The sequence below is a fragment of the Zalophus californianus genome, chromosome 4 (assembly GCF_009762305.2).
Source record: "Zalophus californianus isolate mZalCal1 chromosome 4, mZalCal1.pri.v2, whole genome shotgun sequence".
Lineage (NCBI taxonomy): Eukaryota > Metazoa > Chordata > Mammalia > Carnivora > Otariidae > Zalophus > Zalophus californianus.
This window is the reverse complement of record NC_045598.1, coordinates 113670790-113742878: the sequence shown is the minus strand read 5'-3', so window position 1 is coordinate 113742878 and position 72089 is coordinate 113670790. Positions and strand designations below refer to the sequence as shown.

At 38.4% G+C, this 72089-nt stretch overlaps 1 pseudogene across 1 annotated transcript; it reads left to right on the top strand.

The window, feature by feature from the left end:
• The first annotated feature begins 47944 nt into the window (after positions 1 to 47944).
• LOC118356927 lies at positions 47945 to 49365 on the top strand (annotated as a pseudogene). The gene has a single exon (XR_004820042.1). The product of XR_004820042.1 is annotated as an elongation factor 1-gamma-like (transcript).
• Positions 49366 to 72089: the final 22724 nt, after the last annotated feature.

Here is a 72089-nt window from a genome sequence, read left to right as displayed (position 1 = left end):
CCTTGGCGGCCTCCCTGTCCCTCCTTCCTAACTCCCCTACCAGTTTTTCCTGGGAACATTTCCCAATATCACATTCACTGGAATCCTGGTCTTAGGGACTTCTGGGTGAAGAACCCAAGTAAGGCACCACAGGGTTGAGGTGAGCAGCCAGTGGACAGAGTATGGTTGTGGCTAAATACAAGCCTTATCACTTCATCACCCTGCCTACATCTGATCTCTTTTGTTTTCCAGTTTCATTGAGAAATAATTGACCTACATCACTGTGTAAGTTTAAGGCATACAACATGATGGTTTGAATTAATATATTGTGTAATGTTTACTGCAATAGGTTCAGCTAACATGCATTTTCTCATATAAATACATGATCTCTTAATTTGGGGGTGTCAGAGGGGCCAGGCACCCACAGGCAGCCCAATGAAATAATTATCTCCCTTTTTATTTCACCTTGAAAAATCTAACTGAACAAATTATTGTTTTTTTTATTTTCACCCAAATGTGAAAATTATGATTCATATTAGCAAAAACTGTAAGGTACTTAGATAAGATATTTGGCATAGAGCTAAAAGCATCTGTATTTGCATGAATACGATTTAAAAAAAATTTTTTTTTACTTTTCCTCTAAAGGATTTGACACTAAATAGGCAGAGCCTGAAAATTATTACAGCCTGACTCATGTTAGCTAATGTTATATAGATTTAGGAAAACAAATTGGCCAAGACACAGTTTTTCAAAACTGCTATGCAATAATCTAATGCTAATTTCTCCACTGCAATTACATTTGGATGTGGCACTAAACAATGAGTAAATCAACTTTTCAATAGCCTTTTTTAGCCTGTTCCTATGACTGAATTATACACATTTCCCACGATGCTCTTAATTTCAAAACTCATTTCCTATCATAGTGCATATCATTTTTCTGCATGTTCCCTCATGATTTTGAGGCTTCTATATTTGATTCCTCAAACACCTGATTTAGTTAGGGCACATAGTGTGTGGAAATCTTATGTCACATTTAGATAAATGCTTTACTCTTCAGTGAAAAGGTTGGTTTACATGATCTATGGAGAGGAACTCATTAAAATGCGGGGGGGTTCATGTATTTCATGGACTGTGACAACAGTGACCCAATTTCATCACCTTTCAATAGCCGTTTTAATTTGTTTTTCTTCCCTCTCTTTTGTTGTCATAATTCTTTTCCAGTCAACCCTACACATTATTCTATTTGAAAATTAGCCCGACGTATTCTCTGATTTAATTTGGTCCAAAGCCCTGGTTAGTAGATTTGCAGTCAATTGATATCTACTCTCTATTTTGTAGACCCAGAACAATTTATCTTAATAATGTCCTTTAATAGTCCCTAAAACATCTGAAGGCTCTTGATAAAAATACACATAATAAAATTTACTTTTATTAACTATGGGAAATCCAAAGAAGTGATCAGACAAAAGTATAACATATAGCCATAATGTGACACGTCCTGTTTCTCCCAGGGATCACCTAGCAGACATCACCTCACCTTGCAACTTCCTCACAAGACAATGCTCTGCAGGGCATCCTCTCAAACCACAAGGAAGAGCCACTCCCCTCTGTACTCTGTAGTCTAAGATAGTAAGGAGAATTCATCTCATTCAGCTAACCCATGAAGCTGTCCAGCAGATGTGATCTCCTTTAGAGGATGCATGAATGTCCTATCACAGAAGATGAAAACATTGAGTTCCATAAAGCTACACTTTTAGCATGTGTTTAATGCTAGAGCCACTCTGGGTGTGTTCCAATCACATCGCTCTGCTGGCTTTGGCTGGCCCATCAGGAATTCTAAACATAGTTTTGGGTCATACTGAACTGACTCTCCATTTCTCCCAATCCTTGTGTAGCTGTTTATGTAGCCCTGCAGGGCAGTGATGACTGAATTTCAAGTGCTGCCTGAGACAGTCAAGCCCCAGCTTCAAAGGCAATTCTCAAAACTACAGTTCCAGACTACCCCCCCAAAAATGTGTCCAGATTCCAGAGAGAAGTCTATGGAATAGTTAAAGGGAAAGTGAGAACCAGGAGAAGCCCACCAGTCATTTCAACAAGGGATGTTTGAATTTTAGCTCAGTGGCAAACAAGGCTTCAGAATGAAGTCCAAAGTGGAGCTAAAATTAGTCTTTCATTTTTTAAAAATGATTTTCTGGGAGGTGTCTGGGTGGCTCAGTCAGTTGAGCAATTAACTCTTGGTTTCAGCTCAGGTCATGATCTCAGGATTGTGAGGTAAAGCCTGCATCAGTCTCCATGATCAGCATGGAATCTGCTGGAGATTCTCTCCCTCTTCCTCTGCTCCTTCCCCCACTCACACACACACTCTGTCTCAAATAAATAAATAAATAAATAAATAAAATCTTGTTTCAAAAAAGATTTTCTGTAATGATCCCATTGGAATCAAGACTTTCAGAAGCTGAGAGTCACAGGCACTTTATGAGATGCGTGGGAGCTGTCCTTAATGAGGAAACGATGGGGTTGCCGCTCTAACTCTGTTAGTTACTAGCTGTGTGATCTGGGATGAGTTTCACAACATTTCTTGGCCTCAGTTTCTCCCACTATCTAAAGTATAGGTTTAATTTAATTCAGTATTTGTTGCATTTCCACCTAGAAATAAAAGGCTCAGTCTCCTATATGAATTTCCTTGAAGTTCATCTCTGATTAGAACAAGACCTAGATTGAATTCCTTTTTGACACTGGGCTATGATGGGGGCAGAACTAAGAACCTCTGTTTTGTTCAATTCAACCAACACATTCTCAGTACCTCTACTGTAACAACACATACCAAAGTAATGCCAACTACATCCAGTAAAGAAGAGGTAAGATCCCAGGAAAGAGACACTGAGGTGAAAATTTTCATAGAGGATATTTAGTGGTAAGTGTCCTTACAATCATGTCCTGTGGGAGCAGCGCTGGACAGATAGAGGAGCTGAACTGTGATACAGTCCTTGCAAAGACTTCAGCTGAGCCCAAGGGGAACTCTGGAGCTAAGATGGCTGCGCACTGAGTCAAGGGAACTGGGCCTTTAAAATCCACCCACCTCCAATAGATGAGTCCCTAGACCCTAGCAGCTCTGTGAAGGAAGCCTGTCCTGTCCAAGGCAGCTCCCTTCAGGAGAGCTGTTGGCCACCTACACTCCCAGAAACCGAGAGGAAGGGGTATCATTGTTTCAGCCGGGTAGTGAAGGACTAGGTAGTGCCCTCAGCACCCACCCCAACCACACTTTATGAAAGAGGAAGCTCTTTTTCTAAATCACTGCATTGCAAAGCCAGATGTATTAAGTGCTATAGTAGATGAAAAAACAACAAAATAGTATGCTCTGAGAACATAAGATTAACTCTGCCTGATGAGGCCAAAGAAAGTGTTATGGAAGCTGTAATATTTGAGCTGGGATGAAAGATGGGCATTCTAAGTGAAGGAAAGAGTGAAAGGAATAAAAAAATGCATTTTTTAGAGGATCAGGTTTGGAGAGGCAAATATCGATTGGTCAGATTTAACTAACACAAAAAGTAGTAAAGGGAAAGTAACTAAAGAAAAGATACATAAACAAGAATGGAACAAATGAAAGAAGGAAGGAGACTAAGGGGAAATTTCGGATATCTACAATGTATAATCATAACTTATCAATGACACTCATTTGGGAAATGAGGTCAAATATATTAAGAGTAAGTTTTAAACTGTAAGGTCCATTTCACTAATTTTTCACAAGATAAAATAATAGCTTTGGGCAGCATTACCTAAAAGTATTATAAAAGTCCTCAAGTTCTAGTTGAGTCATTGGGGTATTACAGAGAATTGAAATTTGACTCAAGTCTCTACCCCACATGCTACAAGCATTTCAGTACCTTCCTTAATACATATTAGGATTCCCAGAGGGACTGTGTTCTTCTGGTGGTTTTTCACTCTAGAGCCCTGCTGCCACAATTCTGGTCACCACTCAAAGCAGTGGCAGCTGTTGGCCCTGTTCCACATGACCTCTTCCCCTTGTGAATACACTTTGTGCCCTCCTGAGAAGATGAGCTAGCCCCAAAGTAAAGCCAGGTCTTCTTGCCCCCAAGCCTATCCATTCTGTATTTATATTAATGAATTCAAGGGAAGGGGGTAGGGTGGGGGGAAGCTCTTGGTACATGTAGAGATTTCACTGAGTTTTAATGTTTAACATATCTTTTAAAGAACTTAATATGATGTATAAAGTATGTTCATTACTAAGATATATGGCAGTCTAGTTATTACAAAAGATTCTTGAATAAACTCCTTTCTCTGATTCACAGTGTATGTCTTTTGAAAAATATATGAAACTTTATCTGTCTTTATAAGAGTCACTTTAGCAATAATTGGATAAAGAATACAACATTATAAATGTTTACAATTTTGTTACTAATTCATAAACTATTCATTTTATTTAAAAAGAGTAATAAACTGATCAATTTTGACCATATAATTTACAGTAATAGACTCATTCTCTTTTTGCTCTGTGGAAAGGCCGAGAGAAATGCAAAGCATGTGACTATGTTTAATGTATACTGGAAATAGCTCTGCTTTATTACATTTCATGAAACACACAGGAAAAATGTTTTTTTCATGCTTATTTTTGTCCAACTGCTAGGAGAAATAACAATGATGATATTTATTGTTATTATTTGATACCTGGTTGTATTTTTTCTTACAAATTATTTTAATTGACACGAAAATACATTAAGATGTAAATACAGAAAAAAATGCACTGGAAGTCAGGAAATACAAAGTGATATTAACAAGAGATTTTACAAAATGTTAATCTTTAAATGTACACATAATTCATTAGCAGCCATTTCCTATTGTAGTAAATTCCTTCTCCTTACCTTCCCCCTATTTTTCCCCAATAACCTTCCTAACACTTACATATTTTTATAAAAATGTTTTATTTTATTATTTTTTATTTTTTTTATATTTTTATAAAAATGTTATCACTGGAGGGACCAGTGGAAAAATCTTAGTAGTTAAAACCTTTCTGATAAACTACTCTGAAGGAACGAAAGGCCAGAAATTGTATCCAGAAAACACTACTAATTACTTCTGTGCATCCTGCTGTTCTCAGAAAATATGAAAGATGGATATAAGCCTTGCTTTTACTCATATATGCCCATCTCATTTATCAGAGTAGAAGGAAGGGATGGTGAGTTTAAATAGGACAGCTGTAGTGTAGCTAAATATTTTTGCTCTTTCTCCATTTTTAAATTGAATTTTCCTAAACTATGAGATCAGCTAGGACCAAGGAAATGTCATGAGCAAGGAAAACACTGCACAGGGAGGGGAGGCCACTGCGCAGCTGAGTGGGCTGTGTCTGGGCTCGGTGGTGCCTGCAAGGGAAGGAATGGGGGTGCAATCCAGTTCTCGGGAGACTTGTGCCCTGGCCTGGATGTGCCACCAGAGGACACGGCTGCATTTTCCTAGTGCTTCCACTTAAACAGGCCCCTGTGTTTGTAATTCAGTCAAAGGAAGCTGAAGTCCTCGAAATAGACTTAAAACAAGAGTGTACAGGAAATGAAGAGTAGTTAGAATGTGAATGTTTAAGGGGTGAGTGACAGAGACCCACAAAGAAAAAAACAAGAACTGTAAGTCTGAAATGGAGGTGAAGCAATAAGAGAAAAATAGCGTCATAGAATTCAGGGAAGCATCATAGAATTTGGGGGAGCATGTGATAATACTGAATGCAACAAACAGGTCCAAAAGATAATGATTGAAATCTGTCCTTTGCATAAGGTCATCTATAGGTCATTTAGGACCTTCCCAGAGCATTAGCACTGTTAGTGTCAGGGTCAGAAGAGAGAAGAGAAGGAGCTCAGGCCAGTAGCTAGAAGGGCAAGCAGGTTCAAAGGAGTCCTTTTGTTTGTTTCTCATGGAAAAGGCTTGAACATGATTATAGCCTGATGGGAAAGAACTGGTAAGAGGCATAGATATTATCTATAAAGAAATTTGCTTGAATAACAGTTTTGAGATCCTTTTTTAACCTCTTTTATCTTCTTTCAACTATCTATATTTTGCATCCCCTGCCATCAACCTCATATTATTTTCCTGTATCAAGTATACTTTTGATCCATTAATTTGTGTTTATTACAATCATTAGTATAATGTCTGGTTAATGGCATCTCATTATGATAATTTGATGCTATTGAAAATATTATTTGCAAGTTATAGATGTTACAGGCAACATTAATTCTCTCTCTCCCTCTCTATTTTTTTATAAAGTCCATAACTTTAGAAGCCAAATAGATTTTTAAAAATTTATTATTCTTTTCAAAAAAGTTGTTAAGGTCATCCTTTTAGCCTAGGAAAATCTCTGTGGAAAGTTTTTACCTAAAACTATTATGTTGGCCATACAGTGAAGGGTCAATTTCAAGAAATTCTAACAAGGGAGAATTAGCACAAAGCTAAATGTTTAAATTTGCTGACCACCAGCCTTCTCACTCCTAGGTATTGGCCCAAGAGAAATGAAAGCATATGTCCATAAAAATATTAGTACATGAATGATCAAAACAGTTTCATTTGTTATAGAGCCCAACTAAAAACAACCCAAATGTCCAGCAACAAGGGATTGGAAAAGCAAATTGTGGTACATTCATGCAATAGAATACTTCTCAGTAATAAAAGATAGTGGACTGTTGATACATGCAACAACATTATGGTGAATGAAAAAAGCCAAACAAAAAACAGAGTACCTTCTGTAAGACTTTGTTCATATAAAATTCTAAAAAATAAAAAAGTAATCTATATTTCCAGAAAGTATAAAATGGTGTCAGGGATAAGCTGCACTAAACAAAGATATGATCTTATTCAGCCTGTTGCAATAGGAGAATGTTTGTTTGACTTGTTTCTATAAGAATATAAATTGTGAGAACATTGAAAGTACTGGAAGTTAAATTCCCTTAATTTCTAGGAATTTTAGAAATACTCAATTTATATAAGTGATTATCTCTTAAGGCAGTCAGTCAGAGTATCGTTCCTTTGATTTAAGAGATTTTATGATCTAATTTAGTAATACTACCTGGAGGTAGGAAAATATTACACACTCACACAATCAGAGATAAAGTTCTTTCCAAATAACAGACATAAAAATACGACACAGACAGAGAAAGCTTATGGATTCAATTCAAAATTTTTGCCATGAGTCAAAGGTAAACACAGAATTACAAACTCACTGATTTATGTCAACAAGCTGTTCCCTTCCCAAAGGGTATGAATCCTTAATTGATTTAAGATCAAAATAGATAAAGTAGACAAACAGAACAGGCTAATAAATAGACAAATGGACATAAGATCTCTATAAACCATCAATTCATTTAGAAAGATTACAAAATGGGGCTCCTGAGTGGCTCAGATGTTAAGCGTCTACTCAGGTCATGATCCCAGGGTCCTGGGATCGAGCCCCGCATCGGGCTCCCTGCTTGGTGGGAAGCCTGCTTCTCCCTCTCCCTCTCCCCCCGCTTGTGTTCCCTCTCTCACTGTGTCTCTCTCTGTCAAATAAATAAATAAAATCTTTTAAAAAAGAAAGAAAGAAAGATTACAAAATGGATTGACCATAAAATCAAAAGAAGCCAGTACCAGCAATTGAGTACACAAAAGGAAGCAAAACCAAATTCTCACAATGTTATGAGAAGAGAGTTCTGACAGAACTGACCACCGAATCAGAAGCTCCTCTCACTATTTGGTCCCCAGATGGCCAACCATTAATGGAGCCCTTTAAAGACCTCATCACCTGGATGGAGTAAACAAGAATCAAAGGCAAGGTCCAAACTTATGGAGTCAAGGCACCATGCTGTCAAATACAAAGTGCACTGGACAATTAAGGAGATGATTTTATTCTGGTTCTTGCATTCATTAGTGAGGAATATCTCAGAGAAAAGGAGGCAGGTAAACAAGAGATTCATCCATCCATCTGATGGGAATCATGAAGAAGATTGTAGATGGGTCTTAGAATACACAAGTGTAGACAGTCCTTTAGTCTGAGCTCTTTTTTAGGATACAAAAAGGTGGAGAGATTTTGGAAAACAAAAGGGTGGGGGGACTTCTTAATTGTTGCTTTCAGGAGCTCAGGGCAGAGGTCAAGTCACATTGTCAGTGGTTGCCTGGGTTTAGGGGAGAGGGTGGGAGGAGAGAGGCAGAAGAGAAGGATGGCAAAGGGGCACAAGGAAATTTGTGGTGTGATGGATATTTTTATTATATTGACTGAGGTGATGGTTTCAAGCATTATAAAAGTGTGAAAAATTATCAAACTACATTTTAAGTATACGCGGTTTATTTTATGTCAATTATACCTCAAGAAATATGTTGAAAAATATGCTTGATAGATTGGCCTGACTGGCATAATATTTATTTTCAGGGAGGGATTGTGCTCATATTGTGAATTATCACATTACATTCAAAATTTTGGAAGTCAGACCACTGTTCACAAGATACTCCACGTATGTTCAAAAGCTGAGCCCTTTACCAAATTATACGCTATATTTTAAAACTAATAATTATTTCAGGAGATATAATTATACTAGATGTTATAAATTTCTACCATTGCCAAGAATTCTTAAAATTCAATCACTTAGAGTTATTTTCAAAAGTCAGCAACTGCCATTATATTATGAAAAACCAACTCTCTGCTTTGGTTAATTCTAATCTTCTTTAATGTAATAGAAGCATTTCCAAAAAGTTATAATTCAATATAACTTTTGTCGGTTAACCATATTTAAAGTCATGAAAATAATTCAGTATTAATTTTTTATTCAGTTTGTCATAAAGTTATTAATTTTTTATTCAGTTTGTCATAAAGTTAGCTTTAAAGATAATCTAACATCTCTTTTAATTTCTGCCTATTATGATACAGAAGGGGACTGAGGACGAACTCATTTGGTGCATATAGGTATAAGCATTGTGTATTTTATGTGCCAGCTGATGGGTCAAGGAGTGCTTTTAAATCACTAGAGTGGGAGTCTTAATTGTTTCTTTGAGTAAGAAACTAAGATAGAATAAAAGTGAGAGATGGGGAGAAGAAATAATAACATCGAATGTATAGTAAATGGGCAAAATAGAATGTTGTATGGGGCGGATGTCCTTAGGATAACGCCTGGCTTGATCCTGTATTATTTTACTGAAGGGAGGTTGAGATTTACGAGCAGAGCCCAGTAGATGGACCTGTAACTCAGGTTTGGGATGAAGTTTGAGGCACTCATGGATCATCCTGGGGAATATGCAGTTGTCTGTTTTATAAAAGAGATGTGCAACTCAGCAGAGAACTCTATCAGGCCAATAGAACTGAAAACTGAAGAAAGAAAAGTACTCTCACACACCTCAAGGAGAAAAGCATTTGTGGTATTGAATTATCCAAGAAACTGCTAAAGTTATCTCTTACTTTGTATGAGTTATTTAACATTGAAAAATATTCAGATTACTTTAGCAGCATTTTTTTCATGAAGTCTAAATTTATTTATATCTAATAAATTGGGACCTGCCCACATATTATAATCTTGTTTTTCGCTTTCCATTTATAAATTACTTTTAACAAAAATACTTTATCCTTGTTATGGGTTGAGTTGTGTCCCTCTGAAATTCATGTTGTCATTCTAACCTTCTATACCTCATGACATGGACTTATTTGGAGAGAAGATCTTTAAAGATAATTAAGTTAGAATGGGATTATTAGGGTGGGCCCTAATTCAGTATGACTGGTGTCCTATAAGAAAAGATTAGAACACAGGCACACATACAGGAGGAATTCCATGGGAACATGAGGACGGCCATCTCTACACCAAGGAGATAAGCGTGGAATGGATCCTTCCCTCACCTCCCTCAGAGGGAACTCACCCTTGATTTCAAACTTCTGGCCTCCAAACTGTGAGGCAATACATTTCTGTTCTTTAAGAAACCAGTCTTTGGTATACTTTGGTATGGCAGCCCTAACAAGCGAATACCTCTCATACACTTTCAGAATGTATGCTTCCTCTGTTTATACCATATTGGATTAAAAAAAAAATCTTTAGCCCAGTCTTACAGTTGACTGTCATCTAAAGTCCACCCTGACTGGGATACAAGCAGTAAGCTGACAAACTGATTATTTTGTTACTTCTCCTGTTTTTTTAAAGTTTAAGAGGAACATCTGTGCACTACTCATGTGTAGTTGCTGTTTCACCCACAAGCAGCTGTGGGCAACCCAGACAAACATTCCCACATGGAGATAATTGCAGTGTGCAGTGTAGCCACAAAAGCAGGCAATCAGCATTTGCTTTTAATTTTCCAGGCACCAGTACTGGGGTGCCAATTCTGAAACTAATATACTGAAAAAAAAAATGTTTCTCAGTCAGAGTAAAAGAGCATTTTATCAGCTCTGAAATAAGTTTGGGGAAATTGCCTGATGTAAAAGACACATTTTTTTTTTGTAGAAAAAAACCCATTTTGATAAACTTGTTTAAAACCAGTGAGAGAAACAAGTCAACCTTCAATAGTCCATCCTAGCATTAAAAATTATAAGATTAGATAAAAATGTGAAATAGTGAAGATTCTACCATTTTGTGATTTATGGTATTCTCACTCATGTTTTCTCAATGTGATAAATTTCAGCCAATACTCCGTACTCACTAAGGAGTTGAAATTTTACAGTTTTTCTAAATTTCGGTTTACTTGAGGCTGGGTACTGCTGGGAGAGGAAGACATTCTGTAGAAATGAGAATCAATGATGCTGCCCAGAGAATTTGGAAGTAAATTTTCAAATAATTAAAATAATAAAAACAAATATGGATGATCACCCCTCCTTGCTATTAAAAGTGCATAATTCTTCATGTTGAGCAGATTTTTAGTGAAATAACTACTAAGAAGTTTCATATGTAAAAGAGTTCTTTAAAGGGATTAGAATGTCACCAGTAATTCAAGGAGTTGTACTTTCCCCTGTGGTCTTTGGCAAAGTGTCATAATCCTATAGCTGTAGAGTCTAGTGTTACACACTTTCCAAAATTCCACCATTTACTTTATAATGATTGATATTAAGCGATGCTCGTAACACTTTCTTCCCTTTTATGGATACTCACAGGTTCTCTGTTTCCCTCTTTCTCCCTCTGTCTGTCAATATGACTGTCTCCTCTCATCCTCTCCTTCTCCCCATCTACTCTTTCATTTCTGTGGTTAAATAATCTCATTTAACTGATTTGCTTTGTAATCTAGTATCAAGTTATATCAGTTAGGTTGAATTGGGCTGCAACTATCACACCCTGGCTACACCTATGTTAAACAATAATGGTGTGTGCTATCTCACACAAAAGCAAGTCTAGAGACAGGGCAAGCTTCAGGGTTGGTTAGCTCATTAGCTTAATTAGTTCAACCAGGAGTCAGGTTCCTCCATCTCTCCGCTCTGCTCTCCTAAGTATCATCTTTATCCCCAAGAGTTCTAGGCTGATGTCAACCCAGAGGATGAAGGCAGTCTATTTCTTCCTATGACATTCCCTTAGGAGCAAATTGCTGGTCCCAAAATATCTACTACAGGCCTCTCCTTACTTCTTGTGCCCTTCCCTGAAACAACTATTGATAAAAGAATAAGAAATTAATTGAGGTCACTCCTCTATTTTCCCCTGCTTTTCTCACTGTGCACTTCCAGGGTTGAGCAGATTGTCCTTATCCTCCTGCCCAAGCTTCTAGTTCTTTGGCTTCCCTGCATTCTTCCAGCCTCAAAGACAAGCCCACTAGTCTTGGCTATCACAGTGAGCTGATGTCAATTTCCTCTTGTGTCCACAAATCCCTGAGCTTCAGGATCTTCCCAGCATCTTTCCTCCACTCTCCGTCACTGTGCTGCAGGCTAGTTAACTGCCTTGCCCATAACTATAGAGTTAATTGCCAAGAAACGTTCAGCAGAGCATAAGAATTCACCAGAGGTTGGTAAGTTATAGCAGTCACAGATCTGAGGAGATGGACAATTAAGTGGTAAACAGAGAGGAATAAAAATATCAGGGTGTGGTACTTCCAGAACTCTACCCTGAATAATTATCATTCTTATTTGAGCTCATTTGAGTTGGGATTCTCTTGCTTCAACTAAAAGAGCCCTGTCTAATCAACCACCCATTGGCTAAATCTCTCCAAGTCTTATGTCCTTGTTGGAATTAACATCCTGTTAAGAAAAACTGCATAGAGCTGACCAGCCCAGTTCTCCACAGACCTAATTGAGCAACTGGTAGGGCAAAAGCAAAATCCTTAAGAAGCTTTAAGGCAAACCAAGAAGATCCAGTACTAAGTCCAGATTGATAAGAGTAGGAATATAAAAGGAAAACAGAGACAAGAACAAGAAAAGATGAGATCAGAAGAGAGAAGAGTTAAAAAAGCAAGCAAGGAGAGCTCCACTGGTAGATACATGTGTGTGATAAACTCTCTTAGAGATAGAGGCTCAGGTTAGATGGACATCTTTTTCAATTAGGAGAAAATAGTATTTTCCTCCAAAACTGATGTAAGGTAATATATAAGATGCTGAACGCATTGTAAAATAGTAGATATTTTTCCTTTCTAGCTTTTGTCAAAGTAAATGAGATAATGCATAAATGGGTTGTTAAAGAATGACAAATTCTACCTTCTTAAATTAATCAATGCTTCTCATTCCTTCTGTCCTTGCACAATGCTGATGTTCTCCAGCATTACCAGTTATTACCAGTGAAGAATACACCAAAACATGATTTAAAACTAATAAATGAATTCAGTAAAGCCACAAGATACAAAATTAACATATAAAAGTCAAGTACATTTCTATGCACTAATAAGAGAAATTAGAAAACAATCCTATTTAAAATTGCATCACAAAGAATAAAATACCTGGGAATAAATTTAACCACAGAAGTGAAAGACCTATAGTCAGAAAACTATGACATTAATGCAAAAAAATTGAAGATTACACAAATAAGTCAAAGTATACAGTACCCATGCTTTGGAAAAATTGTTGAAATACCCATAGTACCCAAAGCAATTTATAGATTTAATGCAGTCTTTAGCAAAATACCAATGGTATTTTTCACAGAATTGGAACAAGAAATCCTAAAATTTATATGGAATGACAAAAGACCTCAAATAGCCAAAGCAATTTTGAGAAAGAAGAACAAACCTGGAGGAATCACACTCTCTGAATTCAAACTATACTGCAAAGCTGTAGTAATCAAAGCAGTATGGTACTGGAGCAAAAACAGACACATAGGTCAATGGAATAGAGTAGGAAGCCCAAAAATAAGCCCATGCTTATAGGGACAATTAATCTATGATATAAGAGGCAATAATGGGCATGTCTCTTCAATAAATGGTGTTGGTGAAACTGGACAGCTACATGCAAAAGAATAAAACAGGACCACTATCTTGTACCATATACAAAAATAAATTCAAAATGGATTAAAAACTTGAATGTAAGACCTGAAACAAAAGAAACACCTAGAAGAAATCATAGGCAGTAAGCTCTTTGACATCAGTCTTAGTAATATTTTTTTGAAATAGTCTCCTCAAGCAAAGGCAACAAAAGCTAAAATAAACAAATGGGATTGCAACAAACTAAGAAGCTTTTGCATGGTGAAGGAAACCAACAGCAATACAAAAAGCAACCTACTAAATGGGAGAATATATTTTAAAATCATACATCTGATAAGATATTAATCGAAAGTATATAAAGAAATCAAATCTTGAGATAAGGATAGTGGCAGAGTAGGAGGACCCTAGGCTTTTCTCATCCCATGAACACAACTAAATAACTATCAAATCATCCTAAATACTCCAGAAATATATCTAACTGACAGAACAAACTCCACAACTAAAGGGAAAGAAGAGGCCACACTGAAGAAGGTAGGAAGTACAGAGACATGGCTTAGGGAAGAAATGGGTAACAGCTGCTATGGAAGGAAAAAGGGAGAAGGGTGAGAGAGAAGGGAACACACAGGAGAACACACAGGAGAACATTTCCCCAAAGCCATTGGCTTGGAAAACAAGAGGGGATGAACTTTGTGAGTTCTTGCAACCAGTGGGGCTTGAAGCCTGGAGTTTTAAAGGTCAATGGGCTTAGCCAGGATAAGGTCCAGAGGGCACTGCCCTACTCCTGGAGAGAAGGCAGTCAACCCAGGGGCAGACACTGTGGATACACTGTTCTGAGGGCATCTGTAGTACACAGTGGGAGATTATTTGCTCTTCTCAGAGTGTATCCCTGAGAGACAGAGTTCATGAGACACCTCTCTGGGAACAAAGGATCTGGACAGTGCCATTTCCTTCCCCCCATCCCTAAGCATAAACACAGAGCAACCTGCAGGAAGCAGCACAGCATGGACAATGATTGCCTAACTTGCTTAACCAAGACCCACACCTCTGCCCACTGGTGGGACTGCTCTTCTCAATCAAGCTTGCCTCAGTCCCAGTGCAGCAGGCTACTCACCCAGAAGACTAGCACAAACCCCTGCCCACATCACATCTCCTGACCAGAGAGTTCTGCAGGGCCTCAGTTCCAGTGGAGGTGGTGACAGGTCTCATTTAACAAGCAGACAAGTTAAAACTCTCCACATTCAGGCCAGGGACCAAATACTTCCCATTGCAAGCAAGGAGAGCCTCTGCAGATTACTGGCCTAAAGGATAGAGCAGCCAAAACACAACAGCAGAGTGCACACAACACACACTGGAGACAGTCTCTAAAGTGCCAGGCCCTGGGCACTACATGACCTCTTCTTCATAAGGCCATTACTTTCAGGAGCAGGAGACATAGTTGGCTTTTCTAACATGTAGAAGAAGGCAGAGACTTAGATAAAATGTGAAGTCAGAGGAATTTATCCCAAATTAAATAACAAGAAAAGGCCATGGCCGGAGATCTACATGAAACAGATATAAGTAACATGCCTAATGGAGAATTTAAAGCAATAATCATAAGGATACTCCCTGGGCTTGAGAAGAAAACAGAAGACATCAGTGAGACCCTTACAACAGAAATAAAAGGGTTAAAAAGAATTAGTCAGAAATGAAGAGTGCAATAAACGAGAACAGAAACACACCTGAGGTGGAAGAAGGTAAAATGGGGGAGGAGTAAGGTGACCCTAAGCTTGTCTCCTCCTTTGAACACAGCTAGGTAAATATCAAATCATTCTGAACACCCAAGAATCAATCAGAAGTCCTGTACCAGAATAGTACACGTCTACAAACTGAAAAAACGACCTGTGTAAGCTTCTTATAACAAGCAGACCAAAATGCACCTAGGATCCAGCACCCTTTATTTTATTTTTTAATTTTTTAAAAATTTTTTGTTTTGTTTTATTTTTTTCCTTTTCTTTTTTTTTTCCTCCAAAATGACAAGATGGAGGAACTTACCCCAAAAGAGAGAACAGGAAGAAATGATGACCAGAGTTTTAATCAATATAGATATTAGTAAGATAGCTAAACCAGAATTCAAAACAACAATTATAAGGATACTGGCTGGGCTTGAAAAATACATAGAAGACACTAGAGAATCCCTTACTGCAGAGATAAAAGAACTAAAATCTATTTAGGCCAAAATTAAAAATGCTGTAACTGAGATGCAAGCTGGAATGGATGCCATAAAAATGAGGATGAACAAAACAGAGGAATGAATCAGTGATATAAAAGATAAAATTATGGAAAATAATGAAGCTGAAGAGGGAAACAAAAATAATGGATCATGAAGGTAGAATTAGGGAACTCAGAAACTTACTAAAATGGAATAATATTCGTATCATGGGAATCCCAGAAGATGAAGAGAGAGAAAAGGGGGCAGAAGGTTTATGTGAGCAAATTATGGCTGAAAAATCCCTAATCTGGTGAAGGATACAGACATCAATATCCAGGAAGTGCAGAGAACTTCCATTAAATTCAACAAAAGCTGACCATCACCCAGGCATATCATAGTCAAATTCACAAAATACACGGATGAGAAAAGAATCCTGAAAGCAGCAAGAGAAAAAAACGTCCTTAAGCTACAAGGGAAGACAGATCAGGTTCACAGCAGATCTGTCCACAGAATACTGGCAGGCTGGAGAGTGCTAGGATATATTCAATGTACTGAATGGGAAAAATGTGCAGCCAAGAATACTCTATCCAGCAAGGCTTTCATTCAGAATAGAAGGAGAGATAAAGGGTTTCTTAGACAAGCAAAAACTAAAGGAGTTCATGACCACTAAACCAGCCCTGCAAGAAATATTAAGGGGGACTCTTTGAATGGGGAAAAGACCAAAAGCGACAAAACTAGAAAGGACCAGAGAACATCACCAGAAACACCAACTCTACAGGTAACACAATGACACTAAATTCATGTCCTTCAATAATCACTCTGAATGTAAATGGACTAAATGCTCCATTCAAAAGACATAGAATATCATAATGGATAAAAACAAACAAACAAACAAACAAGATCCATCTATATGCTGCCTATAAGAGATTCGTTTTAGACCTAAAGACACCTGTAGATTAAAAGTGTAGGGATGGAGAATCCTCTATCATGCTAATGGATGTCAAAAGAAAGCTGGAGTAGCTATACTTGTATCAGACAAACTAGATTTTTTTTTTAGACAAACTAGATTTTAAAACAAAGACTATAACAAGAGATAAAGGACATTATATTAGAATTAAGGGTTCTATCCATCAAGAAGATCTAACAATTATAAATATTTTTGTCCCCAACTTAGGAGCACCCAGATATATAAATCAAGTAATAATAAACATAAAGAAATTCACTGATAATACAATAAGAGTAGGGAACTTTAACACCCCACTCACAGCAATGAATAGATCATCTAAGCAGAAGATCAACAAGGAAACAATGGATTTGAATAACACCACTGGACCAGACGGACTTAACAGATATTCAGAACATTTAATCCTAAACCAGCAGAATACACATTCTTTTCGAGAGCACATGGAACATTCTCCAGAATAATTAACATACTGGGTCACAAATCAGCCCTCAACAAGTACAAAAAGATTGAGATCATACCATGTATATTTTCAGACCATAACACCATGAAACTTGTAGTCAACCACAAGAAAAAAAATTGGAAAGACCACACATACATGGAGGTTAAAGAACATCCTACTAAAGAATGGATGGGTTAACCAGGAAATAAAAGAAGAAATTAAAAAGTACATGGAAGCAAATGAAAATGAAAACACAACAGTCCAAAAACTTTGGGATGCAACAAAGGCAGCCCTAAGAGGGAAGTGTATTGCAATATAAGCCTACCTCAAGAAGCAAGAAAAGTCTCAAATACACAACTTAACCTTACACCTAAAGGAGACAGAAACAAAAACAAAACCAGCAGAAGGAAGGAAATAATAAAAATTAGAGCAGAAATAAATGACATAGAAATTTAAAAAACAATAGGACAGCTCAATGAAACCAGGAACTGGTTCTTTGAAAACATTAATAAATTTGATAACCCTCTAGCCATACTTACCAAAAAGAAAAGAGAAAGGACACAAATAAATAAAATCACAATGAGAGAGGAGAAATAACAGCCAACACCACATTAATACAAACAATTATAAGAGATTTTTATGAAAAACTATATGCCAACAAATTGGACAATCTAGAAGAAATGGACAAATTCCTAGAAACATATAAATTACCAAAACTGAAACAGAAAGAAATTAAAAATTTGAACAGACCCATAACCAGCAGAGAAATTGAATCAGTAATCAAAAATCTCCCAATGTACAAAAGTCCAGAGCCAGAAGGCTTCACAAATGAATTCTACCAAACATTTAAAGAAGAGATAATAGCTCTTCTTCTCAAACTATTCCAAAAAATAGAAAACGAAGGAAAACTTCCAAATTCATTCTATGAGGGCAAGATTACCATGATACCAAAACCAGATAAAGATACCACTAAAAAGGAGAACTACAAGCCAATATCCCTGGTGAACAGAGATGCAAAAATACTTAATAAAACACTAAAACTGAATCCAACAATACATTAAAAAAAATCATTCACCAAGATCAAATGGGATTTATTCCTAGGATGCAAGTTGGTTCAATATTTGCAAATCAATCAACACGATACATCATATTAGTAAAAGAAAGGGTAAGAACCATATGATGCAGAAAAAGCAGTTGACAAATACAACATCCACTCATGATAAAAAAAAAAAAAACCTTAACAAAGTAGGTTTAGAGGGAACATACCTCAATATAATAAAGGCCATATATGAAAAACCAACAGCCAATTTAGGATGATCCTAAATGGGAAAAAATTTGAGAGATTTTCCTCTATGGTCAGGAACAAGATAGGGATGTCCACTCTCACCACTGTTTTTTAACATAGTTCTGGAAGTCCTAGCCACAGCTATCAAACAACGAAAAGAAATAAAAAGCATCCAAATTGGCAAGGAAGAAGTCAAATTTTCACTATTTGTTCAGGTCACATGATACTATATATAGAAAACCTGAAAGACTCTGCCAAAAAACTACTAGAACTGATAAATGAATTCAGTAAAGTTGCAGGATACAAAATCAACATACAGAAATCTGTTGCATTTCTATACATCAATAATAAAGCAGCAGAATGAGAAGTTAAGGAATCAATCCCATTTGCAATTGCATCAAAAACAATAAGATACCTAGTAATAAACCCAACCAAAGAGATGAAAGATGTGTTCTATGAAAACTATAAAACACTGACAAAGGAAATTGAAGCTGACACAAAGAAATGGAAAAATGTTCCATACTTATGGACTGGAAGAACAAATATTGGTAAAATGTCTATACTACCCAAAGACATCTACACATTTAATGCAATCCTTATCAAAATACCAACAGCATTTTTCACAGAACTAGGACAAACAATCCTAAAATTTGTGTGGAATAACAAAAAGCCCTGAATAGCCAAAGCAAACTTGAAAAATAAAAGCAAGCTGGAGGCATCATGATTCTGGACTTCAAGTTCTATTACAAAGCTGTAGTGATCAAAACAGTATGGTAATGGCACAAAAACAGACATGTAGATCAGTGGAACAGAATAGAAAACCCAGACATGAGCCCACAACTATATGGTCGATTCATCTTCAACAAAGCAGGAAAGGATATGCAATGGAAAAAAAGACAGTCTCTTCAACAAATGGTGTTGGGAAAACTGGACAGCAACATGCAAAATATACTCAACATCACTTATCATCAGGGAAATGCAAATGCAAACCGCAATGACAGTAAATCCTTCTCTTTGATCTAATAACATTTAGAAAGCCACAAGAATTAAAAATTTCACTTTTACAATATGCACAATGAATATTTCAGAGAAAGGTGTTAACAGCTCTTGATGTGATTAACGATACTAGATAACAATCACAGTTTCCCTACCGCACCAGACTGTTTTCCGTGAGGAAGAGAAAACAGTCTTGCCTCTGAAGGTACTTGGTATGAGTACTTGGTAATATACATTTTACCAGTGTTGTTATTGGTGCATTGAGAAGATGAAGGGGAATCTGGAGGTATAAGAGAAGTTATTTTTATCTTGGCCAGGATTTTCTTGCATTTTCTCACCTGCAAATCTGTGAACAACAATCATTGCCTCTTTGTGGATGTTGCTTTGTTAGTTGCATTGGCAGTAAGAATTCTCCCCAAAGGCAAACTGTTTTTCCTCTAGGATGGAGGCTGGCTTAAGACTAATCGTCGGCCCAGTCCTGTCACCCTGAACTAAATTTGTCCTTATGCAGACTAGACTACCTGGTATGGATATAGCTGGTGTTCATTTAATTTTGATATTCATATCCTTTGGCCCTGTGATAAGAACTCACTGATCCTCATCCTCATTAATCAGCGTTTTCAATTCCCTATCTCAGAATGGACAGCCACCTTATCTTAGGTTTGTTGTATGGAGACTGAAACCTGTATTAATGGCAATGTAAAGATGCTTATATAATAGCATTTTTATTGAAGTATAACATGCAGTGTTATATTAGTTTCAGAAGTACAATATAATGACTCAACGATTCTATACATTACTCAGTGCTCACCTAGGTAAGTGTACGCTTAATCCCTTTCATCTGTTTCACCCATTCCCCCACCCACCTTCCCTCTGGCAATCACCAGTTTATACTCTGTGTTTAAGAGTCTGTTTTATTTTTGCTGTTTGTCTCTTTTTTTCTTTGTTTATTCATTTGTTTTGTTTCTTAAATTCTACATATGAGTGAAATCATATGGTATTTGTCTATCTCTGACTGACTTATTTTGCTTAGCGTAATACTCTTTAGCTCCATCCATGTCATTGCAAATGATAAGATTTCATTCTTTTTTATGGCTGAGTAATATTCCATTATAGCTATATCTTCTTTGTCTTCTTTTTTTTAAATTTTATTTATTTATTTCAGAGAGAGAGAGAATGAGAGATAGAAAGCACGAGAGGGAAGAGGGTCAGAGGGAAAGGCAGACTCCCCGCCGAGCAGGGAGCCTGATGTGGGACTCGATCCCGGGACTCCAGGATCATGACCTGAGCCGAAGGCAGTCGCTTAACCAACTGAGCCACCCAGGCACCCTCTTCTTTATCTTCTTTATCTGTCTTCTTCATTCATCTATGGATGGATACTTGGGTTGCTTCAATATCTTAGCTATTGTAAATATAATAGATTTTTTTTTAAAATCTAAATCTATTTTAAAAATCAACAAATAACAAGTTATCAGTGAGTCCTTCCTGCACAGACCTCAGCAGTTGAGATATGAAGGAAGTAGGAACACAATGGTTAGAGCTATGAGAGGTTTGGAATAGACTCCAGTTCACTTTTCTCTTTTAACTTCTGGGAGTTGTTACTGTGACATTATAATTAGCCCCCTATAATAATGTCCTATCGGACTTCCATCCCAGTGTTTCTGCTTCCCCTTACTACCATTCTCCTTCCCCAGGCATCTCTTGACAATTCATACTAGATTTGCCAAAGATTCATTGATTCTCAAAGATTCCTTGTTAAGCAGGCCCAATGCCAGTAATGAACCAATGCCTATAATGACCAATGCTTTTACTAAACCTTGGTGAGCCTAATCCTTTTCGTGTCTCACTTCATGTCTGGTGTGAAATCAGTAAAAGCTTTCCTTCAAGTCATTAATGTTTAATTTTCTCTCTTTTGTGTACATGTGTATAAAACTAAAAAGATGTATGCAAATATGTTAACTGCAGCATTGTTTATAAGGAAAATATAAAATTATCTTCATTGTTGAATAAGAGGATACTTGTCACTTACGGTACATTCACACAATAAAATACTATAAACATTAAAAGTTAATTTAAAATTATGTTCACTAATCTAGAAAAAATTTCCTAATATACTCTTAAGAAAAATTATAAGCTTAAAACAATACAGAAATATAACAAAATATTACCAATGGTTATCTCTGATTAATGAAATTACTGTTGAAACATACTTTTTTTTTAATACGAACTTTAAAATTTTACTACCATTAACTTATATTTTCATATCTTTCCAGATTAATTTTTAAAACTTTCAAGTTTATTCCATTTTCAAAAAATATCAGGACTGTTAATGTACTTACTCCATAATAATGTTGAGACAAATTATTGGAAATTCAGATAAACATCTTCAGAACAAAAAGAGAAGCCAACAAAGCCATGCATAATTGAAACTTACAGATAGTTTAAAACTTATTTTCATATCTTCTCTTTTTAAGCAAACATGCAAATAAAATCAATTACCAAGTTTAATTTCAGCAGTTCCTCCTGTTCCTTGACAAAATTGGGGGATTACAGAGAGTGAACCAGAGCAAGAGGAATCATATATAGCCCCAAAATAACGCACCAATTGCACACTTATTGGCCTATTGATTGGGTCAAGGTTGGCTATAAGCTCTTGATAATCAACATTCATGTTAATCAAAAGAGATTGAGAGGCCCAGTAATTTTGCTGGGGCTGTTACTGGAGTAAATTGTGAAAGAGTAAAGTGTAAACATCCATAGCATTTCTTGTCACAGTATTTTCCACCCTGCATTTTACCTTCATAATTATTATCTCCCTTTAGATTGTAAACTCTTAAGAGAAAGACACATCTGTTCTTCCCACAGTTAGAGTTCCGCTTCCCACCATATGCCTAGTATGGCTACTTTGGCGTACACTGTATTTGTTAAATGAATGAATCAATGAATAACAAATGCTTCTTGCTGCTCTTCCACCCATAAAACATATCTCAAACATTCAGTTTCTTCTGCTTCTGATCCTGTGTTCCCTCCAGCTGGGATGGGCAGGAACCCCACCACCACCATCAAGGGTGACTATGAGCAACTTCCTTTCCCTCTTGCTCAACCTCAGTGACGTCATCCAGGAAGAGCAATTATATCTGTCTGGGGAACTGCTTCTAGCTAAAGTAGCTGCATGAGCTCCTTGGGGGCAGGTTCAGTCTTTTAATTCCTTCAACCCTTACCTACTGATTAGGGGCCCCTGCGCCCTTGGTCCGGATAAAAGTCACTTTCCTTTCTCCCCTCTCCTCCAGCTAAGAAATTCAACCAGAATGCTAGATAAACTTATTTGCAACAAAAAAGAGAAAATAAGTTGCTTTACCAGTGTTTTAATTCAATTCCACATATTTCTTAGTTCCAAAATTGTCTCAAATGGAAGAATTGTTCTGAAAGTATTCTTTCAGCAATTCTCCAAACTACCATTTGGAGCCTGGATAATTATTAACACCAATCTAATAATAGAAGGACAATCTGTTTGTAGATATTTTCCTGGCAGTAGTTGTGATGGTTTTAGTCCACTCTGGATCATTAAAAAAAAATGTTTCATCCTTTTATGTTATTATCAAGTTGCTAATTTTTTACAGTTAAAAAAATTCAATTTCATAATGGCAAAGACTTTGGGAAATTGTTCTTTACTGATTCTCACAAGTGAATCCAATTTTTTTTCCTAATATAAAAAAATTACATATTTTCCATATTTTAGATTTTTCCCCCAACACATTTTGTACTATTCTTTTTAGCTAAATTGTATCAAAATAATTTTTTTCTGGGTTTAAGCATTGATATATGCATTTTTCTTTTCCTAAAGTGTTGTTTATGAAATGAATAACATTCATAAAATTATACCCTAACAATAAATTATAAAAGAGTAAAATAAATAATTTTAAACTCAGAGATTATGGTTCATCTTCATGATTAAACATAACATTCCTGACATTGTTTTTCAAGCTTTATGCCATAATACCTACTCGATTATCTCCATTGTGAGGAGAGTGTGTAAGTTCATTAAAGCAACTATTTCTGCAGTTGGTAATTGTGATAACTGCACTCCCACTGACTTTCTCCCCTACCTTGTATTGTTACAGCATCACATTCATGCACCACATAATTATAGTTGTCAAATATTTGTTATGTTTTATGCAGAATCCAAAATCATTTAATACCACCTTTCACTGATGACTCCCAATTTTATGCCTTTAGTCCTGATGTAAGCCTAAGCTTCTGCATCTAATTCAATTGCATACCTGATAGCTATACTTGATTCTCTAATGGGTATTCCAAACTCAACAAGCCCCAAACCCCTAAAGATATTATCCTCCCAGACTTTCCGACTTCAGTACGTAGCAGCACCTTCCATTTACTTACTAAACCTAAAACCCAAGAGCTACAATACACTCCACCTTATCATTCATTCCCCACACCCAACCTAAGCAAATCTCAAATTAACCCACTTTTCTTCTTTGCTGGATTACTAACAAGCTTCTATTTTTTACTCTACATTCCATTCTGCTCTCGGTAGACAAAATGATCTTTATAGAACATAAATCAGCTTCACGCCTGCTTTGAAACCCCTCAAAATCTTCTCATTGTAGTTTAAAAAAATTCTAAGTTATTAATGTCAGTTTTTCATGGGCTGATTAAATAATAACTTTACATCCTAACAGACCCAGGAGACAGGCATAAAGAGGGCAAAGCACAATCTTTACTTTTGATAACACTCTTTAGAGAATGCAGCTGAGTATCGACCAACTAGGACCGCTGACAGCTCAGCCCTGGATTAGACAGTGGCACTTCCTGATGATCATGGACTCAACGACAACAGCAGGCAGAACTCATCACATGACACATGCCTTCTGCAGGCAAGTGTACTTCCCCACCAAAGAGAGAGCTCAGAAGGGGCAATCTCAGTTTTCCCAGTCTCACCATTCAGCAAGTGCTCTGATCCCCTGGGGATGGAAAGAAGCTGGGAGCATTCCCTAATGGAGAGCTCCCTTCTTGGGACACAGATTTTTCCCAATACTCAACATGGCTACAAGATCAGTCCCCACCTGGCTCCTATCCTCCACCCCAGAGAATTCTTACACCAGGCTTCAGCCACACTGATCTCCTCTCTTGTCCTCAAATATGTCAAGTTTTTTCTTCCCTGCTTTCATGTCTTTGCACTTATTCTTTCTTTTTTCCTGCAGTCTATCCCAAGCCTGAATGCTTTTCATCCTTAAAGTCTCATACCAAATGGCACGTCCTCAGAGATGACAAGCAGAACATAAAACAAAACCTTAGAAATACGCCCAAATCCATCAGAAATTATTACTATTGAAATTATTTTTTAATCTAGCAATTTGATGCTTATGTAATACGAGCATAAGCATAAAAACAGAAATGTTGAAAATAAAGAATTGGAAAAAGATGTCAAAAGATAATATTGAGATCTTAATGCCAGACAAAAGGGAATGTGAGGATACAGCATTAAGACAGATGATGTGAGATGGTACATAGTAATAAAAAGGGACAATTAGGCTTGTAGATATAATGAAATCATGAACTGATATGCACAAAATGGTCCTGATATAGATAGTCTCAAAACCCAGTGGAACCTTATGAAAAACTGCCCAAACTATCATCATGGTGGGAGATTAACACATCCTCATCAGAAACAGATAGACCAAGATGGAAAAACTAAGCCATGCCACATTGGCTTCAAGGCCAGGCAGTGAGACAAGTTTCAAGATACCTCACAAGACAGTGAAGGTTGCAAAGTCAGTGAGGAAATGAGCAGCTGATTTGTGTCAGAACAGCAAGCAAAACTCCTGCTTTTCAGTAAATGGACAACAAAAAGGATTCCTAATAAAATTAAAGATGTGGCTAAGGAGATTTCCATGGCAAAATGCAACTGGCTTCTATTAGCTGCTTATAATAAAATATGGAAAAAATAAAATGAGCTAAAGAAGGAACTGTTTCATTTTCAAGTGAAATTTAGAGGAAATAAATAAAGACTAGGACTTTCTGGTTTCCAAAATAAAACTGTTTTTTCATCCCCAGTCTTTTGTAGTGAAATATTCTCAACATTATCAATTTCCCCATAGCAAAGATCAAATCCAAAGTGCCTCCAGTAAGAGAGTGGCCTCAGGAACAAAACCCTGTAAGGCACTTTGCTAAGACTTCAGGAATTTTTAAGCAAAACCTCATAGATTCTGTCCAGTTGACAAAAAAAAAAAAAAGCTTTATTTCTAAGTATCTTAAGACTGTGCCTCATAGACTCCCCAGGTAAACTGTAGAGCTTCCAAGAATTTTAGTTTATCCCACACTACCCTGACTTCCACCTCAAAGTAGAGAAAGATCTTTCTTGAAGGGATTTATAGGTATGGCTTCTATTCAATGGGGTAAATTTATATTTTATACATTACAAATTTGACAATTTTTCGAAGGACTTATAATATATTGGACTAAAAAGATCAGAGACAACTCAAAATGAAAAGAGGCTTCTAGGCCTCCAGCTTCTGAAGAAAACAGGATGTGTGGGAAAGGGTTAACTTAGCAGGCCGGAATTTCTCAAACATTCATGTCCCCAGGAAATACCTGTCTTCACAACTGGACTTTGGCTGACTCCTGGAAAATGAGCTCTGAGCCTGGAATTTTCTACCTAGGAGTGGTTTTGTATACCTGATGCTTTGAGGATGATGTTGGAGTCTGAGTAGCTAAAGTAGGTCCTGCAGGCACTATATGCCTACATGACTGATCTCAATAAAAACAGTGGATGTTAAGGCTCAGGTGAGCTTCCCTGGTAGTCAACACTTCATGTGTGTTGTTACACATCACTGCTGGAAGAATTAAGTCTGTCCATTGACTCCTGGGAGAGGACACCAGAAGCTTGCATCTGATTTCTCCTGGATATTACCCCTTTACTGATTTTAATATATATCAGTTTACTGTTATAATCCATAACCATGAGTATAATGGCTTCTGAGCTTTGTGAGTCTTTCCAGTGAGTCATTAAGCAAGGGTGGTCTTGGGGACCTTTGATACAGTGGGCATCATAGGTAGGATTTTCTAGAATGACCCTGACTCACTTGAAATATGGTGAAAGCATTGTTTGGGGAAAGGCAAGATGATAGGATGGGGGATGACAAAACTCTGATGCCTGAATGGCTACCAAGTCACCTGTGGAATGGGACAACTGCTGTGCTATGATCAGTTATTGGAGGTAAAAATTATCAGTGGAATTTAGGAAGATAGACCTGGCTCCTGAGGAATTGACTCACTGAATATGAAAAGAAATGCAAAATAATGAGAAACAAACTAAATATGCAATCTTAGTTGTCTTTATCTGTAATAGCTAAAATGAAAGTAAAGGGTTGTGTTGGGGCAGATCCTGGCCCTGTGCCAAGTTCAGATTTTAAATGGTTTGAGCTATAGCTTTTAGTCTCAGAGCCACTACTGAAGGGACAATTTATGCTGTAAAAACAGACAGCACCTCTAGGACCTCTGATCACATTGAAGGTAGTCTTGGTGCTGAGGGGAGGCAAAACCAAGAAACTACTGAAATTGTCAGCTTTCTGAAGAACTTTTACTAAAATGGATTGTGAGAGTGACCAACTTAGGGACAGTCTGATTTTGAATAGTGCAGAATGGAGGAACATGTTTGGGTTGATGCTTTTCTGGGTGTATCTAGGGAAGAAGGTATGGTATGCTTGCACAGTTATACAATTATCCCCCCACATCACCTCAACTGCTCCAGGACCAGAGCTGCAACAGTGGTGCTAGAGGCAGGAATGGTCCTTAAGCAAGAACTTTAGCTTTAAACACTTATGCCAGAATTCCTAAGGGCTCTATGTGGTGGACTGGGCCTTCACTCTTACTGTCAAAATTAGGGTTGACAAATGACTACAGCTATATTACTTAATGATCAAGAGAGTCCACTAGTTCTACACCTGACCTTACCCCATGTCAGTGGGAATAGACTAAGTGGGAAGCACTTGCTAGACAAGCATTGCTGCTGGCAATCAGAACCAGCACAGAGGTGGAAACTATGTTCCTTCCAAAATTGGAAAGTTTGGGTAAAAATCAATGACAAATGGAGAAAAGGAGAAAAAAGTAGCCAAGGGTAAAGTGATGTGTAAATGAACTATGAAAATATGGAAATCCAATATTACTTTGCTGCCTCAAGAAGGGCTCAGAGGAAGGGATGATATCTCTTAGCTCAATTATAATAGATGTCTGAAAGGGTGAAGCTATATACTGCCAAGACAAGGTTAAATAGAAGCCTGTAAACATGAGAGGGAGTGTTCTGGGAGACATTTTGGCCATCAGTATGATGATAAACTAGACCAATTTTTAAATAATGATGAATGTGACTCTAGTAATATGTCAGTATCTTTTGATTCTTATTTTTCAGATTACATATATTACAAAGGATATCATCTGGCAAGGAATTTCTGGGAACTACTCCACATTTGCCACTGGACCACATAGTGTACAGTTCTTGGCAGACTGGTCTATGTAACTATAAACCTTGATGACCAGATGCTTAGAAAAGTTCCTGGTTATAGTGGATAAAACATAGAGACTGCATGCCTGACATGCTAAAATATGCTGTGCACAAATACATACCAGTTTTGTTATTGTGTATGTAAAACTATGAAACAGAATAGAAAGGATAATAGGAATTAAGCAGTAGGCATCACATGGTGGCTCTGAAATTTCCTAGGAAATGGTCCCACCCTGAGATAAGGAAGGCTGCAGTAGCCTTATGGCATACTCAGACTAAATTACATCTAGGTGTGACTACCATTCACCTGATCCTAGTATGAGGGACCTAACGTTTTTGGGCACACAAGTGTCTAACTACACTCAGGCCATTACAACATAGTGGCAACAACATGCATGGTGGAGTAAGCAACACTGGCCCACAAGATAGAAAAGGATTTTAGAGGGACACTGGTGCTGGTCTAGGTATCCCAGGACAAATTGAATTCAATTTAAAGGAGGAGCAGCACTCAGAAGAAAAAGATTTATTAACTAGAATAAGCAGATTCAGAAGTATTCTCTCCTAGGAAGAGAGCAATGGATGAGAGTCAGCCTGGAAAGATAATAGGTTTAGTGAAGTGGTCAGGCAGATTCAACAGACAATGCTAAACAAAGCCAGGACCCAGCATTGGGAAAGGCTTATTCCTGGCCCAACAGGGTCTCTTGACTACTTGAACACAGATAGAGTCTGAAGTAGCCATGGGACAATGGCCCTCCATCCTAGCTGCTGAGGCCCAAGGAGCACACCTATGAAAAACTTACAGACTTTTAAAATTATCGGAATTCTCTAAGGGCACTTGTAATTTACCTTGATGCACTATGACTGCCTTCACCCCAAGAACAGATCAAAAGAAGACATATTTGTAGTACAGTGAGCAGAATTAGGAAGTATTCTGAACACCACCTGTGTCCTTCCTGTAGAAGGGATGTGGACCCCACTATATAACAGTACACAATGGAAGCCAGTCTCAGCACAAGCCTCTGAACTAAGAGAAAAGGACTGGCTTTTCCCCCAACTGACTTGGAATCCAAAAATAATGAAATCATAGCCACATATAATCATTCCTGTCCATTACAATTTCTGGTATATGGGTAAGGGATTATTCTGTTGGGAAGACAGCAAATATTCTGTTGGGAAGACATAGCAAATACAGCAAGTTCAGTATAGTGTAACACTGGCATTGTTGATAAAATTCAAGTACCTTATGTAAATAAGTGATATGACAATACTGATACTGATGATCAAATGTGTTGGGAGATCAAGTTAAAGACCCCTGAAGATATAATGTCAATGGAAAATTACTTGCCTGGGAAAGTACTGGATATAACAAACCATCAGTTGATTTCCATGTTAAATAGTTCTGTACAAGTTTATTACAAGGTACAAATAATAGATTAAGAGGGAAAGCAAATAATCAAATAAGTACAAAAATATAAAAATGTATGTAATGCCTTCAAAGGATGGATTAGTTGTTTCTTTACATCTATCTTTGTCCCACACCCTGGCTTCTCCAAATGTTAAGCATATTCATTTATCTGTCATATAAATTTTATACTAAATGCAGATGCTCATAAAAATATGATTGGCTTGCTGAAGGAAAGCCTAGGGCAAGGACCAGGGAAGGTGGCTATGCAGAAAAAGGTTAGGAGATCTGGTTTGCTCAAACACAGCACATTCCCAAGAAAGGCATCATTTCAGAACTGGACCTTGGCTCATTCCTGGGTAATGAGTTGTGAGCCCCTGGAATATTCTGTCTGATATAAGAAGAATTCTGTATGCCTGAGGCTTTGGGCTGTGCTGTACCAGTTTGATCAGAGAGTTCATGCTAATGATGTGATTTATGGTGAATGTCTGCTTTTGCTCTGAGAGTCTAGAGTCTGAATAATTGAGGTGTTGTGTGCTTGTATGACTGACCCCAATAAAAACCCTGGACAACAAGGCTCAGATGAGCCTTCCTGGTTGGCAACATTTTACTTATATTGTCACACATTATTGCTGAGAGAATTAAATCCTCTTCAATGGAAGAGGATACCTGAAAGCTTGTGCCTGCTTTCTCCTGGACATCACCCCATGTGCCTTTTCCCTTTGCTGATTTTAATCTGTATCCTTTCACTGTAATAAGCCATAATCATAAGTAAACAAGCTTCCAATCTCTGTGAATCTTTTTAGTGAATCACCATTGTAGGACAGTGAACACAGTGACTGCATGGGCCATGTTCAATAGGTGTCTGTCAGGTACCAAGAGATATCAGTTATCCTGGCCACAGAGTAAGAAGCCACAGCTTTCCAAAGGATACATTTCAGATTTACATACATTTTAAAGTGACTATTTTGACTATCACTGAAATCATAGGGCTTTTAAGCAGCTGCTTTTCCACTTGGCATGAGCATGAACTTTAGAATTAGACAAACATGGATTGAAATCCTGACTTTTTTGTTACTCTGCGTGATTTTGGATGTCACTTAACTTCTCTGCAATCTATTTCCTTTTTCTGTGGAATGAGAATAACAATACACATATCACTATTGATACATATTTTGTCAGTTACATATAACATTGTGTTATTTATCAAGCTCCTATTCAATTTTTCTTCAGTTTTGCCCAAAACTTCCATGAAAACAAAATATTTCTGATAAAAAAAATTGCACTAATTACTAGCACTAAAATTTATATTCATCTACTTATCATAAGGACTGTTTAAAAAAATTTACATAATTCCACAAAGAATCTACCTATTTTCTATTCCATGAATAGAAACACTGGTGGTTGTTTTTTAATTAATGTTAGACTAAATTCTTATTGCATGAATTAGCCAATAGATGGCAGGACTTCAGAGAAAACTGAACTTCTGCTGCCCCTGTGCAAAATACTATCTGCATATCCAAAAGATCATTAACAAAGATACACTAGCTCCAGTTTGGCGTTTTCCATTCAAGCTTTGCTTATTTATGTTTTAAATGTTATACTATCTTCTCTTAGTCTAACAATAATTTGTATTTTTATATAATTTTAACAAAAACATTCCATTAATCATGAGGATATGATGATATGCTGTAGTGCTATTTTAAAAATGTTTAGTGTTTTGACACTAAAGAAGATACATAATTCATCTCAGAATAGGTGGCTCTTAGTTTAGGAAAATATAGTTTTTAGGGAAAAAATAAAGTCTGCCGGGTATAATCTGGAAAGAGATGGAGAACAAAGAAAGCTGATTTTTTGCAGCTGAATTAAATGTTAGAGAGACCAGGAGAGAGAAATTGAGTAACACAGGGACCAAGAGAAAAGGTGAATATGTGAGGACCCCATGAGGAAGAGCTATTTAGGCAACATGCTTCCCCCTTCTTATAACCATTTTTGAACTCTCCTGCAAAATATGCAGGCCCCGGAAGCATCTTGTCCTTTTGAAAATTATATAATGTCTCCCTCTGGACCATGTGATCTCAGGTGTTTTAACATGCTATAACCCTGGGGCTTCATTCGGTTGCATATTTGCATAGTTTTGCAAATGTTCTGCTCCTTTTGCAGAATCTGCCCTCAAGTTTAAATCTACAAACAGCAGCTTGAGTAGGGTTTTGTAAATTAAAATAATTTTCAGGCACACTGGGACATTCATATCCTATATTATCGTGGCACTCTTGGCAAGAGCTCAAAAGTAATTGTACACTACATTAATATTAAACAAGCCCTTTAAAAATCTTTCTGAAGGTGGTGATACAATTTCAGTAGCTTCCCCCCCCCAAGCATTTATAAATATCAAATTGGTTTAGTAAAGAGGCACTATTAGAAGGCTTCATCATAAACTGCACCTCTTAAAATAATCTTTCAATATACCATGTAGAAATCCCCAAAACTATGGTGTTGAAACAGATGGCACAATTGTGCTATTTAGCAACAATGCCACTCTTGGACTGTTAATTCCAATTATAAAATCTGAATCATGGAAGGGTAGATTATGCTACTGGTGCCTATCAGAAGTGTGTTTTCATAAGGTCACACATTTCTTGATGTTAGGTTATAAAGTAGGAGACAGGGATCTTATGACACTTATACCGGAACACTGTCAGAATTACCGGAGCTTAGTTTTAGGACACCCTGGGTTTGCCTCAGGTAAAACCAAAGCCTCCTGGGATAGGTCTCAAGAAGTAGGCTGACAGAACCCCAAATTTACACCATCTTTCTCTTATTTGAGAGGCTCCTCTGAAATAAGAAGGTAGAGTGAGATAATGAAATAATGGCAGAATGAAGCTGGAAGACAACATATTGTTTTCTGAAACTGGACAATATAAATAACATCAAAACTTAAAAGTGCTTAAAACTATGCAAGATCCTCCTACAAAGGAAGGGGCACAGTTTCATTAGGGACCTATTTATTATCCTGAAAAGAGAATATTAAAGAAAGAAAGTCAAAAGATACTAAAGACTTTTGAGTACATCATATGCTTGCTTTCCAACCCATCAAAATAGTATGTGAAATATTAACAGAGTTAACAAATTTTAAAAATCCTAATAATACCACCAAATTTGCAGAAAAGAGGTCCAATGGGTTTGGTTCTTTTGGGGGTTAGCCCAAAAAGATGCAGAAAACCATCCAAAAGTAGAAATGCTTCTCACCACTTCAGTAGCTCATCACTTCCACTGCAGGCTGGGGAAAAACTGTCATGATTTGTCTTATTTTGTTTGGTTGGTTTTGGTTGGGTTTGGTTTTGGTGGTAGTAGGAGGGAATGGGAAGATGTTGGCCCACCAATAATGGAGGAAAATATTAATGTAAAAAGGCAAAATTATTGTGGTCATTTCATTAGTTTGCTATAACAAAATTCCACAGACTAGGTAGCTTAAACAACAGAAATGTGTTTCCTCACAGCTCTGGAGGCTGGAAGTCCAAGATCAAGGTGTCCAACCAGATTTGATTTCTCCTGAAGCCTCTCTCCTTGGCTTGTAGATGGCTGCCTTCTTACTATGTCCTCACATGGTCTTTCCTCTCTGTGTGTGCATTCTTGGTGTTTCTTCTTCTCTTTATAAAGACAAAGGTCATATTGTATTAGGGTCCCAACTACATGACCTTATTTTAATTTAATTACTCTTAAAAGGTTCTGTCTCCAAATACAGTCACATTGTGGAGTACTGGGGGTTAGGAATTCAACACATGAATTTGGGCTTGGGAGGCACAATTAAGTCCATGATGGTGGTCTAAAATAATCTATAATCTATCAATAGAGACTTAGTAAAACTTGAAGCCTTAAAGGGATGTGAATAGGAGATGCATTTTGGGCATGGAAATGTAAGGAGCTCCACAGACCCACTCCACAGTGGAACTGGTGAAAATTACAAAAAGACAACCATTTAAATTCCCTGGAAATAGTCCTAAGGTGAAATAGTAAATGAAGAAACATTTATTCAAAAAAAACTACTAAAACTTGGTAAGAACAGCAAGAATCTATGGCATTTGAACTATGGCCCGTTTCTCCTTCCCTTCTCTCCTTCTGCTGAGATGGAAATTCCACTCCAGATGCAGGTAGCCAAGAACACAGGCCTCCTTCTCTCTCCAGTAATCCCCTTGGAGGGCTAAGGTATCTTCCTGGGATGGGTAGGATGTCAGCATTTGTCCTCTTGTTCTCAGCAACCTGGGGCAGAAGCTAAGTTCCAGAAGGGTGCAGCCAAGATATGGGTACTCTCTTCTTTCACCACGTCCTCATTTGTGGTATGGAGGCTCTACCTCAGTTGCAAACACTGAAAATACTGGGATCTGGGTGTCTCTCAGTCCTCCTGACTCACAAGGTGGAGATTCTCCCCCATGGAGAAACAAGCTAAAAAGACCAGAAGTGACTCTGCCAATTGGCAAGAGAAAAATAAAGTTTTACTTAGAAGGGAACCCTAATAAGATTATAGCAGACTTCTCTGTGGAACATAAGGAATAACATTAGGAGAAGGAAGGGGAAAATGAAGGGGGGTGGAAATGGGAGGGAGAGATGAACCATGACAGACTATGGAGTCTGAAAAACAAATTGAAGGTGTTAGATGGGAGGGGGGTTGGGAGGATGGGTTAGCCAGGTGATGGGTAATGTACTGCATGGAGCACTGGGTGTTACACGGAAACAATGAAGCATGGATCACTACAACAAAAACTAATGATGTGATGTATGGTGACTAACATAACATAATAAAATAAAATTTAAAAAAAGATTATAGCAGACTTTCTCATCACAAACAATGGAGGTCAGAAAAAAAAGGGTAACATTTTCCAAGTATTCAAAGAAAAAAAAAAGTCAACAAAGAATCCTATATCCAGCAAAGCTATCTTTTAGAAATGGAAGCAAAATATAGACATTCCCATATAAACAAACACAGAAAAAATTTGTTGATAGCAGACCTACCTTACAAGAAATACTTAAGAAAGTTATTCAAAACTGAAAACAGGGACAGTAATTTGAATTCACATGAAAAACAAGGGCTCTGGTAAAGGTAATTATGTATCTATAAAAGACAGCATAAATGCATATTTCTTCTCTTAACTGTTCTAAAAAATCAATTATATAAAACAGTATGTTTATGACTGTATTGTTAGACCTATAGCATATCAAAATATTTGCCCAAAATGACACAAAAGAGAAGGATGGGAGCAAAGCTGCATTAGGCTAGGGAAATGACCAGAGATGGTAACTCAAAAGCCCAGGAACAAATGAAGAGAATCAGCAATGGTAAAAAAAATAAGGTTAATATAACAAAAGCTATAAATATACACTTACTCTCCTTTCCTGTCCCAGCTCTTTAAAAGAAATAAAATTGTGTGATTATTTGTAACCATGTGTTGTTGAGTTTGTAACATTTATGGATACAATATGTACAACAATAATACCACAGAAAGCATAAAAAGGGAATAAAGCTACATAGGAGCAACATTCCTATATTTCATTGGAATTAAGTTAGTATAAATATGAAACTGATTTTTATAAATTAAGATGTATATCATAAGTCCTAGAGAAACCACTAAGGAAATAACTCTAAAAATAGTGAAAAAATATTTAAAAAATCAAAATGTTACATTAGAAAATATTCACTTACTGCAAAAGAAAGTAACTAGGGAGTAATAGGGGAACAGAAAAGACATTAGACACTTGAAAAATAAAATAAAATGACAAACATAAATCCAACTATATCAATAGTAACATTAAATGTGAATGGATTAAATAATCTAGTCAAAAGGCAGTTTGTCAGACTAGATTTTTTTTTTTTAAATCAACTATATGAGGCCTGTAGGAGACAGAGTGTAGATTCAAAAACACAAAAATACTGAGTCAGAATGAAAGAGGGGACATTACTTCCAGCCTTACAAAAATAAAGAGGATTATTAAGGAATACTATGAACAGTTTTGTCAATAAATTAGATAACTTAAATACAATGGATGAATTCCTAGAAAGACAAAAACTACTGAAACTGACTCAAGAAATAGAAAATCTGAATAGTCCTATACCAACTAAGGAGATTAACCACAAAAAAACAAACAAACAAACAAACAAAAAAAAAACTATGTTGAAAGATGCAAGCCCAGATAGCTTCACTAGTGAATTCTACCAAATGTTTAAAAATTAATACTAATTCTTCATAAACTATCCACCAAACTCATTCTATGAGGCCAATGATTACCCTGACACCAAAACCAGACAAAGATATCATAAGATGTCTAAGAAAACTATAAACATAAGAAAACTACAAACAAATGTATCTTATGAATATAGATGCAAAAACCTTCAATAAAATGTAGCCAGCTGAATTCAGAACCATAAAAAGCATTATACACCATGACCATCCCAGTAATGCAAGGTTGGTTTACCATCTGAATATCAATATAATACACTGTATCAAGTGAATAATAAGTAAGTTGGGCTGAAGTCAAAAAGAATGGACAACTCAAGTGGAAACCACCAGATTTTTATTTAGGTTGAAGTTCTGGTATTATTCACATTGTCTGGGATATAACAGTTTTTTTAATAATTGTGGAATAATAAAATTTAAATTTTTTGCATTTATACAGCAGGGCTTTAAGCTTAGGGCTTCTCTACCTAGATGTTTCTTATGCTCTATATTTATTAAGCAGCTACTTCATTTCCCATTTTATCTCTCTTTTGTTTCTTACATTCTAAACAAAATAAGCTGCCTTAGCCAATAAACAGTAATGGGTACCTGGGGCCCCTGGGTAGCTCAGTTGGTTAAGCGACTGCCTTCGGCTCAGGTCGTGATCCTGGAGTCCCGGGATCGAGTCCCACGTTGGGCTCCCTGCTCAGCAGGGAGTCTGCTTCTCCCTCTGACTCTCCTCTCTCTCATGCTCTCTGTCTCTCATTCTCTCTCTCTCTCAAATAAATAAAATCTTTAAAAAAAAAAAAACAGTAATGGGTACCTGCTGACAGTGGCTTTTTTCTGCTTTTTCTACTTCAGTATCAAAAGATCCCCTCTTTTAAACCTCCAAAATCCCACAAGAGCTCCCTGACATATTATGAGATTCCCATCATCAAAAGACCATTTTGATACCCTACTCTGCCTTTCAAGGCAAGAAAATGGCCTAGTACATTTAAAAATTGTGCACAAAGAGAAGAATAGTCATGGGCACATGGCCAGGTTGCTTCTTCTAATTGCCTGCACTGAGGATGGGCCAACCAGGCTTCCCTTTAGCTTCTCCAGCCATAGGGACCCACCACAGAAGGTGATGGACCTAAGAGTCATCATCCATAAAAGAAGGAAATAAAAAAATGCTGGGAAGACATTTCTTTTATTTTTGTTATTATGAGATATTTCAGACATGTTAAGAAGTCTTAAGGATAATTTAATAAACACCCATGTATCCTGAATCCAGTTTAAGAAATCAGCCAATTTAGACACATTTTGTTCTTATATGTTTTAACATTCATTTCATCTGTTCATTGGCCTTTATTTTAATTATATGACAAGAAGTCTGAAAATAATGCCTGGGTAAGAATTAGAATTAAAAGTTCAGGTCACATTCTTTGGCTGAAACTTGGACACATGTTCTTCCTTTTTCTTTTGTTCTTCAAGCCAACTGAAATCTTTTTGTCATAATTGTTATTAGCTACTATGAGTTTTTATTTTTACTTGTTCAAAAGCAAGCAATCAAAAATTGCAATAAAAAATCCTTTTAAAATCAGTCTGCATAAAACTGTTAAAAAATCTCTGACATATACAGGTGAATGTACATTAAAGGAAACTTTTAGGGTATTATTGTTAATTATCTTTTTAAAATTTTATAGGCTTCTTTTGTCACTCATTAGATATTCAGATAACTAATGACTGTACCATCTGGTTCTTTTTATAAATGCACATAACATTACAACATGAGTATGGAAAATAGTCACTACTTGTTTGGGCCATTTTTAGGCTCTTTAAATCATGGGTACCCTGGTTATAGCCAACTTCAGCCAGCAGAGAGATAGCATTGTTATTTTATGATCCAGGCACTTCTCAACATTCCAACAGAAAGAATGAGTTTTGAAGTATAGCCAGTTCTGACTGTAATCTAATCTGGAAGCTGAAATAGTCATTTAAGTATATACTAAAAACTCTTGTAAAATTATCTTGTCAGAAGCAATTGCAGAAGTTGAAGCAAAGTGAATTTACATTCCAATTTATGTACATTGGTTGGTTTTACCTTGGAAAATATCTCACTAAGATTCTTAAAATACTTTGTGAAGAGTTTTGCTTCAATAAGTTGGAAGTGGTCTTTCCAACTATTAAATTGTTTCATTCTCTAATTTAGTGGAATGTATATGTCATGTTTAATACAGATGAATCACAGTAAATTTTCTTTTAAACCTTGGAAATGACCCAGAACTATGATTTATCCATTGCTCTTCTCATAAAATATAACACTTGGTAAAATAAAAGGATTCAGAGACAAATCTAACATACTTTCTCCTTAGTTCCCTGGAAAAATGGAGACTCTGAGGTTAAATCAGGGTAAATGATTCACTACCTATTGTTCACTCAGAACAGAAGTGAAAAATTGAATGTACGTGTTCCTGTGTCAGTCTGCAAGGGTGCCTTAACAAAATACCACAGTCTGGGTGACTTAAACAAGAGGAATTTATTTCTCACAGTTGTGGAGGCTAGAAGTCTGAGATCAAGTTGTCATCAGGGTTGGTTTCTCTGGAAGCCTCTTCTTGGCTTACAGATGGCCACCTTCTCCCTGGGTCCTCACATGCTCTTCCATGTGTGTACACATGTCTGATGCTTTTCTCCATCTGTGTCCAGATTTTCCTTTTTTTATAAGGCCACCAGTCATGTTGGATTAGGGCCCATCCTTATGATCTCATTTTAACTTAATGACCTCTTTAAAGACCCTGTCTCCAAATACAGTCACAGTCTCAGGGACAGGGGTTAGGGCTTCAACATATGAATTTAGGGGGTCACAATTCGGCTCATAACAATTACATAACACTTGTGCAAAGCACACACTCTAACCAGTTTACAAAGGCAGGGCACTCATTCTTGGTGCCACTTTCTGAAAGAAGCCCTTTTATTTTAATTCAAAACAATGATTTTCATCCTCGTTTTCAATTCTGATTCAATGTTAACTATGCTAGCTGACTCTAAGAATCTGCTAAGTATTTACAAAAAGAAATAAATTATTGGATATTCAGCTGAAAAGAAAACACTCACCTTGATTTTCTAAGGCTGCCAATTTTAGACTCCAGCATGTCTTCTGGCATTTCTGAAGTGGCTTTGGCACCTGTTAATAATGGAAACACTGCTCTGCTAGCAGCAAACAGTTCCAATGACCCCACCAGCAGACTAAAAGTACTTCAAGCCACAACACGAGGCCATCAAGCATATGGGGCCCTAATGTCCAGGTTGTACTTTCATCTCCAAAAATAAGCTGAGTCCTGCTTCTGTGAGGTTAAGAAGTACCAAGACTCTGCCCTTTGCCTTGACACTGCTTTCTGCAGCTGGACTCAAATTTAAGTAGAACGATTCTAGTCCTTCTTATACCTGTAAAAATATATGCTGTAATTTTTATTTTTGTGAATTTAGAAATAGAATGTTATACATGATGTATTTAAGGAAATAATGTTATACCCTGGGCACCTGTCTAATACTCCTAATCCCCATGGTTTAGGAACTTATTACCATAGAACCTCTGTGGCTTAAGGATTTCTTGAATAATTCATGACCTAGCATCTCCTGGGAATTAGTGGTGAGCTCTAGGCCTGATATAAGAGAAAAGACACCCCAGCCCAGGACTGTCCTGGGAGCAATGTCATAAGACCCAGCAGAGCCATTCAGCCTCTGGGTGAAGGGAGAAAAGCAATCTGGGCTGAGCACCTTCTTACAAGGCTCACGCTAGATTGTTTTCATCTTACTTGTTCATTTCATCCTCACAAGCTTAAGAAAAGGTATATGTTCTTCCCTCCTTCCTTCTTTCCTCCCTCCCTTTCTTTTTCTTTCTTTCTTTCTTTCTTTCTTTCTTTCTTTCTTTCTTTCTTTCTTTCTTTCTTTCTTTCTTTCTTTCTTTCTTTCTTTCTTTCTTTCTTTCTTTCTTTCTTTCTTTCTCTCTTTCTCTCTCTCTCTCTTTCTCTCTTTCTTTCTTTCTTTCTTTCTTTCTTTCTTTTCCTTCCTTCCTTCTTTGTTTTGTTGTTTCGTTCTGTTTTTGTTTCTGCATTTTTAGGAAACTGAAACTCAAGGCTGTTACCTTCTTATTAGCAAAACCTCATAAGTAGAAATGCCAAAATTCCATCATATGGTCATCGTCCACCAAAACCTATGGTATTTAGGTGCTGCATGCCTTCAGTTAGGTGCAGGGATAAATGTCTGGCCCCAACTGGCCATCAGAGTGTGGCAACATTTTGTTAGATGTTCTGTCAACAACTTCTTAGGGAAACCTAGTTAGCGCTACAGAAGTTATGTAGAGTTTTCAAGTTTTTGAGAATATAATCCAAACAAGTATGTATATGAGTTATTTTTATAAGAGTAAATTTGGCTCAGAAGACCAGTTTCTGAGAACTTAGTAAATAGTTATTGAGAAAAAGAATAAAGATGCTTCAAGAAGTTGGTAACAGAGTATGAGTGTGTTTCCTTTGGTGATGAACATGACTTCATAGGTAGACTGTCCTAGTCCAAACCCTGCTCTGGTGGCCAGGGGCAATTGTGTTTCTGGGTGCCATGGGTCTGATATAATTGAAGAGACAATCTTTGGCAAGCTATCACACCCAGGGCACTGCACAAACAGCAAACTGAAACATATCCCTAGTCTTCATGTGAAATAAGACTTCTTGTTCCTCAGCTTCATCCTAAGGAGCAGGCTTCAGATTTTCCACATATCCAGAAGCTACAGAGGTGCCCCCAGGGAATGTGGACAGGAAGATCCTGTATAGTACTCTTCCTTGGCCTCACCACAGCTTGCTGATACCCCCCAGAAAGGAGTTTATAAACTCATCTAAAACAATGATATTTGCAACTGTTGCCCAAGTGACACCTCCAGAATTCCTAATCTGGAAACCAGCAGAGTTTACAATTATAGGCTCACAAGACTGTATATATTTACATACCTTAAAAGCTGCTGCCTGAGGATCTGGCTTACAATTAGCCTGAACTAGACATTGTCTGAGATCCCTCCCTTTGGAACACCAGCGGGTCTTGGCACACCCTCATCAACTGGGACCTATGAAGAAAAAATCAGGCTACTTAGACAATCACAAAGGTCTGATAAAAAAAAAAGCTATGGCAATGTTAAATAACAAATGTCATCTCCTATACAAAGCCAAGATTGAAAGCAGTAGCTATTTAACTGGGTAGATAGACACAAATACAGAAAATCTAGCAAAGTAAGGGGACAAGAGAATATGTTCCAAATGAGACAAAACCTCAAAAAAGACCTTAATGAAACAGAAATAAGTAATGTACCTGATAAAGAATTCTAGTAATGGTCATAAAGGAGCTCACTGAACTCAAGAGAAGGACAAACACAGTGAGAACCTCAACAAAGAGATAGAAAACATAAGAAAGTACCAAACAGAAGTCACAGAGCTAAAGAATGCAATATCTGATCTGAAAAATACACTAGAGCAGCAGACTGGATGAAGCAGAGGAGTGAATCAGCAAGCTGGAAGAAAGGGCAGTGGAACTCACACAGACAAAGCAGCAAAAAGAAAAAAGAATTTTGAACAGTTATGTGGAATAATGTGTTATTCCACATCAAGTGGAATAAGATTTGCATTACAGGGATTCCAGTAGGAGAAGAGAGAGAAAGGGGGTTGGGAAACCTATTTGAAGAACTATTATTAGCAAGGAGATTGAATCAGTAATCAAGACCTTCCAAACAAAAGTCCAGGAACCAGACAATTCTACCAAACATTCAAAGAAGTTTTAACACCAATCCTTCTCACACTCCTTCAAAAAATTGAACAGGAGGAAATGCTTCCAAATTCATTTTACAAGGCTAGCATTAACCTGATACCATTTACAAGGCTAACATTAACCTGATACCAAAACCAGCACACAAATGAAAGAAAGTTACAGGCTAATATCGTTACTGAACATAGATGTAAAAATCCTCAACAAAATTTTAGCAAACCAAATTCAACAATACATTACAAGGAAAATACACCATGAACAAATGGGATTTATCCCAGGGATGCAAGAATGGTTCAACAACCATATATCGATCAACATGATACACCACATTAACAAAGGATAGGGACACCTGGGTGGCTCAGTAGGTTAAGTGTCTGACTCAAGGTCATGAGTTCAAACCCCACGTTGGGCTCCATGCCCAACTTAAGGGGTGATAAAAGGATAAATTTCATATAATCACCTCAATAGAAGCAAAGAAAGCATTTGACATGATTTAACATTCATTTATGATAAAAACTCTCAACAAAGTAGGGATAGGGGGAATGTACCACAATAGAATAGACCATATATGACAAGCCCACTGCTAACATCATACTCAATGGTGAAAAGCCGAAAGTTTTTCCTCTAAAATCATGAACAAGGCAAGTATGCCCACTCTCACTACTTTTATTCAACGTAGTACTGGAAGTCCTAGCCATAACAATTAGGCAAGAAAAGGAAATAAAAGACATCCAAATGAGAAGGAAAGAAATAAAACTGCCAATATTGCAGACAATAGAATTCTATATATAGAAAACCTTAAAAACTCCATCAAAAAACTGTTAGAACTAAAAATTCAGTAAAGTTGAAGGATACAAAATTAATATACAGAAATCTGTTTCATTTCTATATATTAACAACCTATCAAAAAGAGAAATTAAGAAAACAATCCCATTTATAATTACATCCAAAAAATACCTAGGAATAAATTTAACCAAGGAGGTAAAAGACCTGTCCACTAAAAACTACAAGACATTAATAAAAGAAATTGAAGAAGACAGAAATAAATGGAAAGATATCCTGTGCTCATTCATTGGAATAATTAACATTATTAAATGTCCATATTAGCTAAAGCAACATATGGATTCAATGCAATCCCTACCAAAATCCCAATGGAATTTTTCACAGAACTAGAACAAATAATTCTAAAATTTATATGGAACCACAAAAAATGCCAAGGACCCAAAGTGATTTTGAGAAAGAACAAAGCTGAAGGTGTCATGCTCCCTATTTTCAAACTATACAACAAAACTATAGTAATCAGAACAGTTTGGTATTGGTATAAAGTAGAAAACAGACATATAGATCAGTGGAACAGAAAAGAGAGCCCGGAAATAAATTCACATGCATATGGTCAATTCATTTACAACAAAGGAGCAAGAATATACAATGGGAAAAGGATAATCTTTTCAATAAATGGTATTGGGAAAACTGGACAACCACATGCAAAAGAAAGAAGACCATTATACACATAAATTACACCATATACAGAAATAAACTCAAAATAAATACTTGAATGCAAAACCTGAAACCATAAGATTCCTAGAAGAAAACATAGGCAATAAGCTACTTAACATTGGTCTTAATCATTTTTTTTTTTTTTGGATGTGACTCCAAAGGCAAGGGACAGTGAAGCAAAAATAAACAAATGGGATTATTATCAAAACAAAAATTTTCTGCACAGCAAAGGAAACCATCAATGAAACAAATAGGCAACCTGCTGAAAATGAGAAGACATTTGCAAATCGTATATCTGACAATGGGTTAATATCCAAAATGGGCAAAGAATTCATACAACTCAACAAGAAAAAAAATCAATTAAAAAATGGGCAGAAGACCTAAACAGACATTTTTCCAAAGAAGATGCAGATAGCTAATAGGCACATGAAAAGGTGTTCAACATCACTAATTATCAGGGAAATGCAATTCAAAGCCACAGTGAGATATCGCCTCACAACTCTTTGAATGGCTAATATCAAAAAGACAAGAAAAACAAGCATTGGCCATGATGTGGAGAAAACGGAACGCTTGTGCACTGTTGATGGGAAGTAAAGTGATGCAGCCACTATGGAAGACCACATGCAGATTCCTCAAAAAAATTAAAAATAGAATACCACATGATCCAGCTATTTCACTTTTGCTTATTTATTCAAAGAATACAAAACTACTAATTTGAAAAGATACATGCACCCCCTATATTCACTGCATCATATTTACAATAGTCAAGATATGGAAACAACCTAAGTGTTCATTACTGGATGAATGGATAGAGAAGATGTGGGATGGATAGATAGAGATTATATGATAGATGATGGATAGATAGATATAGAAAGATAGGTAGATAGATAGATAGATAGATAGATGATAAATAGATGATAGATAGATACACACAGTAGAATACTACTCAGTCATAAAAAAAAGAATGAAATCTTGCCATTTGTAACAACATGGATGAAACTTGAAGGTCTTATGTGAAATAACTCAGACAGAGAAGGACAAACACCATATGATATCATGTATGTGTGATATCTAAAAAACAAACAAATGAAAAAACAAAACAAAAGTAAATTCATAAATATAGAGATCAGATTGGTGGTTACTAGAAGGGGAGGGGATTTGGGGTGAGAAATAGGTAAAACGGCTCAATTGTATGGTGACAGTTGATAACTGGACTTGTGGTGCTGATCACTGTGTATGTATACAAATGTGAAGTTATAATGTTATACACCTAAAATTTATATAATGTTGTATACCAATTTTACCTCAATAAGACAAAAACAAAAAGATCAAGGCAACAACAAAAATAATAGAATACCAGAGACATGTATCACTACTTTAGATAGCAGAAAGAAGTATTTATACTGTTATTAAAGAATCACAAGATATTCAATGCCTGGAAAATTCAAAAGATGAAAACAGGAAATGTTCTAAGCAGGAGCCCATGACAAGGAATGGTCCTCTACAAGAACCTCAGGGCTCAAGTTCAGCAACATCAGCTCCAGGCCTTTATCCACCAAAAGTGATTCTCCAAGGGAAATAAACAGAGGTGGGAACACCTGCTGGAGGAGGAAGTCAGTGTAGTCCCAGCAACAAGGGGCAGTGACAGCGACACAGAAGGAGCAGACATTGTGTCATTTGTCAGAGTTCTGCCCTCAGCTCAACCTTAGTAGGTCAGGGCCCCTGGGAAAAAAGGGGCACCTGAAATAGAGGTTTCATTATGCCGGGTGGGAAAGAAACACACATCAATAAAGCCTTGGGTCTGTAGCTGCAGCTTGTGCAAATTTCTAATTTTTTAACAAACAAAATTTTTAATAAACAAAATTTGCAAAATACTGAGAGGAAACACTATACACAGATGAGCTTTTCCCCAGCTTGATGAGTGAGTTCCTCCAGTTAAGCCTAAGTCCATACAAGGGTGGACACTAACTGACATAGTGCTGAGATTGAAACAAAAATTGTCTAGATTTCTGTTCTTCCATCAGTCATCACCTCATCTTTGCCCTGGATGCCAAGTGTGGTTCCACATGGCATTAATTGCTGGGTTCTGTGGACATCATTTTGCTTCAGTTAACCGTGATACCAACAGTGACTTGCTTATGTATGTGTCTATTATGTATGTATGTGTGTGTGTGTACACATATTTGTGTGTACATTTGTGTATGTGTATTGTGCCTTGTGTGCATGTATGTGTGTGTGCACATGTTTGTGTCTCTGTGTGTGCATATGTGCACATGTATGCATGCATAGGCGCATATATGCATTTGATAGGAGTGGAGATGGTAGTGTGGTACATGTCCTATTAGCCCTCCGGATTCTCTAGAAAATGAAACAATTAGAAGCTTGCATTACCTCGGTTGGACTTCTGAAGTCCTGAAGGAAGCGTGGCTGGCAAAGACAGCCCAAGCTACAGCTGTCACCAGGAATCACAGTGAAGACTTTTTGGCTGAGGCTGAGAGGTTTAAAGACCGGGAGGATCATTTTGAGTTTCTACTTTCTCCCTGGAAATCTATTAATGTACAGGAATTCACCATGGCCAAATTTGAAACATTTCTATTTGCTGGTGTTATAGAAAGATGCGTTTTTAGTTGGTCTTTTATTTATGTGGTATAGTGTCTGGAGATCTGTACTCCACTGCTCAGCTGGGCAGGACCAGGGCTGGAGAACACAGCAGGAAGGGAATTGTCAGTCTCAAAACAGCACTGTCCTGGAGCACAAGGGGGTGCTGTGAGGCACTGTCCTGGGACAACTGAGGTCATCTGGAGTGATGCGGGCAAACCTGGGTGTCAGAGCATCCATCTCATGAAAGCTAGAGCCAGGCTGAGGATGAAACATTAAACTGATGGCTTCCTCCATCCAGAAATCAAACCACAGCCTGCTGTAGAAAATGAAACCCAAGGGAATGTTCCTCATGCCTTGGAGATTTCCACTGAGCACTTGTATCAGAACACCCTTCGCCTGTGGCCTCTGCCTCTATCCCACACTCACTGTCCCGGAGGGAGGCATGCCTTCTCGGATTGGAGAATTCTGAGAGGGGACTGAGCTTGTCTGCATTGCTCACCCCTCCCCTCCCCTGCAGGTAGCTGCCTGACCTCCAGCGTGTGCTCCCTCATTCAGTCAACCCTCCAGGCTGCCAGGGAAGGCCTCCAGCTAGGGAGGTGGAGTCAGTTCAGGCAGGTAAGGAGAAGGTGAGAAGGAGGGGGCATGGGGTTACTGGCCAGATGCCATCTGCATGCTCCCCCTTAGGTGCATCAGTAGGACAGAAAATATCATTTTGACCACCTGTCTGATTTCTGCATCTACTTCTCCACTGGTTCCAAACTTGGAGAAGGGTCTGAAGAGTTCATGATTATCACTGCTCAAACCTCAACTGTGGTAGCAAAACTTTTACTGGCTATGGCCAGATCGGTCGTGAATTACGACGAACGGTGTCACAGCTCTCTCATTTCTGTTTGAAACTCTGCCATGCCCAGCTTTCCCACAGCTAAGACTCCCAGGGACATATGCCCCAGGGTAGTCATGATTTCACCAGGTTTATCACTGAAACTCAAGCTAACCGTGATGTCTGGAGTGGGGGAGGGGGAGGAAAACTGGAGTCCCCACCAATACAGAACTCTAAACCTTAGTTTCAACTTCCTCCTCCATAAGCCCTTTAATTGTTACTAACCAAAACAAAAGCAAAAAACTATGCAATGCAAATTCCACTTTCTCCATGAATGTTTCCCTCTGCATCCTAGTCAAGAGTAATTTTCTGCCTTCTGTGAACTCCTAGAGTTTTTAAGTCTTCTGTAATAGTATAATTCACTATACTCTAACATGTTAGAATATCTAATATATTCATGGCTAATCTGCTACTTGACTCTAAGCTATTGGAGGGCAGGAACTTCATCCTGTTCATCCCATGTCCTTAGAAGAGTGACTTGCAAGGAGCAGTTGATACAAGTTTGCTCAATGAAATCAGTTTTACCTCCTATCGAAAGTATTTAAAGCGCTCAGCATTACAGCTTTGTACATTCATCCCATGGGGAATTATTCTTTACCACCCAGAAATTGTGAATTGCATTTCAGATGAAAGCTTTTGATTAAAACAGGCCTTGCTGGCAAAAGCACCTCATGTCACTAGCTGCAAGTGGTGCCAGAATGTGAAAATGAGCCGGGTCCCATCCGGCTTTCAGATTTCAATAAACATCAATACTCATATGTTTAAAACGGAAGCAAAATCCTTCAAAAGATCTTAAACTGTGTTGGAGTGAGGATGAAATATACTGCTGATCTGAGAGTTGGCATGGCAAACAGAATTTCTCAGCTCTTTGATCAATGCTGAAATGCTTAGAGTCTTACAATGGAAAATAACCACGTAGGTTATGCAGTAAGAGCCCTCCTTCTGTGGATGAGGAAACTGAGGCTCAGACAGGGCCGGCGAGGTGACCAGTGAAGTCACAGACGATCAGCCGCCATGGGTCAGAGCATACAGCCCCCCTGACTCCCACTGAGGCTGGCCTGTGAAGGGACCCAGATATCACCACAGCGATTCAGAGTTAGTCGAAATCTGGCCACTGAGAGAGCCACCGGCGATCTCTGAGCACAAGATGCCATGATCCAAGTTGCAGGAGCAACAGTCTGGAGGTCATGCTCAAGGCTAGAAAGAGGCAGAAAAGAGGGGCCAGACAGGCTACAGGAGAGACCCTGGGCCAGGAGGAGGTCACAATAGCATGAGTGTTTTAGGGGACATACTAGGCAGAGAACATTTTATAGAAATAATTTGTTTGATTAAACCGCTTTCTAAATAAATTAAGGAATGTTAGTCCTTGTTATGCTTTTTTGTACTTATTTTCCAGTATCTCCTGCAGGATTGTTCCTCTGGGCAAGACATAAGAAAATGATGAAGTTAGAGTTTTTGTCCACAACAGGGAAGATGTGTCTTTTATCCATCTCAGAGGAGGAAACAAAAAGACCCAAGTACACAAAATAAAATACATTTACATTTTGGAATATTAAGCAGCTATGAAAAGACTATGGTCTTCTGTAGTGATGTGCCAACATTTCAAGAATCCCATGTAGCTCTGTGAATAATACCAGTCAGAGAACAACATTATAATACCAGCCTACTTATTTAAAAAACTAATAGGGCAATAATCAGAAAGTGCATGCACACCCCTGTGTTCATAAATACAAAGGCCTTCCCCCGAATAATTTCTATGGGAAAAGGGAACATGCCCTTGTCAGCCTATATCCATCTACTCCATTCAAATGTTTGCCAACAATAACGTATTTTTGTGATATTTTTATTAAAAAATAAATTTAGCCACCCCCTTTCTCTGCGGAATCACCATGGCGGCTGGGACCCTGTACACATATCCTGAAAACTGGAGGGCCTTCAAGGCTCTCATTGCTGCTCAGTACAGTGGGGCTCAGGTCCGCGTGCTCTCCGCACCACCCCACTTCCACTTCGGCCAAACCAACCGCACCCCTGAATTTCTCCGTAAATTTCCTGCCGGCAAGGTTCCAGCATTTGAGGGTGACGATGGATTCTGTGTGTTCGAGAGCATGCCATTGCCTACTATGTGAGCAATGAGGAGCTGCGGGGAAGTACTCCAGAGGCAGCAGCCCAGGTGGTGCAGTGGGTGAGCTTTGCTGATAGTGACATAGTGCCCCCAGCCAGTACCTGGGTGTTCCCCACCTTGGGCATCATGCACCACAATAAGCAGGCCACAGAGAATGCAAAGGAGGAAGTGAGGCGAATTCTGGGGCTACTGGATGCTCACTTGAAGACTAGGACTTTCCTGGTGGGCGAACGTGTGACACTGGCTGACATCACAGTCGTCTGCACCCTGTTGTGGCTCTATAAACAGGTCCTGGAGCCTTCTTTCCGCCAGGCTTTCCCCAATACCACCCGCTGGTTCGTCACCTGCATCAACCAGCCACAGTTCCGGGCCATCCTGGGGGAGGTGAAGCTCTGCGAGAAGATGGCCCAGTTTGACGCTAAAAAGTTTGCAGAGAGCCAGCCTAAAAAGGACACCCCACGGAAAGAGAAGGGTTCTCGGGAAGAGAAGCAGAAGCCCCAGGCTGAACGGAAAGAGGAGAAAAAGGCTGCTGCCCCTGCTCCTGAGGAGGAGATGGATGAATGTGAGCAGGCACTGGCTGCTGAGCCGAAGGCCAAGGACCCCTTTGCTCACCTGCCCAAGAGTACCTTTGTGTTGGACGAATTTAAGCGCAAGTACTCCAATGAGGACACTCTTTCTGTGGCGCTGCCGTATTTTTGGGAGCACTTTGATAAGGATGGCTGGTCTCTGTGGTACGCTGAGTACCGCTTCCCTGAGGAGCTCACCCAGACCTTCATGAGCTGTAACCTCATCACTGGAATGTTCCAGCGGTTGGACAAGCTGAGGAAGAATGCCTTTGCCAGTGTCATCCTCTTTGGAACCAACAATAGCAGCTCCATTTCTGGAGTTTGGGTCTTCCGAGGCCAGGAGCTTGCCTTTCCGCTGAGTCCAGACTGGCAGGTGGACTACGAGTCGTACACATGGCGGAAACTGGATCCTGGCAGCGGGGAGACCCAGACGCTGGTTCGAGAGTACTTTTCCTGGGAGGGGGCCTTCCAGCATGTGGGCAAAACCTTCAATCAGGGCAAGATCTTCAAGTGAACATGTCTTGCCATCGCCTAGCTGCCTGTACCCGCCCTTCAGGGAGATGGGGGTCATTAAAGGAAACTGAACATTGAAAAAAAAAAAAATAAATAAAAAAAAAATAAATTTAAAGTGTGCTTACTATACCAATTACTTTTGTATATTGCAGACAAAAAGGAAATTTCTACCCCATTTTCTTGGCTTGTAGAAATAAGCAAAAGCTACAGTGAGAAAGTTTTAGGAAGATGTGGCTTTGAAAGGGTCAAGAGCATGCTAAGCCCGGCTGGCCTTAGAAAGCCCACGCATACCTGATATTGTCGTCCTACAAGGACTTAGCCAGTGATTCTAATATATGGGTTATAAGAATTTATTGCACACTCTACTGTCCAGTTTCATCAACAATATCAGTGTTTCTGTTTCTTTTTTGATTTTTTTTAAAGATTTTATTTATTTATTTGCGAGAGAGAGAGAGAGAGAGAGAACTGAGCGAAGGGGATGGGCGGAGGGAGAGGGAGAAACCGACTCACTGCTGAGCAGGGAGCCCGATGCAGGGCTCAATTCCAGGACCCTGAGATCGTGCCCTGAGCCAAAGGCAGACGCTTAATCGACTGAGCCACCCAGGCGCCCTCTTTTCTTGATTTTTTATAATAAAAGTCCTTCCTCTTCATTAAGTTAGCCTTAGCAGATCAAATGAGACAAACTTTGCATAGTAAGCAGACTCTTCTAACTCAAAGAGTAGCTCAAAATGACATTAAAATTTTCACCACATTCCCCTTTAAAGGCTTCTTTTCTTTCACTTATCAAACTGATTTGAGGTTTTACTGGTCTGTTTTATTTTTGTTTTGAAAATTACTTGAGGGTGCCTGGGTAGTTCAGTCAGGCTCTCTGCTCAGCGGGGAGCCTGCTTCTTCCTCTCCCACTCCCCCTGCTTGTGTTCCCTCTCTCGCTGTGTCTCTCTCTGTCAAATAAATAAATAAAATCATTTTTAAAAAAAGAAGAAGAAAATTACTTGAGCTTCTAAAAAAAAAAGTGATCCAGCAATTAAGTAATTGATTATTTTTAAGATTAAGGATTTCCTGGGGACGGTAATTTTATTGCAAACACCTTATCCATAAACTACAGAAAAATCACCAACTAACTTGAAGCTGTAGAAATATTGTCAATATGGATCCTAACTATACTGAATGTGCCCCCTTTTAAAATGAGAAAATAACCTTCAGCTCCTTTAAAATGTAGAGTTTGGCATTTTACTAAATTTCATAGGGAGAAAATGTAATGAGTCAATAAACCCAATTTGGAGGCTGGTTATTGTCACATAAATTAATTTGCCTGCTAAATGATCAGATTCACATCCACCTTTTTCCCTACCATCTGCCTCACAACAAAGTTGGCATTGTACTCCTTTGAGGACGGACTGTAAAAATGTCATTACTTAGAGGCTTATTATCCACCAAGTCATGTTAAACTCCAATTTCCCTGTGCTTGCTAGCTAACCAGGTAAAGAACGGAGTCTGGATTTTTTTTTTTTCTCAAAAAATTATATACACCAGTGGTATACCTCAAGACATTTCTTTTTATTGGGCTGTTGTCCAAAAGAGCAGTGCCGCCATGTGACCTTGGACTCCTGCTTGGCAAGCCACCCCCATTTAGTGGGAAGATGGCAGGCCACGTTTCCATGGCTCAGTTTTGACTTGTCTCTCCAAACACTTGTGATCTGTGAAATCTCTCCTGACTGTCACACTGAGTGATCCCATCCCATTTCTCTGCGCAATCAGGCACCTGGCAGGCTTTGCCAAACAGAATGCTGGTCAGGGAGGGGTGTGTGGGAGCCAGATTTTTGCTCTAGCCAAGTTCTAAATATGACCCTAATAGAATCCAAAGGCCAAGATAATCCTGACCAGGATCTTCATACAATCCTTATTTGATGGGAGAAGGGGAAATATGCTCAGTAGAAAAAAAAAAAAAATGGTAGCTATAAAAGAACTTATATAAAAAAAACTTTTAAAAGTTTTTAAAAGTCAGAAACCAAATCCAGAGTCAATAGTAATAGCCTTTTTTTTTTTTTTTTGAATAGCTAAACTATAACACCCGGTTGTAGGTAATGTTTTTGTGTTTTTATTTTTTGCTTTTTCATTTGCCTTCTCTAGCAGTCAAGATAGCATTATCTATACCAAGCCATTACATGCTGTATAATTCCTACTGTTCAAAAGCTTCACGATAATGATATACTATGGATTTCTTGTTAGATTAACTCAAATTTTCTTGGAAAAATGTGATATGTAGATCATTGCAGTTACTCAAAAAACGGCTGATAATTATATAACTTGAGGAAAGAATAGTGGGGAATATACTTTGACCTCAGATCTGCACAAATATATTATTAATCCACCGAAAATTTTGAGGATTTCCTATGCATTAAATATGCAAAAACAAATACAATATAAAAAGAGATGGTCTGTGCCCATAGGGCTCCTCGTCTGGACTCTAGCAGGAAATCAGACAAGTAAAAAAGGATCTACTCTAGTATGTGGTACCAGAAAATGTTATGTTAGGTACAGAGTAAGAGGGAGAGAGTAAGGGTATCATCAGCCCAGTGACAGAGCCAGGGGTCCCCAAGCAGGAGGGTCCATGTGAGTAGGGCACAGGATACTGCAGCGAGGTCCCTGGGAGCAGCGGGGTCTAGCGTGGAACATGACTGGAAACTGCCAGATGCATTCAGGAATTCAGTTCTCAAGGGTTTCAAACGTCATGCAAGGATTTTAGAATTTGTCTAGTTAGGAGCCCCTGAAGAATTTCAGGCAGAATAGCATGAGGTATGAGTTTTGGAAAGCTCATGTATTTTACCAACATCACAGCAAATGTGTTGGGACCAGGGTGAAATGCAGATGTGGACACCAGAGGAGGCTGCTGTGGGTCAATCCAGGAAGAGATTACGGGTCAGAGTCACACAGCAACAGCAGGGATGCCCAGAAGGGTGGGTTCAGATGATGAGAAGGGACTGTGGTTAGTCATCGGTGACAACACCACAAACAGTGAGAAAGGCAGATATCAACTATGATTCCCAGATGACTGTCAATGACAACTCCCCACAACTATGTGGGATGAATTTCCACCTTCAATACAAGTGGTGAGAGTGAAAAGCAATGAGAGACACTGATCACACAATTTACCTGCAGGACAGACAGTTAACTTTGTGCCGGAGAAGGAGATTTTGCTGTTCGAATGGCATGAAAATGAAGCCGAAGGAGAAGGACAGAAATCCAGTCCCCAAAGGCTCTTGCTCAACCATCCAGAGAGGCATTTGGGGAAAGTTAAACAAGAAAGGAGATGGGGCTAGTGGGTTCAAGTTTTAATTTAAAAATTTGGTTTAGAAAGCGGTGAAAAGGGGCCCTGGGTGGCTCAGTGGGTTACACATCTGCCTTCAGCTCAGGTCATGATCCCAGAGTCCTGGGATCCAGCCTTGTGTTGGGCTCCCTGCTCAGCGGGGAGTCTGCTTCTCCCTCTCCCTCTGCCCCTCTCCCTGCTGGTTATCTCTCTCTCTCTCTCTCTCTCTCATAAATAAATAAAATCTTTAAAAAAAAGTAGTGAAAAGACACAAGACATTGAAACATGCTAAATATGTCTCATGTTAAATATGCCACAAACTGTGGCAGTGGGAGGAGGAGGGATGCGGAGGTCAGTTGGGAAAAGAAGACGGCAACAAGGGAACAGAGACAAGGAGTACACACCCACGAGTGAAGCCCCCACCTCCAACCCCCTCTGCACCCAGAGAGAAGCTGCCAGTGTCTAGGGCCGGAGGTGGCTCAAGCCACGGAGGGCACTGGCCCCTCCTGAGCTCCAGGTCACCTTTCCTGAGCTTGCCCAGTGCAGTGTCAGTCCCTGCCCCAGGTGGAATCTTGTCTCCTTAAAAAACCTGCTACTCAGTGAGTCTTCTCTACAAGATCCTGAAACACCTGGCTGAGTACTGAGGCAGCTTAGGAGGCATCGAAAACATTTAAGCAACAAAAGAATCCCAACTCAAGTTCCAAGGGTTGAGGTTTCTGGGCCAACATGAAATTTGTCAGGTTAATCTAAACTGTAGAAACTAAGTCATACTGCAGATATTTGCCTTGAGACTTACTTAAATCTGCTACCTTTATTCACTCCAAATCGGATAATTTCCAGATAGTCCTTTCACTTAATACTGCATAGACTCAGCTTGAAGGATTCATTTCCAGAAGAAATTTTTAAAATTCAATTATGGCTTCACCATAGCAGAGTTAAAGAAATCCTCCCCAAGGTTAATACCAAAGAAGCCTGAAGCTCATTCTACACTGTGGCATTATGGAAATAATCCCAAACTTGCAAATATAGCTTGAGTAGACAAGAGTACTCTTAGAAATCAAAAGTATTATAGAAAATAGAGGAATTACATTTACAAATTGTCATTTGTATTCAGAAAATATAACGTCTATTGGAAAGACACCCCATGCATTATTTACATGATTTGAGACCACTTTTTCATACGAATGATTTCAGTACTAACTCTAGCACCACACAGCAATTTAAAACCTTTTTACCCTATACTTTGAAAAGACATTTTTGGTCATTTTCATATATTAAATGTTAGTGATAATGGCAAAAATCCATCTGAATTAGTTGCTATCTGATTTTTATTTTATTCCTGTGTACTATCTAATTTTCAATTTAAAAATAAAAAATATTTGACTCGAGGCTACCAGCTCAACATCATCAAACTTCTCAATAAATTGGTGCTAAGTTACACAGTAAGTTCATCGGAAATTTAATTCTATTTTAAATGTGTTGAAAATTAGGCATATTTATTTCCTCTAGAAAAGAGTTCTTTGTTGTCAAAACACCCTTTAGTAGGATTGACTCATTTTAAATTTTGGAACAAGGTTAATTATGACTATATCAGGATAATATGGAAAATAAGTTTTATTGTTCAGACTTTTTTCCATATCAAATCTTTTGTGTCTCCATAAATTGCATTTCTGATTGTGATCTCTGAGCTCCTATAAAATTTACTGATCTCTTTTTGATATTCTAATTATTATTCCTCTTCATTTTGACTTATTAATTTTCTTTTTTTTTAAAGATTTTATTTATTTATTTGACAGAGAGAGAGACAGCTAGAGAGGGACCACAAGCAGGGGGAGTGGGAGAGGGAGAAGCAGGCTTCCCACGGAGCAGGGAGCCCGATGCGTAGCTCAATTCCAGGACCCTGGGATCACGACCCCAGCCGAAGGCAGACGCCCAACGACTCAGCCACCCAGGGGCCCCTTGACTTACTAATTTTCATTCCCATTTTTTCTATAGTCAAAAACTGCATGTCTGACATGTCTTTAAACATTATGCTATGAGTCAATAATAATAAATTTTTTCAACAAAGATGTTGGTGTAGAATCAATACCCAAATCTATGCACATCATTTCATTTTTCTTCCTGAAAATTAGGACTAATTTAAGTACTAGTTTACTAAAAGAGGTTTGCTATTGGAATAGGATTTGCATTCTTTCAACAGAGATGCAAAAAGAAAAACTAGTCAGACGTCAGGGATGTATTTAATGTTGAATGAACGCACACACGCGCGCACGCGCACACAAGCATACGTACGTTAGAAAGTCTGAAACTAATGGGTATTTGCTTAGAGCCAGAGATGCCAGAAATCTATACCACACATTCATTTTTCAGATCTCTGCTAGCAGCTCTGAACTGGTACTATTTAAACTGCATTTTGTTAACTCACTTTGATAATAGGATTAAGTAACTGAATACTGTTTGCTCACCCCAGAAGCAAGTACTTTCATCATTCACAGCTGTTTCAACTTGAAAACTACAGTGTTTCCAGACCCTGACTATGTATTTCTTAAAAACTGTGGATATATCTATTTTACTATTTGAAATAATTCATAACAATGCATTTTAATACAAAAATAATGTAAAAAGAATAATGAAAAACAACAATTTGATTTTAAGAGATTCTGGAGCTTATGCTGAAAATCATAATTGATCACCATCTCAATGTGATATTTTTGTCTCCATCTTCTCATCACAACTGTGGTAAACATAAATGCTTTTAAGGAAAAATTTTCTTGGCTGTTCCTCACAAATTTAATATAGACTGCTGTGTAAATCCCCATGGATATCTAGGGGAGCCAAATAAACAGGTTGGAAAAAACACAGTCCACTGTCTAGGTCTGATTTAAGAAGACTCTTCAAATAATTTGTTAGTGTCTTGGTAGTTGAAATACTGTCCTCCTTTACATACACTTGCAGCTATTTTTACAAACATGGCATCCCTATCTTTAAAGTCTCTCTCCCCAGACTTACAGTAGTTGGTGTATAGTAGATGTTCAATAAATATCTGCTGAAAGAACTTTTCTACACTAATATAATATACTGAAAAACAAAAAAGGCGTCAGGCAATTAGAAGATGCCGTGAATATTTTGCATGCACCTTACCTTCTCTTTACATTGAATTCTACTTGATAATTACAGGTAAGCCTAAAAATATAGTGAAGATATTCACCAACATGATTATAGACTATGCATCACCCCAGCCAGGAGTACACATTACTCAAAAGGACTGAAGAGAAAATGGACAATGGACAGATGGAAACACATCATCAAAGAAGTATGAGAATGGCGGAGATAATTGCCTAAATGGTGAGCCTAAACGATGAAATACCCTGCTTGTTTGGCTGAAGACATATTACTGAGCTAGCCCACTGCATTAAGGCATAAGGCATAGAACTAGATGTAGAAGAACTTTGGAAACGCACAAGACAATTGCGTGCTGATGGGAACTGAAGATGGGCAGTTCATTTTCTTGGGTCAGAAAATTATACCTGGACCTCCTGTCAGGCGACCTAGATCAAATTTTTTCTGGGATCTCTAAAAATTGAGCTTTCTTTCCTTTCTTTCTGCATATTGCCTTTCTCAAGGAGCATTCTTCCTCTCTTCTCTGAAGATTGGCTTAGGGACTGTTCTTATTTTTCCAGTTCCCATTTTCCTTACTTTCTTGGGGAAGAAAAACCCACTGTGTTATTTGGGCTTTTACTACTATTTTACCAAAAGGCAACAGAGATTTGGAAAGTAGCAAGCATGGGGGAAGTTTCAAAGGCTCAGGAAACCCCCTGAAAATAACTGGCATGAGTTTTTCTGTGGGCCCAGCCTTGCTCTAAGCACTTTCAATGTACTAGCACATTTGTTGTCATGGCAACCCAAATAGGTGCTAGCATGATTAGTCCTATTCTTAAAATGAGGAAACCAAAATTTGCACAGTAGTTATTCCATTCCCTGTGTTGTAATGTAAAATAATTCAGGCCTTACTTCTCACAGCGTTTTCTTTGACTTCTTTCTAAAAAGTCTGGAAGTTTCTCTGCCATGAAACTTTTCTCCCTTGATTCCTGGAGTTCATCACGTCTACCCTCACCAACCCCATGAAACATTCTCTTAATAACTTGTAACTTCACTGTGTGAAATAAGAGGAAATAACACTCACTATTGAGCATTGTGCTAGTTGCTTTACATAAATTTCTTTATTTAATCCTCATAGAAAACGTAGGAAGCATTTTCCCCAGTTCATAGAAGACAATGAGACTCAGACGTTAACAGTTTCCCAAAGTCACGTAGCTGGCACTCACAGTGAGGGTTTGATCCCACCCTGTGGCATCATTCCACGCTGCCTGCCTTTGGGGTAGGTAGATCATGAGCAGCGATGCAGCCCACAACGAGAGATTAGCAGAGGAGGAAAAGGCCAACAGCCCCCATAAATTCAGAAATTGAAGCCAGTTGCCCAGGGACCAAAGTCTAGAGGGCTGGACTGAGCAGGAAGAGATAAGATCCAGGGAAGAACACACATGTTGCAGACGTCACAGGTGTCGCTGTCTTGATTCAAACAGCACTGGCAGGGCTAAGCTGGAGAACTTTGCACCTGAGAGCCAGGCCTCAGGTGCACCGGTTGGGGTTGGTAGTAGTCCATCGTTTTCCATTGTCTTGCAGGTAACTTCCGTGTGCTCCTTCCAGTGCTTCTTCTCCGCCCTTCCCCCCTAGCCCCCTCACTAACTCCCAGAGCTCCTGAGTCCCAGTGGGAGAGCAGATGAAGGGAAAAGAAGCAGAATTTTTATTCCTGGATCTTCCCCAGCCTGCGAGTGGGATCCTCCCTTAGATTCCAGGTCTCCTTAACGCTACTGGCTGTGCAAGACTTTCCCTCCAGTCTGGGGACCTCCCTGCTGGTTGCTTACACCCAGCCCATTCCTTAGGAAGTAGCCTTCTATTAAATCTTCCTAAAATGGTCCTCCTGGAGCACATCACTGATCACTTCAGGTTCAGTTTGAGGAATATTTTTATCATAGATTCCTAATTTAAGAAATTATAGAAAATATAGGAGATACAGAAAAATTATTTTAAAAAAATATAAGAAGTTATATTTTTACTGAAACATATCTATTTAAAATTAATTTTTGAACCATTGAAGTGATGCATTTACACATGAAAACCTCCGATCTTTCGCCCCTCCCTTTTTCACCCCTGGGTATCTTTCTCAGAGCCTACCACATTCAATTCATTTAACTATTTCCTCAAAGCTTACCTCTGTATTTCCAGTTTTAGAAATGCTTTTTTATTTGGTTCGCTATGGTCTACTGACATCTGATTGTGAAGGATGGGGATTTCGTCTCTATGCTGGCTACCCCTATTTTTCTCCTGCTTTCCTCCCAGTATAAACACATTGCAATGTTTCATCATTAACGTTGTGTGTAAATACTTTTATTGACCTTCTGTGAGTATTGTTTCACTGCTGAGCTAATCAGCATACTATAAATACATTTTTTCTGTACAATTTTATTAATTGACTGATTTTTCCATCAGCTTGATTTTTCTACATCCCTATTATTAATTATTAGTTCCTAAGCTTCCTAACACTATCATTTAAACATTTTGAACACGATTTTCCATGTAGTCCAGCTCATCTAGTAGTTTATCAGTTTGCTTTCTTGTTCGCAGGGAGGGCCCTGTTCTTAGGCTCCAATAGGAACTGGACACCCAGCTCTGCTGCTCAGCTGTCTCCCTGGGACTTTTGTTGCCCTCTGACTGTGTCACTTCACTTGTTCTCCAGAACCGGAATCTTACTCTATTCTGACTTATACCTTCATACTGGAAGAAGACCTCTGCTTTTCTTTGGGAGTGTATTTGAGTGGTAAGCTTTTTGAGAACTCCCATGTATGGAGTTGTCTGCTCTGCCCTCAAGGGTTAGAATTATTGTCCTTTGTAATTTAGAAGGTGTGTCTCCATTGTCTTTCTCAATTCCAGTGTGATCTTCAGAAGTATCAGAGTATTCCGATCTTTCATCTTTGCTTTAAAACATTTATTTTAGGGACGCCTGGTGGCTCGGTCGTTAAGCGTCTGCCTTTGGCTAAGGTCATGATCCCAGGGTGCTGGGATCGAGCCCCGCATCAGGCTCCCTGCTCGGCGGGAAGCCTGCTTCTGCCTCTCCCACTCCCCCTGCTTGTGTTCCCTCTCTCGCTGTGTCTCTCTCTGTCAAATAAATAAATAAAATCTTAGAAAAAAAACATTTATTTTAATTCCACAATACATTTAGACTCTTTCTTGTATTGCTTATTCTCTTGGGGAGTTAGGTTAGTGGGAGGAGAGGATAGACCAACCCCCAAAAATAATTTTCTTCAGTTTTGAAAAAAAAACTTGCTTTAAAAAAAGATTTTTCTCTCTTCTAGAGAAAATTTCTGTTTTAAAGAAATTCTTTAAAAAACACTGGAACTCACAGACTACTTTTATCTTTCCTCTCCCAGTTTTCACTGTTTTACCATCTTGTTTTCATTTCTTCTGCTTGGCTTTCTCCACTCTATCTTCTGAATCTTTAACTGTTTTTAGTTTGAGTCCTCACATATTTTATTATCCAGAGTTCTTTCTTGTTCTCTCTTTGTTCCTTCTGATATTTTTACATGAATAAAACATCATCTCTTATTTCTCTGAGAGCATTAAGTATAATTTTACTGTTTTATTCTAATATCTTTATTATCATTTTCCCACTGAGTTCCTTTGTTATTTTCTTATTTTGTTTCTTTTTTTTATTCATTGACTTTATGACTTTATTGCTGGTATGGCTGTTAATTCACACTTAAGAATGAGACACTGAAAAACCTATTGAAACCACTTCTCACTGGGCAGGACTTGGAAGGAATGGGCTTCCTTGAACATGAATCAGCCAGGGACCTGGAGCCTCATAAGTCCCTTATCTCAGGCATTTTCCCTGAGGCTGCTTAGTTTCTCCAGAGAAGAGACCCCAGTGCCCCACCTGAAAGGAATGCCAGGAACCAATGGGGAGAGAAGTATGAACATTTCCCCATTCACCTATGGAATTGGAATCTCTCAGTTCCCCAGATTTCTTTATTTTTTTTATTTTTTTCTATTTTTTTATTATTATGTTATGTTAATCACCATACATTACATCATTACTTTTTGATGTAGTGTTCCATGATTCATTGTTTGTGTATAACACCCAGTGTTCCATGCAGAACGTGCCCTCTTTAATACCCATCACCAGGCTAACCCAGCCCCTCACCCCCACCCCCTCCCCTCTAGAACCCTCTGTTTGTTTTTCAGAGTCTATCGTCTGTCATGGTTTGTCTCCCCCTCCAATTTCCCCCCCCTTCATTCTTTCTCTCCTGTTATCTTCTCCTTTTTTTTTTAATATATAATATATTATTTGTTTCAGAGATACAGATCTGTGATTCAACAGTCTTGCACAATTCACCATAGCACATACTCTCTCTAAGGTCTATCAGCCAGCCACCCCATCCCTCCCACCCCCACCACTCCAGCAACCCTCAGTTTGTTTCCTGAGATTAAGAATTCCTCATATCAATGAGGTCATATGATACATGTCTTTCTCTGATTGACTTATTTCGCTCAGCATAACACCCTCCAGTTCCATCCACGTCGTTGCAAATAGCAAGATTTCATTCCTTTTGATGGCTAATATTCCATTGTATATATATATATATATATATATATATACCACACCTTCTTTATCCATTCATTCCCAGATTTCTTTCTTTTTTTTTTTCCCCTGGCCATGTGGGGCTGGTTAGCTCAGGCCCAGGGTCAGAGGCTGCTGGGGGTCCTGGGGGCACCCTTGGTGGTCCTGGGCACCACAGTGACTATCCAGAGAAATGTTCAGGGAAAGGGAAGTAGTCCACTAAGAAGCTCCCTGGGCAAGCCTGGGCAAGGCTGAGGCAGGGGCATGGATGCTCCGGGTGAGTGCGGTGGTTCTTGGTTCCTCCATGCCTTAGGCCTATCTCTCTGAGGACACCTGGACCAGGCTTCGACCTGGAGGCGTTTTTCCTTTCTCCCATCCCTAGATTTCTTTAACTCATCCTCATCCCACCCTGTGTTGAGCCTGGTGAGTTTGAGCCCAATGTGACTCATTCTCATCAGAAAATAAACTTCTAATGCCATTGTGGGAAAGGGTGCTTGTGGAACATGATGTGGGAAACAAAGGCAGAAGAAAAATTATTACCTACAGCCCACTGATAAGTCCTTAAAACAGGCAGAATGACATTCCTCTAGGGACTTAACTGCCTGGATGTTAATACTTTGCTAAGGGCAAAGGGCAATCCTAGCCTGAGCCACACCTCCCCATCCAGGATCCTGTAAGTCTATCTTAACATACAAAAATTCCTTTGGAAACTTCCTTTATCTCTAAACCTCCCAAGATACATGTTGGCAGTCACTCCCAAGCATATGGCCCACCGATATACATCTGAAGGGTCTCATAACTAAGGTTTTATTAGACGGTAATAAATGACCTTTTCCCAACAATACCTAGCCCCCTCAAGGTCCTGGAAACCTTGCTTCCAAAATTCCTTAGAGACTTAACACTATCCCTAACCCCCTCCCAACTTGAAAGTATATAATGGGCCACTCCTCATGACCCCGGGGCAGCTCTTCCTGCCCACAGGTTCTGTCTCCGTGCTTTATTTTTTTATTTATTTATTTTTAAAGATTTTATTTATTCATGTGAGACAGAGAGAGAGAGTACATGAGCAGGGGGAGAGGCAGAGGGAGAGGGAGAAGCAGGCTCCCCGCTGAGTCAGGAGGCCGATCTGGGACTCGATCCCAGGACCCCAGGACCATGACCTGAGCAGAAGGCAGACGCTCAACCATTTGAGCCACCCAGGTTTCTCCCCCCGTGCTTTAATAAAACCACCTTTTTGCACCAAAAAATGTCTGAAGAATTCTTTTTTGGCCATCGGCCTCAAACCCTAACTTTTTTCCTACATCAGAACAGAGCAGAGGAAGGGGAGAATCTAGGATCCAGCTACTACACCCATTCCAAATGCTCCTCCTGTTCTTAGCCCAGCCTTCCTCTTCACCGGCTGGCTCCCCTTCTGAGGTCCTTCCTGAGACCCCCAGGCAGGGCTGGCATGTCCTTTATCAGCCATTCCCCTGCCCCTCTACAGACACTTGCAGTTCTGTATCTTTTCTGATGCCTTCCTTTAGTCACCATCTGCACCGTGACCACTCACCACTCATTCTCCTGACCAAGGACAGACTAAAAGCATTTTTCATTCACTCAGAGTTTGTGGGCTTATGCCTTTCTAAGCTTTTAACCTTCATTTTGGTGGTGAAGGAGCCAAATAGTGAAAGTTCACAAGGTAGGGGCTGCCTGACACCTGATGTGGTATGAGCTGGGAGTGAACGTTCAAGAAATTCTTGAGACATTTTTGGTGCAAAAATTTCCTTTTATTATAGCACGGAGAAAGGACCCATGGGCAAAAAGAGCTGCACTGGGATTTTGAGGAGCAATTGATTATATACTTTTAAGTTGGGAGGGGCAGAGATGAGGGAAGTTTCCAAAAGGATTTGCATATATTAAAGACTTACAGGATCCTGGAGGCCTGGCTATTGTCAAGCTAAGGTTGTTTTTTTCTCCTAGCAAAGCATTAACATTAAGACAGTTGGGAGTTTCTGGAAGAATATTGTACTCTTTGTCAATGGGCTGCAAGTTGTAAGGAAATTTAATCTTATCTACATTTCCTTTTGCTTTTGTTCTCCACATCAGCACCTATATCCCCAGTGAGCATTGCCCTCATCCTAAGGCTTTGTCCTTCCGTTTCAAGCTTTTCCTTTTATTTCCAGGGGAAAAAGACGAACTTAGGAATCTTATCTTCAATTCAAAAGGAAATATTAGAATTTAACGTGATTCATGTGAAGATATTCTTGCATGATTTTTTTAAAATTATTCTCAGGAGTTAAGTAATTATTTTTCCTTTTTTGTTTTATAGAACACTTACAGTGGAGGAAAAACATCCAGAGAGGAAGCTGTGCATAGCCAAAGGCTAATAGCCAATATTTTGACTGGACGCATAGGAGAGACTCTGTAGAGCTATTACAAAGGAGATCCAAAAGCCGACAGTCATAGTAAATAAAACTTTTGTGTTTATGTCTGAATATGAATAACATATTCATGGAATTAAGTGGGATGAAAACAAACCTAGAAGCACAAAGCCCAGTGGTGATATGTGTGACGATGTGGTGGTTCCTTTGACGTGTCAGTTTTACGGGGGTGCCCAGATATTCGCTCAAACATAATTCTGGGTGTGTCTGTGAGGGTGTTTTTGGATGAGATTAATATTTAAATTGGTGGACTAAGTAAAGCAGCTTGCCCTCCCCCATGTGGGTGGGCATCATCCAGTCAGTGAAGGCCTGACTAGAACAAAAGTGATCCTCCCTCCACCCCCCCACAAGTAAGAGAGAATTCTCCTGCCTGACAGTCTTCAAACTGGAACATGGACTCTTCCTGGTTTTGCAGCAGCTTCCAGCCTTTGGACTTGAACTGGGACATCAGCCGTCAGCTCTGCATATTTTGGACTTACCAACCTCCATAATCATGTGACTTACATCCTTACAATGAATCTCTTTATTTATCTATCAGTTGGTCAACTGATGGGTTGATAGACATGTGTGTATATATATGTGTATATACACATCCCGTTGGTTCTGTTTCTCTGAAGAACACTGACTAATACACACTGTTAGTATTGTATTGACCACCCCCAAACTCCCATCTTTGTGTCTTGACCACTATCACCGAGGGCTCCAGTGCAGGGGTGGTGTGGGTAAGTGACTGCTGTTGAGGGCCTTGACCACAGCTGCACATTGGAATCCCTGAGGCAGCATCACAAAATAAACATATTTTGGTCCCTCAGAAATTACAAGGGTCAGCCTGGGCAGCCTGGAAGTTGAGACTTGGGTTATTCAACACGACCTGCAAAATTTCACAGGATGACATGACCTAGTAAATCTGAGGTATGGTTAACTCAGCAAGTGTTGGAGGGTGGATACACAGTGAGTACTTTATTCTTTCATTTAGCAAGCCAATTATCTCCTGTGCGGCAGTCCCGGCCCTAGGTTCCGGAGAAATAACATCTGCCTAAAGACAGAGCCCTTTCTTTCATGGGCCTTACACTGTCTTGGGGAGCAGATGGAGAGAGCATGTCAGATGGTGAGCAATGGAAAAGGGGGTCTAGTTAGGGAGGGTGGTCAGTCAGGGAAGCCTTACCCGTAACTTGGCATTCCCTCACAGTCTAAAAGAAAGAAAAGAACCAGTCAGGCAAAGGTCAGGGGGACAGCAAAGGAGCTGGCAAGTGCCAAGACCCTGGGGTGGGAACATGCTTGGGATGTTCAAGAAATAAGGAGGAGGCCAAGGTGGCTGATTCATCCTCAAAAATCTCCCTTAAAATATCTCTTCAACATATACCCCTTATTATGTGGACCCATTGAAATGAAGTAACAAGAATACTGGAGATTATTGCAAACCAAAATAAAGCAAGGAGCCATTGTACCTGCTTGGGATATCATCGATGTTCAGACACATAGAATGCACATTTTAGAAAAGAGTTGACTATTTCCTTAAAATATACACTCTGAAAACCAAAATAACCCCATGGTAAAAATATTATTTTGTAGGTAATGTGTGTTAAAAGAATAGATGAGGCAAATAAATACCTTACTTTATAGAGTGCTTTATGATTTGAGAAAGATTTTTGTTACATTTTTTTAAATTTGTCCTCACAGTAGAGCTATAGAAAAAAATATATCTAGCTGCTTTATCATCATCGTTTTACAGATGAGAAAGCCAAGGCTCAGAAGGGCTGCCCAACCACTCATAGTCATGTAGGATCCATCTGCTATTAGATATTTGTCATTGTGCAGTGGATTGATATAGGTAGTCGACAATGGTTAAGATGATGTTGAGATTAAAATATTTCCCCTTAACTCCAAATTTTCTTAAATGTCTTACTTAAGATTCTCTGGTTGTAAGAAGACCTCACTCTGTGAAACAAGTAAAAGGGGACTTATCGCAGGGCCCTCAGGCAGTCCCCAAAGTGGAAAGGAAACTGCAGAACTTAGCTTTGGGCTGATTAGAACCAAGGGCAGCTCTGGAGCCTGGATGCGGTGGACACCTGGACATCAGGGGACAGAGTGTGGGATGCATAAGGAGCCTAGCGGGTCACCACTGATTGGACAAGAGAGTGAGAAACATCTTGCTTTACAATCCTAGCAAGACGAGACACTGGGGGGGAGTCAAATCCCCACTGTAACTGTGGGTACTGTGACCTAAGGAGAAACAGACACTGGGCAGGCAAAATGGCATCTGTCCACTCTTCTTGGTTCACAGCTCTGGCTTATTTTTGGTGATGCTAAATGCAGACTAGTCCAAACTAATCTGTGCAATTTTCCAATGCACCTTATTCTTAGCGAGTGGAAAAATATGGTTTAATAAATGCAGAGTTGGGTAAAATCCCAAAGAAGTTGAAATTTCCAAGCCAACAGGAATAACTCTTTTATGGTTGTGGTTTTTCTCAAGAGAATAGAGCTATCAGAGTTGAATAGAACATTAGAAGCTCTGTAATTAATGGTCTGAATTAGCTTTGATTTTGTATTTAACCAAATTTTGAACGATTGTGGACCTCTGAGTTAAAAATTCTGAGTTGAAAGGATAGAAGCCAGTTGTTTCATCCAGAAATTATTTTGTACAAGTAAATCAAGGCAGTAGAATTTAGGATTCTGGTTTCTCTTTCTAATCAGAAGTTAAATTGAAAATATATTATTACAAAATGACAAGATGAGATTTTTCTCATTGCTTTAGCTGTACCTCATGTCCTGCTAGAGTTTATGTGATTGATACTAATAGAGTACATTGTAAATACGTTCAGTTGCTTTCTTGTCAATTTCTAGATTTAATCTCTGTGTCCACATTCTATCATTCATTCAATAAATATTTGAAAGTATGCTCTAGTTAGACTCTGTGCTAGGTACTAGGGTACAAAGACACAGACATGAGTAGAACCTTACAACAATCGCCTGGGTGGCTCAGTTGGTTAAGCAACTGCCTTTGGTTCAGGTCATGATCCTGGAGTCCCGGGATCGAGTCCCGCATCGGGATCCCCGCTCAGTGGGGAATCTGCTTCTCCCTCTGACCCTCTTCCCTCTTGCACTCTCTCTCAAATAAATAAATAAAAATCTTAAAAAAAAAAAAAAAACGATCATAATGTAACCAGTGTCAATGGAGAACAATGTGTCTATTGATAGCCTTTTTTTCTAACAATAACACCCCAAGGTAAATATGATTATTCTCACTGCATAGAAGAGTTGTACCTAGAATCTACAGAGCTGAAGTTTACAGAGCTGGAACTCCAGCCCTGTGCTCTGAAGTCTGTGCTATTTTAACAAGACAAGGCTTCCTTGGGGAGCTAGCCATGTACCTGAGTGTGCACACTTTGATAAATGCTAAAGAGGTTGTACACTCCACAATGGGAGTTCGTTCTACCTGGAGAGACGGTGACATTTGACTTGAGCCTTGAAGCACGTGTAACATTGTGCCAAGCAAAAAGGGAAGAATAGACATCTCGTGTAGGAAAAAAAAAATAACAAAAGGAGAACAGAGACTTAACATGCACTGTTTCCATGGAATGATGAATAGCCACGTGATAGGATATATGCTAACAGGGGAGCCTAAATATGATGCTGGGAAGTCTGGCCAGACCCAGCCATAAAAGTCATAAAAGCCATCAAAATTAGTTTTGTTTCTCAAAATACTGATGACTGTGGCTGAATGTGGCCATGTGACAGGAACCATCGCCTGATGTTTCCATTTTCTCAAGTGTGAAGTTATAGATATAGAGATGTGGGAGGTGTAGCTCTCTTGATAGACAGACAGGTAGGTAGATCAACAGACAGACAGAGAGAGAAATCAATTCTTAAGATTTAATTCTTTTAACTCAGAATACAAAGTGAATACATTCTCAATATAGAGAAAAATATCAATCAACAAATACAAAATTCCATATATTAACCACATAATAAACTCACAAGTCATAATCAACAATAATGCCCCAACTTTCAACTTTGTGTTCTTTTAATTCTCATTTTTAGAATAATCTTAGGTTTTTAGAAAAAATATATATATGATGTGTATACATAGGATGATGTGTATATATAGGATGGTGTGTGTATACAGAATTTTTTCAGAATCATATTTGATTTAGTGAGAACTTTGGACAACTTACTATCTTACTCCAAATCTTAGAATGAACTTAATTGGGAAACAGAATGCTAAAGGAAGACAGCATCACTCAGAACTGAGAGCTTCTAAGACTGAGAATAGAGATAGCAGGAGCCGAGGAAGAAAAAAGAGGAGAACAAATGTGAAAAGGATGCATTTTAGAAATACATATTTAGGCCTCCTCCCTGTCAGAAATACTTTCCCGAAGTATGTTTATCACTTTGGAAACTATGTTTTATTAAATAATTCACATGCTAGCTATCCCAAATCCTGAGTCCTGGGGAGCATAGCACAATGTGTGGGTCAGTGCCAGAAACTTCTAATGACATCGATGTGGAAAATAGGGTAGAAATATTTACATGTCATTAACAGTGCTTAAGTTAGACTGACACACCCCATTCATTTGCCATCAGATAGACTCTTTCTCTTCCCACTTCCTGTCAGCAAAATCACAACTCTAAACCTACGATTCTCTAAGAAAATATCTCAGGGTATTTTTAATTTCGGAAGTATGTTGACATCTGTTAAATATGGGTGGTAGTTTCCTGTTATGTTTTTTACTGCGTTTTTTTAAATATTTTAAATATGTAATCATTACTCTTTAAATGATTGCTGTTAAAAAGGAATATTTGTTCGTGCTGAATGATTTACAAATTTTAGAGAAAGAAGTTGTCAGAAGAGGATCGTCACATTGGTCTGACTCATGCTCTACCCCCAGACTGGCATGACACTGTGACAGTGCAGCCTGGCACAAACCAAATTTCTCTAAACACTCCTTCAGTTCCAGAAAGGAGGGCAAGCCTCATTAAGCCTTGAGACTCCTAACTTCTGAGATGCTTTTCTATTTGTTTGCTTGAATGTGTAGCACAGGGCATCCTGCATGAGGGGCTTAAACTTTTACTAAAATTCTAAGCAAATGACAAATTTCTCTCTTACTTCTAAGCAAATAACAAATTTCTCTCTTACTTCTACAGTCTAAAATCAAATGCCTTATTAGGACAGTTTTCTTTTTCTTTTTCTTTTTCTGTTCAAGCTAATATGATTAGGTTCAGTGACGATGTCTGAGAGAGCCAAGTAAAATTATTTTAAAAGGGTGTGTTTTATTTTCCAAACTTTGGTTAAATTTTTATATAATGAACATTAAGTAAGTCACATGCAAAAATAAGGGTTGTTATTCTTCAGGATGTATTCTGTCATATTGATTAAGATGCAATGCAAGATGCCTTGACAAAATTTGACCAGCAGAAAGAAGCAGGATTTGAAGTAATTTTGTGGAAGATTCATGCATAGATTTGTCTTCCTGAAATATATGAAAGTACTCTATTGTAAAATAAATTATCCACCTATATTCCCAGGGTCTTTTCTAAACAAAAGACGGATAGTGGTATTCCTCTGCTCAAGCCCTGGAATAGCTTCCTAGCTTCTCAGAGTAATTGCCAAAGTTCTTAGAAACATACCCATGACATCCAGGAGCCCGCCCAGCACTCACAGAAAACTCACGCAACAAATGAGTGTTCTCCTACTGAACACAAACCATTTCACACCAACATCAGACAAGGCCATTCTGTGGCCACGATCCACCAAAACAAAAGCAAGACCACCCCGTCCTCCGGTCTGAACTGTCAAAACATCATGTTCAAACCACAAAATGACCAAACATCGCCCTCTCCTGGCTAGAATAAGTCACTGCTCTTTCCTTATAAATCACAGCAGTAGCCTTGCTTCTCATCACATAAATAAGATGAGATTTAGTAAAGGACCTAATCACTGCTTCCTGACAGTATCATTCCTTAGCCGTTGTTTGAACCCTCCTCCAAAATCACCTAACAAAAGCCCAAATCCTATCATCGTTTCTTTCCAACACCTTCCTGAGGCATCCATGGTTCCCCCGGCTGTGCATTCTCCCAGACTGCAAGAGCAGTAAACACAACTTCTCTAACCACACTTGTGCTTTTGGTGGGCTCTGGTATTTCCCCCACTATGATGTGGCTTTTTGCCTTTTGCTATTAAATCCAGAAACTCAAAAAATGGCTTCTAATCAATTTTTCATCTAATTTAATGAAATTTTGTGAAGTATTAAATTGAGTATTGTTAAAGGTAAGACCACAGACTTCACATTTAAAATCTACACTGTCGCTGATTTGCAAGATGAAAGAGATTATTCCTAAGAGAAAGTTGCAAGATCATAAGTCTGTTTTCTTAACATACAAACTGTGGGAGTTCTTACCAACTAAGACCAGCTTCCAAGATTGCAAGGACAAAGGTCCTCTGAACCTTAGGAAGGAGGGGAGGGTATATCTTGTAATCATAGACTGGCAAACCTCAAAAAGGCTGTCTAGAAAAAATCACAATGTTTGTCTGGAAAACATAATATTGAAGATTTTCTCTTTTAATGGGGATTTTATCTTCCTTTTTCTAACAACCAACATGCAGCTCTGAGTGACTGTGACAGAGATTCCATCTTTATTGACATATCTACAGAGATTCAGAGAATTCTCTTACATTTGGATGCCTGCTTTGTAAATATTGTACTCTGGTGATGCCTCTATGCTATTACTAGTATATCTGTCAAGATACTAAGCTGAGGCTCATTATTACACTGTAATACATTACTACATTGTAAATATATTTTTCAACTCTTTCTTCTTGATAACCTCAATTTTTGTGTGATTCATTGTCAGATGTCATTTTGTTGTTTTTTTTATTTTTTGCCTTGTAATATGACTGATAAAGAAGTTTTTTTAGTTATAAGAGCAACGGCTCTGCCACTTTTTAATTTTTAGTTTGTGTTTACATTGGTGCCATTATTTCAGTTTATGATTTCTTTGCAGGAATATTTTTAGTCTCTTGTTCATTTTGCAGTGGTGGTTTAGTTAATACCAGATAATATAATCTGCAAATACATTTAACTAGGCCCAGCCAAACTGTATAACCCTGCAATATGCTGAAAGCAAACAGAGATAACATGACACTCTTGACCCTGGGGGTTATGGCTCCCCCATTATTCTCCCAGGAGGCTTTGCAAGTGTGCTTGAAAAGCGACAAGACACAGGAACCTCATGAGAACACAGTCTTCATTGGAACTGAATACTATTTAGCTCAATTGCTTTACTTTGATATATAAAAATACATATGAAAAGTTCTAGTTTTTTCTTCCTGCACTGAAATAGAGCAGAGCATTGCTTCCCATCCTATCTTTAGTGAAGGACTAGTGCTATTTTCCCCCTTCTTGGACAAACACACTTGCAAAATATAATAAAAATAAATTACTAGGAAAATAGTTTTTAAAAAATACATTCAAAATACAAAAGAATTTTTTGGTTATGATATTCATAAAATATAAAATTACTATCATACTGCCATACCTGTTTCTACATGATCACTCTCAATTTCCATGCTGATCTCCCCACAGACCAAGAATCTGTGGGCTGGCACCAGCTTAAGGCAGCACAGCCCAGAACGCTGAATGGGGAGGTTAGCTCTATGTAGACAGAAGTGGGGGCAACATCATTTGCTACTGTACCCCCAGTACCTGGCATGATGTCTGGAACTTAGAGGGTCCTCGATACATATCTGTCAAGCAAATGAATGAATGCAAGCAGGAATGATGTAAAAGGAGCATCATTCACTCATTTACAAACATTTATTGGGCATTATTTGTGTCAGGCATTGTTCTAGATGTTGGAAATGAAGCACTGGATGAAACAGACTAAGTGCTCACGTTGCTTGTAAGAGTAAAACATTTATCAATGCCAAATGTGCAGGAATATGTATCAAGTGAGTGTCTTTAAAAAGTTCATACCCTTTGATCTCATAATTTAATCTGGAGGAACTATTATATATCATATAAACATATGATATATAATTATATATTACATACAATATGTACATATTACAATATACATATATGTATTAATATATATATCACTATATATATATTAAGAAATAGAGTGAAAAGTTGAAAATCTACCACCTAAAAATCTAGATGGCTAAAAAAAAGTTTAAATAAAGATTTTATTTAAAAGTCTACAGGGTGAAATATTGTGCAGCTGTTCAACTTACATATATATATTATTATTATATATTATATAGTGAAATTTTTGTGGATGAAGTGATGTAGTATCTTGGATTTGCATCAGAACACTTGAGGAGAAACCAGAGAAGAGGGAAGCATAGATGCGCCAGTGGCCTCTGCCCAAACTCTGTATCTTTACTTTTTCCAATATTGTGATGACACACGAGAGAATGGCAAATAGCTCTGTGGAGTTCACTATGTGCCCAAACACTGTGCTAAGTATATTAGCACTTCAATTAATCCTCACAAACCCCAGACTCTGAGAGGCAGAGAGGAATCCCATTCAGGCTGCCAAGTACTTACTTGAACCACCACACTCTTTAAATACAACTACAGAACCCACACCAGTGGCTTTTCCAGAATAGACTTGGCTTCACCCGAAAAGTGAACGAAAATCTAACTTCTGGCAAAAGACAGAACAAAAGGAAGCTTTGAAATGACATTCACATCTGCTTTTACCCTCCCATCAATGGTTCATTTCTAACCTCTTACAGATAACTTTTGCCCTCAGCTCAAAACACTTGTATTGCTTTCATCCCTATCAAATATCCTGCTAGAAAAACTCTTCTCCCAAGTCCTTGTTTTAAGAATGGGACTTGGCCCAATGTTGGTAAGGATAAAAGTCTTCTTTCCTCTTTTACATTTAGCTTCCAGAATCATGTATCTTCTCCCCACTCTTCTATATGCACATAACTGAGGGAACTGCTTTTAACAGAAGCATAACAAATCTACAAAGATGTCGAGATTTGTCTTCATCATGTCTTTGTCATGATCAAGGCCTCAGGTGGTTTGGTGTGGCTAAAGCATGGAGCACACAGGAAGGAGTGCTGGCAAGAGCTGGGCCCAGATGCTGAACACCTTGTAGGAATAACGTGCCGAAGAGTTTAGATTTCTCCATAGACCATGGAGGAACCACTGAAGCAAGACAGTAACTTTATCAGATTCATGCTTTAGAGTGATGAAATGTTTGTGCAACATGGAGGCAATGAAGGCAAGGAGAACACGTAAGCAGCCCTTACAACAGTCTATTGAGAGTTCATAAGGGTTTGAATTAGAACAGTGCTTTCTACACTTGAAAGTTTAGCTCCCATCTTTACAATTTTTTTAAATTTATTTATTTGACAGAGAGAGAGCACAAGCAGGGATGAGGGGCAGAAGGAGAG